The sequence below is a fragment of the Delphinapterus leucas genome, chromosome 7 (genome assembly GCF_059928025.1).
Source record: "Delphinapterus leucas isolate spDelLeu-1000000601 "Yukka" chromosome 7, BTC_Dleu_Yukka2, whole genome shotgun sequence".
NCBI lineage: Eukaryota > Metazoa > Chordata > Mammalia > Artiodactyla > Monodontidae > Delphinapterus > Delphinapterus leucas.
This window is the reverse complement of record NC_143135.1, coordinates 84,522,922-84,593,330: the sequence shown is the minus strand read 5'-3', so window position 1 is coordinate 84,593,330 and position 70,409 is coordinate 84,522,922. Positions and strand designations below refer to the sequence as shown.

General features: G+C 37.9%; 1 protein-coding gene across 1 annotated transcript; it reads right to left on the bottom strand.

The window, feature by feature from the left end:
- Nucleotides 1–14,698: 14,698 nt before the first annotated feature.
- Nucleotides 14,699–60,308, bottom strand: ELMOD1 (ELMO domain containing 1). The gene is made up of 10 exons (XM_089915490.1): nucleotides 59,374–60,308; nucleotides 59,208–59,236; nucleotides 58,262–58,359; nucleotides 55,069–55,198; nucleotides 33,961–34,094; nucleotides 30,005–30,073; nucleotides 29,477–29,500; nucleotides 26,529–26,579; nucleotides 25,294–25,427; nucleotides 14,699–15,058 (listed from the first exon to the last, which is right to left on the bottom strand). Exons 1-10 carry the CDS (start codon nucleotides 59,648–59,650, stop codon nucleotides 14,886–14,888), a joined length of 1,119 nt encoding a protein of 372 aa, XP_089771616.1. The 5' UTR covers nucleotides 59,651–60,308; the 3' UTR covers nucleotides 14,699–14,885.
- Between the last annotated feature and the right edge of the window lie 10,101 nt (nucleotides 60,309–70,409).

Genomic DNA, 70,409 nt, shown 5'->3' with positions numbered 1-70,409 from the left:
CCTCTTCTATTCACTGCCCCACCAATTGATTTTGTGTAATTAATCCTTAATTAATTAAAGATTTAGTTTAAATATGTGAGCATATAAATTAACTTAGATGGCCTCTAAGTTTCTTCCCTATATTGTTTCCATTATTCTAAAATAAGAACTTGTCTATGGATATTCCAAATGGCTTGCAAACAAAATACTGTCTGAAAGCTTTTTTCTTATAAAAAGAAATGTGGGTTGTGGGAATCAAGGAAGATTTTTGAGCAAGAGAAAAATGTGATCATAGATTCCACTGGGAAGTTAAATTTCACAATGAAGAGTAGGATAGATTGATGGGTGAAGGTTATGTTGAAGGGAACCATTTGGAGCCCATAGAAATAGTTCATATGTGAATCATAAGGCCTGAATTAGACAGTGGGTGGGCCCTGGGAGTGGATAGGGAGGAATGTATCTACGCGGTAATTCTAAGATTAGAGAGAACTTGGAGCCTGGCTGGATGTGGGGATGGGACAAGGGAGAGGAAGAATTGAAGGTAATTTCATTGATTCATGTCCACCTTAAATCTGATTCATTATATCACCAAGATCATATTTTATAAAAATTAAATTTTATTGCTTATAAAAGTAATACCTAGTCATCATGGAAAATATATTTGCTCTTTAATTTTTTTATTGAACAAATATTTAAGAAGTACCTCCTATGTGCCAGTCACTGTTCTAAGCACTAGGGATAGAGTAGAAAACAAATGAAAGAGAAATCCCTGACCTCATGGATATTACATAGAGAAAAGGAAGGGGGAAAAGTGAGGAGAATTGCCCAGATCCTTTCTTCTGCCCTAACTTAACATTTTGGAATATCTCCTCTGTATCTCTCTGTCTCTCTCTCTCCTGAGCTTCCCTTCTATCTCTCCCTCTCTTTTTCTCTCTTTCTCCTTCTCTTTCTGTGTATATGTGTCTGCATATGTGTTTGTTTAGCAGCATTTTGGTCTCTTAAATATATGACTTTTCTACCTTAAATTATGGTATAAGATTTCTCTTCCCCATGTTAGTACTTATTCTTCATTACTGTCTCTTAGTTGTGTGCTGTATGTGTCTGTATATGTGTTGTTTGTTTAGCAGCATTTTGGTCTCTTAAATATATGACTTTTCTACCTTAAATTATGGTATAAGATTTCTCTTCCCCATGTTAGTACCTATTCTTCATTACTGTCCCTTAGCTGTGTGAACCTAGGCAATCTCTGTGCCTCAGTTTCCTTATCGCTTAAAATGGTAGTACTTCCCTTTAAACACTGTTGTGAGGGCTGACTTGATACATTTAAAGTGCCTAGAATAGTGTATGTTACGGTGTAAGCACTCAATAAATTTAGCTGTAAATATTATTTTTATTATTAATATTTTAAATCATCATTAGTTACCACTATATTACTTCTTTTTTTTAAATGTGGCCCTCTCTTTTTAATAGCCTTTTTAAAAAATTTATGTATTTTATTTTTTTATTTTTGGCTGTGTTGGGTCTTCATTGCTGCGTGCGGGATTTTCTCTGGTTGCAGTGAGCGGGGGCTACTCTTGGTTGCGGTGTGTGGGATTCTAATTGCAGTGACTGCTCTTGTTGCGGAGCATGGGCTTTAGGCACACGAGCTTCAGTAGTTGTGGCTCGCGGGCTCTAGAGGGCAGACTCAGTAGTTGTGACACATAGGCTTAGTTGCTCTGAAGCATGTGGGATCTTCCTGGACCAGGGCTCGAACTCGTGTCCCCTGCATTGGCAGGCAGATTCGTAACCACTGCGCCACCAGGGAAGCCCTATATTACTGTTTTTAATTATTTAGATTGCTTTCATTTTAAAGTAACTCTAAATGGGCATTTTTAAAATACATCTTTATTGGAGTATAATTACTTCGCAACGTGGTGTTAGTTCCTGTTGTACGACAAAGTGTATCAGCCATATGCATACATATATCCCCATATCCCCTCTCTCTTGAGCCTCCCTCTCACCCTCCTGATCCCACTCCTCTATGTCGTAGCAAAACACTGAGCTTATATCCCTGTGCTATGCTGCTGCTTCCCACTAGCTATCTATTTTACATTTGGTAGTGTATATATGTCGATGCTACTCTCACTTCACCCCGGTTTCCCCCTCCCACATCCTGGGTCCTCAAGTCCATTCTCTATGTCTACGTCTTTATTCCTGCCCTGTCACTATGTTCATCAGTACCCTTTTTTGTTGTTAGATTCCATGTATATGCGTTAACGTATGGTATTTGTTTTTCTCTTTCTGACTTACTTCACTCTGTATGACAGACTCTAGGTCCATCCACCTCACTACAAATAACTCAATTTCATTTCTTTTTATGGCTGAATAATATTCCATTGTATATATGTGCCACATGTTCTTTATCCATTCATCTGTTGATGGACATTTAGGTTGGTTCCATAACCTGGCTATTCTAAATAGTGCCACAGTGAATATTGTGGTACATGTCTCTTTTTGAATTATGGTTTTCTCAGGGTATATGCCCAGTAGTGGGATTGCTGCGTCATATGGTAGTTCTATATTTAGTTTTTTAAGGAACCTCCATACTGTTGTCCACAGTGGTTGTATCAATTTACATTCCCACCAACAGTGCAGGAGGGTTCCCTTTTCACCACACCCTTTCCAGCATTTATTGTTTCTAGAGTTTTTGATAATGTCCATTCTGACTGGTGGGAGGTGATAACTCATTGTAGTTTTGATTTGCATTTCTCTAATAGTTAGTGATGTTGAGCATCTTTTCATGTGCCTCTTGGCCATCTGTATGTCTTCCTTGGTGAAATGTCTGTTTAGGTCTTTTGCCCATTTTTTAACTGGATTATTTGTTTTTTTGATATTGAGTTCCATGAGCTGTTTGTATATTTTGGAGATTAATCCTTTGTCTATTGTTTCATTTGCAAATATTTTCTCCCATTCTGAGGGTTGTCTTTTCATCTTGTTTACAGTTTCCTTGTTGTGCAAAAGCTTTTAAGTGTCATTAGGTCCCATTTGTTTATTTTAATTTTTATCTCTATTACTCTAGGAGGTGGGTCGAAAAAGATCTTGCTGTGATTTATGTCATAGAGTGTTCTGCCTATGTTTTCCTCTAAGGGTTTTATAGTGTCTGACCTTACATTTAAGTCTTTAATCCATTTGGACTTTATTTTTGTGTATGGTGTTAGGGAGTGTTATAATTTCATTCTTTTACATGTAGCAGTCCAGTTTTCCTAGCACCACTTATTGAAGAGACTGTCTTTTCTCTATTGTATGTTGTTGCCCCCTTTGTCATAAATTAGGTGTCCATGTGTACATGGGTTTATCTCTGGGCATTCTATCCTGTACCATTGATCTATATTTCTGTTTTTGTGCCAGTACCATACTGTCTTGATTACTATAGCTTTGTGGTATAGTTTGAAGTCAGGGAGCCTTATTACTCCAACTGCATTTTTCTTTCTCAAGATTGCTTTAGCTATTTGGGGTCTTTTGTGTTTCCATATGAATTGTAAAATTTTTTTTCTAATTCTGTGAAGAATGCCATTGGTAGTTTGATAGGGATTGCATTGAATCTGTTGATTGCTTTGGGTAGTATAATCATTTTCTGAATATTGATTCTTCCAATCCAAGAACATGGCCTATTTCTTTATCTGTTTATGTCATGTTTGATTTCTTTCATCAGTGTTTTATAGTTTTCTGAGCACAAGTCTTTCACTTCCTTGGGCAGGTTTATCCTAGGTATTTTATTCTTTTTGTTGCAATGGTAAGTGGGAGTGTTTCCTTAATTTCTTTTTCTGATTTTTCATTGTTGGTGTATAGGAATGCCAGAGATTTCTGTGCATTAATTTTGTTTCCTGCAACCTTACCAAATTAATTGATTAGTTCTAGTAGTTTTCTGGTGGCATGTTTAGGATTTTCCATGTATACTATTATGTCATCAGCAAACAGTGACAGTTTTACTTCTTTTCAAATTTGTATTCCTTTTATTTCATTTTCTTCTCTGATTGCTGTGGTTAGGACTTCCAAAACTATGTTGAATAAGAGTGGTGAGAGTGGATACCCTTGTCTTGTTCCTGATCTTAGTGGAAATGCTTTCAGTTTTTCACCACTGAGTATCATGCTTGCTCTGGGTTTGTCATATATGATGTTTATTATGTTGAGGTAGGTGCCCTCTATGCCCATTTTTGGAGAGTATTTTTTATCATAAATCGGTGTTGAATTTGTCAAAAGCTTTTTCTGCATCTATTGAGATGATCATATGGTTTTTATTCCTTAATTTGTTAATGTGGTGTATCACATTGATTTATTTGCATATATGGAAGAATCCTTTAAATCCCTGGGATAAATCCCACTTGATCATGGTGTATGATCCTTTTAATGTGCTGTTGGATTCTGTTTGCTAGTATTTTGTTCAGGATTTTGCATCTATGTTCACCAGTGATATTCGTCTATAATTTTCTTTTTTTGTGATATCTTTGTCTGTTTTTTGTATAAGGGTGCTGGTGGCTTCATAGAATGAGCTTGAGTGTGTTTCTCCCTTTGCAATTTTTTGGAAGAGTTTGAGAAGAATCGGTGTTATCTATTCTCTAAATGTTTGATAGAATTTGCCTGTGAAGCCATCTGGTCCTGTCCTTTTGTTTGTTGGAAGATTTTAAATTACAGTTTCAATTTCATTACTTGTGATATGTATGTTTATATTTTCTAATTCTTCCTGGTTCAGTCTTGGAAAATTGTACCTTTCCAAGAATTTGTCCATTTCTTCGTGGTTGTCCATTTCATTAGCATATAGTTGTTTGTAGTAATCTCTTATAATCCTTTGTATTTCTACAGTGTCAGTTGTGATTTCTCCCTTTTCATTTCTAATTTTATTGATTTGCATCCTCTCCCTTTCTTCCTTGATGAGCCTGGCTAAGGGTTTATCAATTTTGCTTATCTTCTCAAAGAAACAGCTTTTAGTTTTATTGATCTTTGCTATTGTTTCTTCATTTCTACTTCATTTATTTCTGTTCTGATCTTTATGATTTCTTTCCTTCTACTGACTTTTAGTTTTCTTTATTCTTCTTTAGTTGTTTTAAGTGTGCAGTTAGATAGTTTATTTGAGAGTTTTCTCTTTCCTTGAGGTGAGATTGAATTGTTATAAACTTCCCTCTTAGAACTGCTTTTGCTGTGTCCCATATGTTTTGGGTCGTTGTGTTTTCATTGTCATTTCTTTCTATGCATTTTTTAATTTCTTCTTTGATTTCTTCAGTGATCTCTTGGTTATTTAGTAGCACACTGTTTAGCCTCCATGTATTTGGTTTTTTTTACAGTTTTTTTCCTGTAATTGATTTCCAATCTCATAGCATTGTGGTCAGAATAGGTGTTTGATATGGTTTCAATTTTCTTAAATTTTCCAAGGCTTGATTTGTGATCCAAGATATGATCTATCCTAGAGAATGTTCCATGAGCACTTACGAAGAAAGTGTATTCTGTTGATTTTGGAAGGAATGTCCTATATATATCAATTAAGTCCATCTTGTGTAATGTATCATTTAAAGCTTGTTTTTCCTTATTTATTTTCTGTTTGGATGATCTGTCCAGTGGTGGAAGTGGGGTGTTAAAATCCCCAAATACTATTGTGTAACTGTCAATTTCTCCTTTCATTGATGTTAGCATTTGCCTTATGTATTGAGGTGCTCCTTTGTTGGGTGTATAAGCATTTATAAATGTTATATCTTCTTCTTGGATTGGTCCTTTGATCATTAGGTAGTGTCCCTCCTTTTCTCTTGTAACAGTCTTTATTTTAAAGTCTATTTTATCTGATACAAGTATTGCTACTCCAGCTTTCTTTTGATTTCCATTTGCATGGAATATCTTTTTCCATCCCTTCACTTTCAATCTGTATGTATCCCTAGGTCTGAATTGGGTCTCTTTTAGACAGCATATATATGGGTCTTGTTTTTGTATCCATTCAGCCAGTCTGTGTCTTTTGGTTGGGGCCTTTAATCCATTTACATTCAAGGTTATTATCGATATGTATGTTCCTATTACAATTTTCTTAATTGTCTGGGGTTTGTTTTTGTGGGTCTTTTTCTTCTCTTGTGTTTCCCACTTAGAGAAGATTCTTTAGCATTTGTTGTAAAGCTGGTTTGGTGGTGCTGAATTCTCCTAGTTTTTGCTAGTCTGAAAAGCTTTTGACTTCTCCATTGAATCTGAATGAGATCATTGCTGGGTAGAGTAATATTGGTTGTAGGTTTTTCTGTTTCATCACTTTAAGTATATCCTGCCACTCCCTTCTGGCCTGAAGAGTTTCAGCTGATAACCTTATGGGATTTTTTGTATGTTATTTTTTGTTTTTCCCTTGCTGCTTTTAATATTTTTTCTTTAATTTTTGTTAGTTTGATTAATATATGTCTTGTTGTGTATCTCCTAGCGTTTATCCTGTATGGGACTCTGTGTTTCCTGGACTTGAGTGACTATTTCCTTTCCCATATTAGGGAAGTTTTCAACTATAATCTCTTCAAATATTTTCTCAGACTCTTTTTCTCTTCTCTTTCTGGGACCCCTATAATTCAAATATTGGTATGTGTAGTGCTGTCCCAGAGGTCTCTGAGATTGTCTTCAATTCTTTTCATTCTCTTTCTTTATTCTGGTCCTGGGCAGTTATTTCCACCATTTTGTCTTCCACCTCACTTATTCATTCTTCTGACTCAATTATTCTGTTATTGATTGCTTCTAGTGTATTTTTCATTTAAGTTATTGTGTTGTTCATCTTTCTGTTTTTTAGTTCTTCTAGATCTTTGTTAAATATTTCTTATATTTTCTCAATCTGTGCCTCATTTCTGTTTCCGAGATTCTAGATCATGTTTACTATCATTACTCTTAATTCTTTTTCATGTAGATTGCCTATTTCCTCTTTATTTACCTGGTCTTGTGGGTTTTTACATTGCTCCTTCATTTGTGATATATTTTTTTGCTGTCTCATTTTTTTTTTTAAGAGTGGGATTGTATTCCTGTCTTACTGGTTGTTTGGTTTGAGGCCTCCAACACTGGAGTTTGTAGGCTATTGGGTAGAGTTGGGTGTTGGTGCTGCGATGATGAACTGTGTGAGACCTTACTCTGATGAATATTCCCTGGGGTCTGAAGTTCTCTGTTAGTCCAGTGGTTCAGATTTGGAGCTCCCAATGCAGAAGCTTCTGCCTGACCCTGGGCTCATGAACCAAGATCCCACAAGCCACCTGAAGTGGCTGTAAATAACAAAGTAAAAAATAAAATTAGACTCGGAAACTAACAGACATGTTAGAAAGAATAGGCCCCACGCCCATATGTAGGGAGGGCCTATGCTTAGGACCCACAGGGCTAGAAAAGGCCCTGGGGACTGTGTGGGTAGGGGTGGGGCTTAGGCTCAAGGAACAGAAGGGACCCAGGTGTCCCCCCACCTCTGGTCTCATAAGGCAGGGGACCTCACCTGGGAGCCCAGCAGGCTGCCTGGGTTTGAGTGGGCAGGGCAATCGCACTCTTCTCCTCTCCTGCTCCTCCCAGATGGCTCGTCCTGCCTACCTCTCCTGATCTCCCCAGCCTCCCTCCTATGGCCCCAGCACCCATGCGGCCTGGATGGGGCTTTGGAGGGGGTGGGGGTACCAGCTTGGGAGCTCAGCAGGCTCCCTGGCTCAAGTGGGCCAGGCAATCGCCCTCTGCTCCTCTCCTGCTCTTCGCAGAGAGTCCCTCCCACCTGCCTCTCCTGATATCCCTGGCCTCAGGGGCACCGATCTTGTCTGGCCTCTAATTTTCTTCCCCCCTCAGTCCCCCTACGTTCTACCAGTTCACTTTGGGGCTCCTCCCATCTCCTTGGGCATCAGAGTCTCCCACCAGTGGCTGATAAGTGCCCTAGTTGTGGGGAGACACTGACTCCACATCTTCCCACACTGCCATCTTGACTCCACCTCCCCTGCATTATTTTGATTGTCATCCTCTTGGTGCTTTCAAGCTCCTGGGCTCGTTCTAGGTTCAGACTTCAAATAACTTCTCTGATAGTTGCCAAGTTGCAGCTAGGTGGTTTCTATTCAGGTAAAAATTTGGTTAGTAAGTGAAGACTTGTTTTCTCCATCATGTAGGAGGTTGGCCACCCTGACTGACACCTTGAGAGAAGGAAACTCTTTGAGAATGGCCATCAGTGGGAGTGTGCTTCTGGGGCAGCACCAGCTTTGGCTACTGTAGGAAGCTTCTCAAGAAGCATTTGGGATGGGAGGGCAGGCCATCCACCTGGGACCTGTGCCCGTATTGATGTCAATTTTGGGGGGCTGCTATAACAAAAATACTATGGAATGAGTGGCTTAAACAACTAACATTTGTTTTTCACATACTGGAGGTTGAAAAGTCCAAGATCAAGGTGCATCTTTGGTATCTGGCAAAGACACTCTTCTAGGTTTGTAGATGGCCATCTTCTCACTGTATCCTCACAGGGCAGAGAATGAGAGAGAAAGGGAGAGGGTATGGAGAGAGAGAGAGAGAGAGAGAGAAAGCTCTATCCTGTCTTTTCTTATAAGGATAAGAAAGGGCTCTTATAAGGGCTTTCTTATAAGGGCTTTAATCCAATTCATGAGGGTTTTACCCCCAAAGGCCCCACCTCCTAACTCCATCACATTGGGGGTTAGAATTTCAACACATGAATTTGGGGGGACACAAACATCCAGTCCATAACAGCCCTCCACCTTCTCCATACTAACTCCTGTTTGTGCCTCTGGATGGATGACAACAAAACATGTAGTCCTTTGTTAGAGGTGGGCACAGGGTCAAGTTATATTGACAAAGTAAGTTGAGGGAAAACAAGGGAAGTGTTTGATTTACTTCTAAACTATTAAAAATTGAGACTAAACCTCAATATCCTCTAGAGCAGTACTTCTCATTCAGTAGGTCTGGGAGGGGCCTTCAATGATTAATTTCTAACAGTGCTCATGCTGGTGGTCTAAAGACCAGACTTCAAGAAGCAAGGCAGTAGATTTTGACTATGAGGTCCATGAGACCAAGGGCACCATATTCTTTTCCATTTTTTCCCCAGACTTGCCATGGCACCTGGCACAAAAATAAATTCTCAATAAATGCTTGCTGAATCAAATTAATGTGGGACATGGGCTACAAGGACAAATTTTATAGCTTAATTTTCTGTTAGAATAAGCTCACAGCCAAAAACCAAATAGATAAAAGCCAACCATAATTAAACATGTGTTTAGTACTTTGGAGTTTCCCAAGCCCTTTAATTAATGATAGCTTATTTGATTTCTACTCTTACAATAATCTTCTGAAAGTGAGCTGTCATTATTATTTTTCCATTGCAGATGGTAAAAGCCAAGTCGGAGAGGGTAATTGGCCTAAGGAGGCTAGCAGTACATACACTGGAATATGGGTCTTCTGCTTGCCAGTTTTTTCCTGCTGTACTCTGCATAAATAGTAAAATCTCTTGTTATCATACTGCTTGAGGCTGTTGATTCCACAGTAATTGCTACATACTTGGCACAGAAGAGCTAATACATCTAGAATTAAGTGTATGGGTGTGATATGAGATTTGGCAAAAAATAACTCACAAGCTCTCTCTGGGCTTCTAGGACAAACCAGATGCTCCTGAAGGCTCTTCTCTCTCTCAGCAAAAGGGGCTACATCCAAGCTCAGCTTCCCTGAGGACCAGAGATTTCCTTCCTCAAGGTAGCATCCCATAGACCCCAAAGTCTACAGGACAGGGCAGCTGGCAACCAAACCCAGGCTGTGTGGCTACAGAGTGTACCGATCAGATCATTCCCTCTGCCAAGGTTGCTTTCAGGTTTGCCCCCAAAGAAATGAGAACAGTAAGGGGCAGGAGCTCTCCACCTGAACCCAGACCAACAGTGTGTCACAGCACACAGGCCCTGGTGGCCTTGGGACAATGAGAAGCATTCACACCCTTTTTTCTCTTACTAATCCTTGCTTTAGAAACTTTCCTAGTAAAATCTATTCCAAACCCATGTCTTGGGATGATGTGGAATTCACTCGAGCCCTTGCATGGTAGGTGGCAATCACAAAGGGACTCCCCACCCCCGCCCTCAACCCCGCCTTAACTCACCTTGCATGACAGAGGGGATTTAACTGTTGTTTTACAAATTTAATCTCACCTTTCTCTTCTCTTTGCCACACTTTCCTAGTTGCCATCAACTTTCTTCTATAGCCTCTTTTGCAAGGCAGATCACAGTGCTAGGTACATAATAGATAAAACAATAGAAAGGTACCAAGTCAACATTTTATTTTTTGCTGCTCTACCCTGGTTTCCGTGAAGCATCCCAGGGATGTTAACAGATGACATCACACGTTAGTGTGCCTATGAGTAGTAGCATTCTGGAGACTAAGTCAAGTCAATGGGGCACAAGAATCTTGGCAGTGAAAGGAATGTTTTATTTACAAAGAGTTCACATGTTTGAAGTTCTATGAGTTTCTATTTGCACAGATACGCCCTGAGTATATCGCAGCCAGGCCCTGCAATGCCCACCTTGCTGAGGTTTCCCACAGCGGGGCCAGAAGGAGTTACGCAGGCTTCCATTGCTCTTGTGCGGAGACAAGGATCAGGAGACAGATATCACAATCTTATCGGAATTGTTCTTTCTGTATCAAGGAAGAAATTCTGACCAAAAATGTGGGAAGTCCTGAGGGACAGTATGGCAAGTATGAATTCATCCTACAGACATCTGAGCAAGAAATGTTATTTGCATATAGTATATTATCACTTGCGGGGTAGGTGTGTACATGTGTTTATAATCTACACTGTACAGTACAAAATAATTCCAATTAAGTAGATAGCATAATGATTAAGTCAAGGCTTCAGGACCTGGGTTTAAGATCTTGCTATGCTATCTTATCTATCTCTATTATCTACCTATATCTATCTATCTATCTATCATCTATCTATCTAACATCTATCTATCTATATTACCTTTTGACCACCTTCACCCATTTGGCCCACCCCACACCTCATGCCTCTGGCAACTACCAATCTGTTCTCTGTATCTAAAAGGTTTTTTTAAGATTTCACATATAAGTGAGATCATACGGTATTTGTCTTTCTCTGACTTATTTCATTGAGCATAATGCCTTCAAGTTCCATCCTTGTTGTTACAAATGGCAGGATTTTCTTCTTTCTCATGGTTGAATAATATTCCACTGTGTATATAAATATATCATGTTTTATCCATTCATCCATCAGTGGACATTTAGGTTACTCCCATGCCTTGGCTATTATAAATAATGCTGCAATGAACATGGAGGTGCATGTATCTTTTTGAGTTAGTGTTTTTCTTTCCTTTGGATAAATATCCAGAAGTGGAATTTCTGGATCTTATGGTGGTTCTTTTATTTTTTTTAGGAACCTCTGTACTGTTTTCCATAGTGGCTGCACCAATTTACATTCCCACTGACAGCGCACAAGGGTTCCCTTTTCTTCACATCCTCGCCAACACTTGTTATTTCTTGTCTTTTTGATAATAGCCATTCTAACAGGTGTGAGGTAATACCTCATTGACGTTTTCTCTCTTGAGACCTTTGGTAATATATTTTAAATCTCTAAGCCTGTTTGTCTAGAAAAGCAAGCATGCAATCTCATTTTGTATGTTGCTGAGGAGATGAAATAATGCAAGGAAATGGCTAGCACAGTCCTGGCACATGGCATCAGAACTCACTAAATGTTAGCTCTTAAAAAGGAATCCATACCAGTATCTCTTTCATCTTCTAGGACTTGATGTTATACTTTGTTCTGCTTTTCTGCCATTTTGTTTCTAGATTAGAGCAGTTACTTCTGTCAAGCTCCCTGAAGAGTCAGAGGCATTGCTTTGTTGGAGTACGTGTCACTACAGCTCAAAGTTTCCTAGATGTTGCTATGGGCCTAGCTGACACTTTCCTTTTTGTCTGTCTCTTTCTTTCTTCTCTCCATCTCCCATCCCCTAGCCCCACACTCCACCAACCCTGGTCCCCTCCTCATTCCTATTCAGTTTGGATGGCCCCCTATGTTTATGGATCAAGATAATTTGTGGCCATGGAGTTTGATGGCCAGGTTTTATTTCCCCATTGCTGCCTTCCTACAAGCCCAGCCTGTTCAGCTGACCTTCCAGCTCAGACCAAGCCCATACCTCTGATGGGTCTTTAAGATTTTGGGTAGTATACATCAAAATGTCTATGTCCCTATGATGTACTTCTCCTGCCAGAGGTTAGAAAGTGAAGAAATTAGGTTGCATTTGTCTAATTGAGTGGTGGGTGGATGATCCCTACTTATGTCTGTCTCTTTGTCTCTCGGTCACCTAACATCTCAGTTTCCTCAAACTGTCCCAGTTCACCCTATTGTCCAAAAGAAATTATTAACAACAACCTCTTTTTCTCTCACAAGTGTCCTGGTTTGGAAGATATATATTCCAGACCTTTCTTTTAGGTCTGGTATATATTTAAGCTTCATTTCAAATAGAAAAGATGGTACGTTACCAAGCAAAAAATATTTTTTTCAGTACAATAACAAGAACTGTGAGAAGGAAAGTCAGATTGAAGTCATAATTTTCAGAAATGGTGCTTCAAAGAGTTTTCTTTCTGTAGTGCAAACTGGAATGTGTTTTTAATCATAGCAAGTAGTGTTTTGAAAAACTTGGTAGAAGCATGCTACATAATTTACATTTTAAGTGGTCAACTCTTGTTCAATGAAGTATAAGCAAACTAAAAATGCTCAAGGGAAAAACACAAACACATCACACTTTTTTTAATGCCTTGAAAGCTTCTCCTCTTTTTTTTCTTGCCTCACTTCATATTACAGGGTAGAATGCATCTTCCACAAAGAGGTGCAAATAAGAAATCTAATAATACTCAGAACTAGAAGAGCTGGCACAGCTTGTTCATCCTAAAATTGTGCAGCCATGTTAAGATACAAAAGACAGAAATCATTCAAGGAGCTGGGAGGGAAAGCTCCTAGCTTTGTTACCATCAACTATCTCTACCTGAACAGAAGAGACATGAGGTGGTATAGGTGCCACATATTATCAAGCCATGTCAGTGACACAGGACCATAGTGGATAGGAAGAGACAATACATACATGCAGCTTCAAAGGCTGTACTGAACATGGAAGAACACCTTCATACATAGCAGCTACAGCAAATTCAGGGCTCCCAAGACAGGCCATTTACTGGGTTCACAATTCTCACTTACTCTGGAGAGGAATATTTATTCTTGTCACTACTCATGGTATATATCATGCTTTAACCAACTCCTTCCCTTCCCCATTCTAAGAAAGGACACAGGGCTATAAAAGATGCAACGCAAAATCCTTCCACCTGGCATACAGCTGAAAGGGAAAGAACAGCAAAATCCCAGAGGAGCTAGAATGGACCAGGAAATAATAGGCACCTTAATGTTTTCTATATCAGCTGTATAGCAATCCGGCTTCAGAGGAGGCTGCAAAGAAAAAGCTTGATCTTATTCTTTCATTAAAGCAACACCAGGCCTCAAGATTAGTTAAATAAAAGCAGTCTCTCAGACATGACATACTGTAATTCACACCTGATTACTCTGAACGATGGCATGATTTATATTCAGCTTCAGGTTGTCGGTCTGACATTCTACCCACTCACATATCTGCATATTCAGAAGCTGTACAAGCACAAAAATATTAAAATGAAATACACTATACATTACAGTAGAATGACATGTAATTTATTCATAACTGAGTTAGGCAGTACTCAAAATTCACTTATATAAGCAAGTGAGTACACAAACATCTAATAATACTAAAACTGATAGTCAGAAGGTATAAAATACCATGGGTATGAAATGCCATGGTAAATACTATTCAACAGACTACAATCATAATTAATTCCAAACTAAATCATGGTTTTTAAAATGATTTTAAGCAGTTTTGAAATGACTTGATTTTGTTCTCCTTCCAAGCAATTTATTTCCTCCACTGATAAAAGACAAGGTCATTAGTTTCAAGAAATATTACAGAATGACATAGCTCAGGTTCTTCTCTTGCAACACATTTTCTTGCAAATTGTTTTTTAATATTACCTCTTGACATAGACAACAAACCAGCCACCACTCAGTGCCCCAAGCAAAGATGCCTGGATCAGAACAGTGCCAGGGTGTAACTCTGAGTTCAGCAAGAGGCAGGCAGTGAAAAAGCTGTTGGAGCTTTTGCAGTGTGCATACTTCTTTTTTGAGGCTCCAAGCATCATAAACATATTTAGGCATCCAAGCCAGTAAAATTATGGGAATAAAATAATTTGATGTCCAGATGACTATGCCACAATTACAAGTGGGGATAAATTACAATATAATTCTGTGGTACTTCAAAAAACCCCAGCACCTACCTAAATTTACTTCTTGTTAGCCTCGTTACATTTTCATGAAGTGCAGCAGTATTTGCAAGAATGATTTGTCTTATCATGTGTCTGTTTGTATTATTTTAAAGTCATACTTTTTTGGAATGAGGTCCAAGCATGAACCTGGCTTGAAGAGCTAGCAGCTATAGTCATGAAACATCAATAAATTAAAAGGCTTTCACAGAACAAAATTCAGCTAAATCTTTTATATATAAAATACAGCTAGAGAAATACAATTCTTCAACACTAAATTATGAGGGAGAGGAAGCCAATTTAAAAAAATAGAAAACTCTCTCCATACCAGGTGTCAAAGCAAGATGTAACACTGCATGATGCCACAATATGAGCAGTCACTGGATGACAGATACTGCAGAAATTGTGGTATTTGGGGATCTGGTAATTATGACGAAGATATGAAGACACTGTACTAACAGGCATGCATACAATCACTGTGTGCATTCAGTGTGTGAGCTGGGACCTAAGCAGAGATCTAACACAATAATGAGGCACTGTCCTGCGGTATCCATTAAAACCAGTGTGGGTGACTATATGTTGATTAAACCTTCCGAGGCAGCAAAGTGTGGGCACAATGCCATGTCTGGATTCTGCAGCTGTTTTATGATCCTCTTGCGGAATTTCTCCCGCACACGATTAAATTCCATTATGTCCATGGGGTCCTCTTCAATCCAAAACTTATGAAACTCGTGCATCAAATAGCCTGTTAGAGATAAGACAGTGACAAGAATGCAAGGGAAAAAAATCCTTAATCATATTCAGAATGACCCTGAATGCTGAAAAAGATGTCAGACCAACTAACAGCAACCATGTCACTCAAAGACAAGATCAAAATACAGCAAACACTACTGTTAAAATTATTCTTTAAAACCAGTGCAGTGGAAGCTACCAACCTGCAAGATTTTTGCAATTGGTCCTAGAATTATTCTCACTCTGCTCAAGCAGGAAGAAAAATCAATTCTGCCATTTCTAGAATATGAGTAACAACTGGAACATATTTTGAAAGGTCGACAGTAACTACTTCATTCTTCACCTCCTGATTAAATTAACATAATTGTGTGATTTTTCAAAAGTACTCCACTCAGCCTTTTTTCTCTTGATATTTGATTTGAGTAAAGTTTTAAATTACCCTGACAAATCAAAAGAATGCATTCTGACAATCTATTATAAGACAATAAAAACTGTAAATCAACTCTGAACAATAGAGTGGTCATTAAACTATATGAAATTGCTAATAAGACATCTTTGCTCTGAAGCATAATTTCATATTCAAATACTTTTTTGTCTCAAAAATGTTATGTGGATTGGGAACATTTTTGGATTAAATGTTAAATATTTGATATGAGAACCTACTTATTGTATTGTTTCCCCACTGTACCCCTCCCTCCTCATTTAGAATTGAAATGTGAATAGCTTTTTAAAAGACAATAATAAGTATTTGCATGTAGTAAAGCAAAAGCAAGGTCAAGTGTCTCTATAATAAGAAAAAAGTATTTAAGGAAATAATACTAGTTAGAAAAATGGAAACCAAACATTACACAAGCTTTAATTTGTCTTAACATTAGAAGGCAGTAGAAGATAGTTCTGGAGTATTCTGGAGCCAGAAACCTGGTTTAAATCCTAGCCCTTCACCTTCATGGGAAGGAGTAAGCAGTAGAGATGACAGAGGGCAGGGGAAGAGAACTTTGGAACAAACATACTCAATTCTAATAGTAAAAACAATTCAATAGCTTTTATTTTTCTGGTAACTAGCTACTTATGGGATAACATTTAACATAGTTCCATAAACAGATTTTTAAAAACCTTTATTCATATCTCACTGTAATACAAAATTAGAAATGACCTTCCTTCCTACCCCCAACACACACTGCCAGATGTGGGTCTATTTCCACAAACTTACCTGGTTACTCATTCATTACATTTTTAAGTATGCTTGTACATCTTAAAGTATATGGTCTTTCTCTTCAACTATAGGAGGAAGGGTAGTAAGGAGAGAGAGAATTTATTTTATTTTTTCTTTGGGTTGACTCATTTCCTCTAGGCTTGGACTGCCTCTGGGCTCTCTACACACATTAACACATTTTGTTAATCTGTGTTAACACAAGTTAACATATTGACTGATTTTAACATCTCAGATGGGAACACATACCAACCCTCACCCAAATGCCTCTGGGCTACACCAACCAGGGCCCACTACCACTGTAGTGGGAACGTGACCATATCAGAGAAGCCCCAGATCAGAGGTATCAGCAATCCCAGGAGCCATCCATCTGTCTCTGATCCATCTGATGCTTGGATTCCCTGTGGCAGCACCCAGTCTTGAACTTTTCTGGTGACAACACTAACATTAGCCTGGGCCATGAATGAAGAATCTGATTCTTTAGAGGTGCTTTCTCACACTGGGCCAAAATTTCTTGCCCCATATTACTTGGAACAAATTCAATCCTTCTCCAACTCAAGTATCTGAAGTGCCCTTTATGCCATGAGGTTAAGCATCCCCATTTCTTCTTACCATTTCTCATATGCCATGACTTGGAGTCTGTTTATCATCCTGGTTGTTTCAGCACACACTAACAGAAATTCTTTCCTCTCATCTCAGTATCTTACTCAACCAAAAGAATTCAATCATCTATCCATCCTAAAGTATCCCAAGAATGGCATGAGGTACTTGTAAAAAATGAAGACCCTCCCAGATTCAACCAGACATCTCAGTTCAGTAAGATGAATCTCATGTCACTGAAGTATGAAATCCATTGATTTAGAAGATGCCCTCTTTTTAAGTTCCCTTGGTTTCTTTCTGAATGCTATAATTTTTATGGTTCTAAATAAAATCTATGATCATTTATAATTTCTTCTTCCTTGCTATATAAAATACACACATAATTTTCCTGACTTTGCTTCTGAGCTCAAATAAACATACCTGACCTGTTTTGTATATAGAGTCAGGTTTCCAATACTGATGAATTAAAAGCATCTCATTGGTACCTCATGATTAATAAGTTATTTACCCCATTGACAATAATAAGTAGGCACTGTGAAAAATACTTTAATGAGAAATTCACTTTTCCACAATGTACATTCTCACTCTAGAAGTGATCTAGGGTAGCATAGAGTTTTAGAAGAATACAGATCTCTTTGGTTTCACCCTTTTTCTACCTTACAGGCAACTACAGGAAAACATTTTGAAAGGTTTAAAAGACAGGCTAGGAGAGGAGTAGAAGGGAGAGGGGTGGTTAATAATCTAACACCATTCTCCTTCCTCTGAAGGCTACAAAAGTCAAGGTGTAAATCTTGCAAACTGATTCCCTAGGACTCTCTCTATCCTGTCAGAAAAATAATTAGACACTGTATAACATGATTTTAATCAAAATGTAGAAATGGTGGCTTGGCTTCCAGGGTACATATCATAATCATAAAACTCCACTTATTTATATAACGTTACAGAGTGTTCATAAATTCATTTGGCAAATTGATCAGTTGGCCCATCTGCCAATTAACAAATATGTAACAGATACAAGAAAAAGGTAGAGTTCTTATGCTCCCCAATTCTCAGTTTCTTGGAGAGGGACCAAGGTAGACAATTTCAGATGATGATTTGCCAGCTAAGGAAGCTAACAAAATGGCATGAAGAGCAGAGGGAGGAAAGAGGGGTCAGGGTATTGCTTATAATCTCTTATTTAATTCTTACAGCAGCTTTATGGAATAGGTAATGCAGATGAGGACATTGGGTTTAGAAGAGATACTTGAATGGTGTACAATCACACAATTATAGCTGGAAGCTGGAAGCCAGTACCTGAAATCTGCTGCCTTTTCCAGTGTACTCTCTTTTTCTGGTTCTTATTCCTACTGAATAGCTCCTTCTTCTGAAGGTCAAAGAAAAGCTAATTCTTTTTTCCCTTCTTGCTATTGTACTTCCTTCTGCTCACTACACCTAACCTTACTTTATTTCAATGCAGCTGCCTGTTCAGTGGAGCTTTAGATTGAATGTGATTTTCATAGCATACTGACTTGGCAGTGCAGTGCTCACTGAATAATACTGTAAAGTCAAAATGATAGACCTATTATATTCTTATATCCTTTCACCTAGATGAAATACCTGTTTGGAATAATAATTTGGCTTTCCAACCCAAGACTGCAGCTTATTTGTTGTTGCTTGAATGTGTCTTGGTTTTGCTTCACTGCATTCGGTTAGTAGACTGCAGAGACACAAGGACACAGGTAATTGCAAGAATATTACAGAGAAGAGGTGCAAAACTGATCATGTCTGATAGATGAGCAACGAATTCAGAGCACAGTTTGCTTCTTCAAGAGAGGGAGAGAGGCCTGAGTCCCTCTGCCTCACCCCAATCCACAATGGGATTGCTGCTGTTTCTAAAACCTGGTGAGGGCCTTAAAAAAAAAAAGTAATCCCACTGCTTGCTTACTCACCCAGGTTGAGATTCTCTTGGAAGCCTATCAATTCAGGACAAGGCCAAATTTTTCCAGAGTAACTAGACTTCCTTTCTCCTGAAAAGGACACCAGCCAATATTTTTCCCTCCCATCCATCCATCCATCCATCCGTCCATCCATCCATCCAACAAATATTTACTGAGCACCTATTCTGTACCAGGTTCTGTGCTGTGGATATAGTCATGAACAAAATAAATATTCCTGTTCTTATATGCCAATTCCTATGATTCTAACTTTGATTCTCTCCTGCAAGAGCTCCCCACTGTATGGCTCTGATTTTCTCCTTAATGCTAATGAATCCCAAATCTGCCCTTGTAATTCTTCAGAGCTCCACAACCTTGTATTAGAATGCCCACTATTCATTAGAATGCCAACTATTGCCCAAAAGGAACCCACCCCTGGTATACCTAAAACTGAACTCATTCTATTTTCCCTCAGAATTGCTTCCCTGGCTTCCCTAAGGAACATGGTAACTATAGAATAGGGTAAGTACGAGGGGTAGAAAAACAAAGCAAGTGGTCCTATTTATCTACGTTTATGGTCTTTCAAATGGCTTACAAAACTCTTTCAAGATATCCCCCTTCCCCATTCCTGCTCTTACTACTGTCATCTCTAGACACCCCTCCCCCCACCTCAAATCCTATGCTCTATTCCTTGAATCCACCACACTGTTTGTCTTGTGGCCTTTGCCTGTGCCACTCCCTCTCGCTGGACCACTAGGCCACCACTGCTATATTTCCTGCTACTTATTTTTCACTTCTCATGGAAAATGGAATTTGCTTTAGGAAGCTTTCCCTGACGTCCAGACTGAGTGAGATTTTACTTCTTCAATAACAAAATTCTTCCCACCGTGTTTTATTTGTTTAGATGTCTGTCTTCCTCAACACAGAATCTGATCTGTAGTAAAACCTCAATATTATTTGCTGGAAATGGTCAGAATTGTTACAGCAGTAAATATAATCATCTAGTTGTCAGAGTAGGAGCTGTAATCACAAATGTAGGGGACTTACATTTTCCATTAACAAGTCATAAAGAGGTATATATTTTAAAATTTGCTTTTTCATTCAACTTATACATAATTTATTTTATTTACTTTTTATTGATGTATAGTTGATTTACAATGTTGTGTTAATTTCAGGTGTACAGCATGATTCAGTTATACATATGTATGTCTATTCTTTTTCATATTCATATTATAGTTCTCTGTGCTATACAGTAGGTCCTTCTTGGTTATCTATTTTATGTATAGTCGCGTGTATATGTTAATCCCAACCTCCTAATTTATCCCTCCCCACCTTTCCCCTTTGGTAACCATAAGTGTGTTTTCCATGTCTGTGGTCAGTCTATCTCTGTTTTGTAAAAAGTTCATTTGTATTTTTTTGTTGTTGTTAGATTCCACATATAAGCAATATCATATGATATTTGTCTTTCTCTGGCTTACTTCATTTAGTATGATAATATCTAGGTCCATCCATGTTGCTGCAAAGGGCATTATTTCCTTCTTTTTTATGACTGAGTAATATTCCAGTGTGTGTGTGTGTGTGTGTGTGTGTGTGTGTGTGTGTACATATATATATAACTTCTTTATCCATTCATCAGTTGATGGACATTTAGGTTGCTTCCATGTCTTGGCTATTGTAAATAGTGCTGCAATGCACATTGGGGTGCATGTATCTTTTCAAATTATAGTTTTCTCTGGATATATGCCCAGGAGTGGGATTGCTGGGTCATATGGCAGCCCTATTTTTAGTTTCTTAAGCAACCTCCATACTGTTCTCCACAGTGGCTGTACCAACTTACATTCCCACCAGCAGTGTAGGAGGGTTCCCTTTTCTTCACATCCTCTCCAACATTTATTATTTGTAGAGTTTTTGATGATGGCCATTCTGACCAGAGTGAGGTGATACCTCATTGTAGTTTGATTTGTATTTCTCTAATAATTAGTTATGTTGAGCATCAAATTATACATATAGAGTCAAATAGTTTAATAAGTCTTGTTACAAGGAGCAAACAAAAACCCAGCAACACTTCCTGTCCTAATTCCTGCTTCCTTAAAGCAGCATTTCAACTGTTCCAGCTGATTCTTTGATTACTGACCTCCATAGCTCTAAATAACATATTTTCCATTGCTTGAGTTTTTGACTTCCCTCATCTCAAAGATTCTCTTCTCTTTCCTCTCCTATCCTTTCCCCTCCCCTCCCCTCTTCTCCTCTCCCCTCCCCTCCCCTCCCTTCCCCTCTTCTCTTCTCTTCTCTTTTATTCTCTCATAGATTTCCTGCTTTCTGTACCTCACTTATTCCTCTTAGGATTACTCTCTTATTTTATGGAAAAATATCCTTCAGGAGCTTCCTTATAAAGGTACAAGAAGGTAAAATGTTTAAGACTTTGCACTCAAAAAATTTTGTTTATTCTACTCCACACTTAATTGGTAAGTTGGACTGGGTATAGAATTCAAAATTGGAAATCATATTCCCTTAGATTTTAAATAATATTTGCTTAAATTTTTGAAGACATTATTCCACCCTCTTCTAGAATACAGTGTTGCTGTTGAGAAATCCAATGTCATCTTGACTCCCAATTCTTTATGTGACAGATTTGGAATTTTTTAAAATCATCTCTTTCCTATGTATTAAAATTTCACAATGATATGGACCTGAGTGTGAATCCATTTTAATCTATTATCCTGGTGCTTACTAGTTTAAATATGAAAAGTCATCCTTCAATTCTGAAAATTTTTCTTGATTTATTTGTTTGATTTCCCCCCCCCTTAGTTTCACTGTTCTTTTTTCTGGCACTCCTTTTATAAGACTTTCAAGAATGGTACTTTAATTTCTCAGCCTTTATTTTATATTTTTCATCTATACTTTCTGTTCTACTTTCTGGAAGTTTTCAGCTTTATCTTCTAATCCTTCTTGGAGATTTCATTCCTGTTATCTGATTTTTAATTTCTAAGAACACTCTTTTATTCTCTGAATGCTCTTTCTATGGCACCTTGTTCTTGTTTCATAGTAGCAATTTCTTATCTTATCTCTTGGGGATATTAATGATACGTATTTTTGAAGTTTTCTTCTCTCTGCATGGTTTCTGTTTCTTTATAGTGGCTTTATTTCTGCCTGTTTTAGACCCTCTTTCATGTTTGAGGCTTTCCTTACTGTTCTTGTTATCTAGGGCTGCTTAAGAAATTATTCCAAAATTCAGTGGCTTAAAAAAAACCATTTTAATATTCTCATGAATTCAGTGGGTTTGGAATTCAGAAAGGGTAGAGGAGGGACAGATCCACAATGCCTGGAATATCAACTAGGAAGATCTGAAGGTTGGGGGTGACTTGACAGCTGGTGGCAGGAATCATTTAGAGGCATCTTCACTCACAAGTCTAGTGGTAGATGCTATCAGCTGGGACCTCATCTGGGGCTGTCAGTCAGATTACCTACATATGATTGCTCTGTATGTCCTGGACTTTTTCACAACACAGAGGAATCAGATACCTTACATGGTGGCTTATACTTCCAAAGGCAGCTCAATCCCTGATCTTCAGATCAAAGGCTTTTCTTTAAAAAAAAATTTTTTTTATTGATGTATAATTGTTTTACAATGTTGTGTTAATTTCTGCTGTACAGCGAAGTGATTCAGTTATACATACATATATATATACACATTCTTATTTTAATATTCTTTTCCATTACGGTTTATCATAGGATATTGAATATAGTTCCCCATGCTATACAGTAGGACCTTGTTGTTTACCATTCTGTATATAATAGCTAACATCTGCTAACCCCAACCTCCCACTCCATTCCTCCCCCAACTCCCTCTTCCTTGGCAAACACAAGTCTGTTCTCTATGTCCATGAGTTTGTTTCTGTTTCATAAGTAGGTTCATTTGTGTCATATTTTAGATTCCACATATAAGTGATATCATATGGTATTTGTCTTTCTCTTTCTGACTTCACTTAGTATGATAATTTCTAGTTGCATCCATGTTGCTGCAAATGGCATTATTTCATTCTTTTTTATGGCTGAGTAGTATTTCATTGTATACATGTACCACATCTTCTTTATCCACAGATGAAATACTTTTCTAATGTAGCCCTAAAAGTCACATAGTGTCAAATCTGCTCATTCTCTTGGTCAACCAACTGGTCAGCCCAGTTGGGCTGGGTAAGAGGAACAAAAAAATCTACCTTTTAATGGGAGGAGTATCAAAGAATTTGAGGACATGTTTTTAACCATCACACTCAAACATCTGGTAATACTTAGCTACCTGTAAATATTTTTTACTAAATAAAAAGCCAACTGGATTAAAAGCTGATTGGAAGCTCTGAGCATGTAGGTAGGGTTTGTTGATGGTGAGCATGACTGTAGAGTGATATGACTGGGCTGCTTCACTGGGGAGACCCAGAGGTCAGCATCTTCAGCTATTTTCTCTTGGGATGTTCAGATTTCAGAGAAGGCCCTTGTCAGTCTCTTGCCAAAGTGATAGGAATTGGGTAGGAGAAGGAGCCTGGGTCTCAGTCTTCATCATCACTTTCAGTATGGTTTGCCATCAGCTGTACCTGATTCTCGTCAGACCAGAGACCCTTTATTTTTCTCTCCCTGTAAAGTACACCAGCCTCTGCTGAGGAGGGGGAAGGACAGAAGCTGTCTCCTGGAGAAGGGGATTTAGGCCTCTAAGAGCTTCTTAACGTATTTTCAAGCAATCTTGCTATTTTTGGTCTTATTACGTTAACCCTCATTTCTTTTTTTTTTTTTTTTTGGCAGTACGTGGGTCTCTCACTGCAAAAAGGCCTCTTTTTTTTGGCCTTTGCTGAAAGGCCAAAAAGTGGCCTCTCCCGTTGCAGAGCCTGTGCTCCGGACGCGCAGGCTCAGCGGCCATGGCTCACGGGCCCAGCCGCTCCGCGGCATGTGGGATCTTCCTGGACTGGGGCACGAACCCGTGTGCCCTGCATCGGCAGGCGGACTCTCAACCACTGCGCCACCAGGGAAGCCCAACCCTCATTTCTGAGATATCTAATGCTGCCAATTCTTGAACCTTTTGGGGAGTCCTGTGGAATAAATCAGGTTGCTTCTTACCTTTCCATGCCACCTGTTAAGGATTTGCTCTCTCAAGACTACTAAATCATTTACCACTTAATCTGTTTTCCAGCTTTCAAAATGAGATTTTCGTGCTTTGTTTCTGATTTTTATCCTTGTGGGTTTATGCTTTCTTAGAAAAATCCCTTTCTATTAACTTTAGTGTAATTTCAGAAGGGAGCATAATGCATACACTAATTATGTCATCTTTAACTGGAAGTCCTGCTTAAGCAGATGTAAAAGAAGACAGAATCCTAGATAACATAATCACTCTTAATTTAGGAATTTAGATAAAGTAAATGGCTGTTAACTTGTGACTTTATCACATTTTAAAATTGAACTGCGGAACAACACTCTCCTGTGGTAGATTTGGGGTGGAATGATTGTATCTTAACCATACTTAGAAAGAGTGGCAGACCTGTTTAGCACATAACAGCAGAAAAAAGCCTGAAAGAAACATGAGAAGAATTTTGAAATTTTCTTGCTAAGAAAGCTCAGGTACGAGGCCCTCAGTGCAGTAAGCATGGTTTAAATGGTTTAAAAGACATTTCTCCTTTAAATTGCTTAGATTGCTTGAAGACTTTGTAGACTATCATTCCATGTTCCTCCAAACCAGTTTATGTCTGGCCAGCAAGGATTATAATGACACACAGCTACATTTTAGGATTCTGCCTCTAAAATTAGAGAATAGCATCTCAGGGCTCTACTAAATGGTCTCGTTCTCGTTCTGAAACCTCAGCACAACTGCCACCCCAAAGGATACCCCTCAGGCAAGGACAACATAAGGCTCTGATTCAGGGTCAAAAATACTTCCCTCTACTAGCACCTACACTTAGAAAGGGCTGCAAACACTACCCTCTGTAGCACTAGTAGTGGTAGCAGTAAAAGTAATACCAATGACAACTCTACCACCATCTATATCACCCATTAAACCACCACCTTCTCTTTCTAATGTTCACTGAGCACTACTATGGGACTAGCTAATAAAAAGCCTTTTTATCCTCGTCTCATTTTACCTCCATAGCAGCTCTATGAGGAAAAGACTCATTTTATAGATGAGATAGCTGAGGCTTAGAGATGGTAGTTAACGTAGATCTGAGAGTCAACTCAGGCTGTCTTCAGAGCCTGCACTCTTAAGTGTCATGCCATGCTGGATCAGAGGAAGAAAGACATCTCTGATGTCTTTAAGTCAGATGGGAAGTTGATACATTGATATTTATTAGGCAAGAGCTGGGAACGAGGAAATATTCATGATGCCTGAAAATATGTGTAGGTTGTGAATGAGGAAACAAAATCAAAACCAAAGGAGAAAGTTCGAAGGCTCCAATGCAGCCAAATCACAAAGATCTCTCAGCTTCAACCCTTGTCTAGAGTGTTCTATAGAAACCTATATCAATAATTAAGCAACAGGACACTTACAGAATGTTTGCTGGAAGTGAGATAATGTTGGAGCTTCTGGAGCGATGTTGTAGAAATGAGTTTTTAGAGCTCCACTCACCAGTAGATTATATGCCAGATCAGTTATATTGATGCCCACAATTGCAAACGAGTACCTGTAAAGTGCAAGCCACACCAACTGTATATCACATATGAGAAGTAAGCATTTCAAAAAATGATAATTTGATATTTAAATTGCTATTATCAGAGTGTCAGATTTCCCTTCTCTCCCCAACTTATCAAAACCCTGAATCTTATAAATTACCAGAAAATTTTAATAATATATGCCAAGAGAATTGAGAGTTCATATGCTTTGACTTGGTAATGTCATTCCCAAATATATGAGAGAAAAAAACAGAAAATGGCAAAGCTTTATATACAATAATAGTCATTACAGCATTATTTATATGGCAAAGACATGTAAACTATTCATATATCCTAAAGAAGATGACTGACGAAATAAATTATGGTAATCTCATATAACATATTACAACTAGTAAAAACCATACTTCTAAAGATTATTTAAGCAGGATATAAAACATTGTGTATAGAACAAACCAAGTTTTATTATACACACAAATGTGTAGAAAAACTAGAGTGAAATGCCACAAAATATTAATATGGGTATATTAGAGTAATATGATTATGGTGATTTTTTTTGTTTACTTTCCTATATTTTTGAAATTTTCTATAATAAATCTTATATTACCTTTAAAATGAGGAAAAATTTAACTAGCATCTTAACACTCAGGGTATACTTTCTAGTCCATTTTCTACATGTCTATCTAAAATTAAGTGAAACTGAGTTCTTAAGTCCTCTCTGGTATTATAAATCCAGCACATAAAAAAAAAGGAGTTCTCTGCTCAGAAATATTTTTGGATGAAATGGGGCATTATAAAAAAAGACCTTCTAAAGTAAACTTTTAACTAATAGCCTGATACTTGATAGAAATCCTTAAAAGAAGACTAGCAAATACAATTCCAAATTATGATTTTTGAAAATCATTTCCATACAGTTATAACTTTCTAAACTTCATCACTTGGTCACAGGCAAAGTAGTATCATATAATCATACAAGTAAATACAAAAACATATAAACAGGTCCTTTCCAAAATTCAACTGGATTATGTATTTCCATCAGGACAAGTGCATTTTCATCCTTGTCATTTTTTGCAGTACTCTTCTGACAACCTTTATATATGAAGTCCCACACTCACCCAATTGCTTTATCCATCCTTTTCTTCTCCCATTCTGCTTTGCTGAATTTGCTGAATAAATGAATGAATGAGTAAATAAATAAATAAGACTTCTCTAATTGATACCTGTTCTCCTTTAATGTTTTTGTTAAAACTGTTGACTAGATGTGGGGATGTCTGTAACTCAGTTATCAAACACTAATCAATTTAAATGTTATTAACTAAATAGCCACAATACAATTTATATGGAGCTCAGAAATGGAGTTATTTAAAGCCATGCTACTTATCCCTTATTCACTATAGTACAGCAGTGAGAGACAGACCTAAAGGCCAAACATGCTCTTTTATATTATCCATTAAATATCAAATAATACTTCCTCCTCTAGCAAGATGCCACCTCAGTCATGATTCCCCACTGCATTTTGTTTGGTTTTCCCTCATGGCAATTATCCTACTCAGCCTTATTTGTGATGTCTGGCACACAGCAGATGCCAAATAAATGTTTACTGATAAATAATTGAGTTAGTGAAAAAAAGAAAGAAGGAAAGAATAAAAGGGAGAGAGGGAGGGAGGGAATAAGGGAAGGAGGAACTTATAGGTTTTAAAAATTCTGTTCCAACAAGTGCTGTGGCATTTCCTCTGGCTAAGCTAAGACAGCTAAATCATAGTAGCTCGATTTTAATCAATTTTTATAATTTGAGTTTCTGAATAAGACTGAAGAAAGGGTTCTATAATAAAAGCATTCTGAAAATACTGACTTGCTTTCTATTACTTTGTGTACTTTCTTATTCCCCCTATTCTCACCCACTTCCATACTGCCAATATCTTGTAGGTAGGAACCATGTTGCACTCTTCTTTGTGGCCAATGTGAACTTTCATTCAGTGTTCTACACTAAAAATTGTGGTTAGCCTTGGAATTAAATAAAATTTTAAAACTAGAGTTATTATGAACATTTAGCTTCCATCTAAGTAGGAGAAAGGAGAGTTCTTTATAAAACAGTGCAAACACTACATTAAAAGACATACATGTAACACACACACAACACAGGCCCACAAAAACATGATGCAAAACTGTTATTTTACTATACTTACTTTCTACTCTGTAAATGACTGGCTCTAATTCAAAGTAATTGTCTTTAATTCATGTTAAAATAAGCCACTTCTTTTTAAAGTGCAAGTGCCAATTAACAAACCAACAAGTCAGCCAAAGAGGCATCAGGAGATTTTTACTTAAAAGACTCATATCCAAACTGAAATTAGTTAGATGCGAAATTTAAGAAATTTTATATAAACAAATTTATAAGCACTTATTTTCTCTTCAACAAACCTTTGTAAATACATAGTATCTCTGTATTTTGTTAAATTAAATCTATCTGCATTGGAAATATAAGAAAAGGCCAAATGACCTCCACTCATTTGATTACTTAGGATATCCTGGCCCAAACAGAAGGAATTCCTCTCTTCAGGAAACACACACACAACAAACAAAAATACAAGCCATCAAAATTCTTCTCTTAAACTTGAACCTACTTTTATCTCTCAAGTTACTTCAGAATTCAATAGATTGATCTTCACAAGAGAAATAACATATAATGCTTGCTGAAGGGTAGACAGGAAAGAACTTTCCTTAGTATTTTATGGCATCTCCCTATTCAACACCTGAAATATTCAGGGCCTGAAAGAAACTATGTTGATATCACTATGGGTTAATATATATTTCTTTCAGACATTTGTGAAGGACAGTAGCATTTTCAAAACATTCTGATTTGTATTCAATATTTACCATCAATTTGAAGTGATTAATACTTGAAATTTATCTAGTCAATTTTATTGTAGCTTGAGGGACAAAGTGTGTGCGTGCCCACACAGACACACATACACACACACACAAATACTAGTCTCTTCTTAAATAAGAGTAATCACACCCTCAAATAATTCCTCTCTAGTGGCCAACACAGGATATAAAATTATAAAGCCTTTCTTTGAGAATGGCTCATAGACAAAATCAATCCCTCTCCAATGGTTAATAAAAAAAAATATTTTAAGCTTATTGTCACTTCGCAAGGACCATGGAGGATTCATGTCTTTTAACTGATGCTTCTCCAAGGAATGTCAGTGCACACAGACTCCCCAGCCAATTTTAATCAGAGAGGTTTCAGAGTCTCTACATTACAGAAACATGTAATTCAGACAATGTAGTTAAAAAATTAAAACAGTTTGATTTTAACCATGTGATATATGAAGAAAGAGTTATGATTTTAGTGCTTTTCTCAAATAAAATAAAATGTAAAGAAAATGAAAATTTAAACTTATAAAAAATTATAATTATAAATTTGGAAAGTATAGGATAATTTAATGAATCTTAGCCAATTGAAGCTAGAGTAAGTATAATAGTAAGATGGGAGGGGAGCCACAAAGTCAACCTGTTTATAGATTTTGAGAGTGGTATGATAAAATCTGGGACTTATTTAGCAAACATGAACACTAACAAGATAACCTGTCATGCTGAGGAGAAAAAAGTGATACAAAACTGTGAGTACAAAATAGAACTCCTATAATAAGAGTAACTAAAGCATGTATACACTCTTTATAGTAATACAATTAGAAAGACATTAATAGAAGAGGAGATTTACTCTGTGCAGCAAAATTCCCAGATGAAATGTCCCTCTCTTGGAGTAGATGGGAGCAGAAATGTGTGGTAATGTGTCAGCCTTTAGGTGAAGTTTCAAAATGTTTCTCCAACAGACATGGCTGTAGAAAGGCTCTTTGACATTTTCTATCAGGTCAGTCTAATCTGGTTTTTCCTTCATCAAAACACAGCCCAATGTAATGAACTATATTACATAAAAAGTTGGGAAATGTTTCCTTTTTGAAAATTTTTCATGAATTTATATTACTTTAAAAATTCTTACCCATACTTATTGTAAAATAACATAAAAGCAAGAAAAAACAAAAGCAAAGAAAAATACCTTATTTCCTCTTTAGTGATATCCCTAATGCAATCAGTTAAAGACAAAAATTTAGAAAGGTAAATGAAAATGCAAACAATTTAGAATCTAGAATTTTATTAAGAAAAAAAAAAAAAGAGCCTCAGCAATTTTAGACTTTCTCACTTGGTCCCTGACTTCAAGACTTCCATTCTTCCCTCTATTCCCCCACTGTGGTCCCTTGTCTCTGAACTGTTTCTTCCATACTCTGCTTTCTCCTTCTTTTATGCCCACCTCCTCAATCTTCCTAGACACCAGAGATGTTATCAGCCCCTCAAGTACACATCTCACTTGAACAGTGCCACTTTACATCCTAAATCCTGTAACAAGTACCTGACATTATAACCTTCCTATTCAGCATTTGTCAAAAGGGCTTGTTTGGAAGAGCTTTAAGCCTCACTTCTGGTGGGTTGACCCTCTTGAGAATCTTATCAATAGAGCTATATAGGAGATGAAATTAATTCTACCTAATCCACAAAGCCTAATCCACCTTTCATTTTCAACAATTACCTGCATTTTGGATGAAGAGAATCAGATAGGACCTGCTGTGCTGCTGCAGCATCCCTTTCTGCAAAATACCTGCAGTTGGAGGGAAAGAAAACCATAACTCCATACCTTTTGAATACATTCATTTCAATCCAATTTGAGGCCATTTTGGATTCAGAGATGGACACCAGCATAAGCGTATGTCAGCTCCTGTGTCAGCTCCTCCAGATAATGAACAGCTTTTCATAATAGAATTTTCCAAATATAATGACAGTATAATAGGGTAGTTGTAAAACACACAAATATTTAGGAATGATTCGAGTAGGTTTGAAAATTTAATTATGAACTTTACCATTCCCTAACAAGCCAAAGATATTCTTATTAATGAGGGTTATAGATTCTTGTTAGGAAGGCAGGAGGAGGCCCCTCAGAAGGCAGAAAAAATCTGGATGAAGGGACATGGTAAGAGGCTATGACAGCCAAAGGGCAGAGAAAGGATGAGACTAGAGGAGGTGATAAAAGTTCAAATGTACTTTCTTGGAGAATATTCACGGGGTGTTAGAATTCTGGATGAAAATATCTTATGGAGCTTAGAGATGTTAAAAAAATTCTGTTCTGGGAAGAAAGGGGCAATGAAGTTTCCCTTCCCACATACAAAAAGCTTACATACCCTCAAAAATATATCATAAAAAATACTTCATAAAGACAATTATAAAATACAACTACAGGGGCTTCCCTGGTGGTGCAGTGGTTAAGAGTCTGCCTGCCGATGCAGGGGACGCGGGTTCATGTCCCGGTCCGGAAGATCCCACATGCCGTGGAGCGGCTGGGCCCATAAGCCATGGCCGCTGAGCCTGCACGTCCGGAGCCTGTGCTCCGCAACGGGAGAGGCCACAACAGTGAGAGGCCCGCGTACTGCAAAAAAATAAAAATAAATAAATAAATACAACTACATATAGCATGTATTATTTAATTTGATGTGTATTTCCTGCATATATCTAAAGGATAAAACAACCTCTTAAATTTCCTCTCAGAAAAGTTCAAAGCTAGTCAGCAAATTTAGTAAACATGTCCATGATTATTAATGAAATTGAGTCTCTTCATACTTTTGTTGGTCATTTATGTTTATAGAATAGGTCTGAATTAGAATTAGGTTTCTGTTCACATTTCTTGGTCCAGTATATCTAAAAATGTCCTCAAATAAATAAGCCTACAGATAACAATATACTGGATATAGATCCTTTATCAATTATGTGTCAGTCTTGGCTTTCTTTTCATTTTATTTATGGTGGCTTATAGAAGATTTTGATTTTAATGTGTGAGATTTATTGATTTTTCTTTTACAGTTTGTGCTTTTTTGGTTTTTATCTTTAAGAGATCCCTCTTTACTCACATATCTTAAAGATTTTCTCCTAAAAGTTGTAAATATTTGTTTTTGACATTCAATTTATAAACTGAGGCAAGGTAGAGATTTAATTTAATTTAATTTTCAAATGGAAGGCTAATTGCCTCAGCTCCACTTATTTAAAAGCTCATCCTTTACCCACTTATTTGTAACACCACCTTTGTCATCAAAATTTACCTTTTTATTCACTCACATTACAGAATAGTGTAACATTTAAAACATTTACCAGTGGGGAGGGAGAGAAGGGAAAAAATAGGAGTGGGGGAGTGGGAGGTACAAACTATAGGTATAAGACAGGCTACAAGGATGTATTGTACAACACGGGGAATATAGCTAATACTTTGTAATAACTGTAAATGGAGTGTAATCTTTAAAAATTGTATTAAAAAATTACCATCTTAAAAATAAAAGCATGGGTGATTATTAAACTTCCTAAATTTAAAATAAAAGATCTTAGGGGGAAATGGGTGTCATTAAAAATGCCATTTTTTCTTTTAAAAATATATCACTATCCTCATTAGTAGGGTAGTGTCAAAGGACACAAGAGCCAACCTAAAAGGACTCCTTTTTTCTTGAAAAGTAATGGCTACAAACGACCCAATTTAAGCATGAAAAAAATGAGCACCATTATTAAATCACATAAACATACAAAAACCATACATACAAAAAACATACAAAAAAAAAAAAGTTTGATCACTAACAAGGGGACTAGGGCACCAATTCCTCACTCTGAAAATTGGCAACTTATTTACTTGAGCAGCTGTCCTGCCTATATTTTAATTTATTTATTTTACTTATTTAAAAAAAATTTTGTTTTTGGCTGTGTTGTGCCTTCGTTGCTGCGTGCGGGTTTTCTCTAGTTGGCGGTGAGCGGGGGGCTACTCTTCGTTGCGGTGCGCGGGCTTCTCATCGCGGTGGCTTCTCTTGTTCCAGAGCATGGGCTCTAGGCATGCGGACTTCAGTAGTTGTGGCACGCGGGCTCAGTAGCTGTGGCTCGCAGGCCCTAGAGCGCAGGCTCAGTAGCTGTGGCGCACGGGCTTAGTTGCTCTGCAGCATGTGGGATCTCCCTGGACCAGGGCTCGAACCCGTGTCCCCTGCATTGGCAGGCAGATTCTTAACCACTGTGCCGCCAAGGAAGTCCCCTGCCTATATTTTAGAGAAACCAAATAACCGTATTTAATAAAGGAAACTGTCTTTACAGAATTTTAGGCAACAACTGTGGGAAGAATAACAGAATTAGAAAAGCACTCTTTGCCCAATTAATTGGTTCAGTGAAGATAACTGGAGGAAATGGTTAGATAAAGGGCTGATGGGGACTTTATAATGGAGCCATCAGGCTGTGATTCCTCTGATCCATCTCAGCATAAGACTGAGAGTGGGGATGATGCAGGCCTCCCACCAAGATGTCAACATGAACCTATTCAACTCTTTCTGAGTACCTCTGATTTTCAGGGCATACCGGGGATGGATACAAATGCAAACAGACAAATACAGATTGTGGGATATTTTATAGGACAGTTGACCTAGAATCTTGCATGAATTAATGACATGATGGAGGGGCAAAAGGAGAGGAGGGAGGGGGAGAGACTGATTTAATTAAAAAGGACCAGAGAGCAAAGTAGAAATAGAGACTCAGAGGTAGAAGACAAATGTATGTCTACCAAGAGGGCAAGGTGGGAGGTGAATTGGGAGATTGGGATTGACATATATACACTATTGATACTATGTATAAAATAGATAACTAACAAGAACCTACTGTATAGCTCAGGGAACTCTATGCTCTGTGGTAATCTAAATGGGAAGGAAATCCAAAAATGAGGGGATATATGTATACGTATAGCTGATTCACTTTGCTGTACAAAAGAAACTAACAGAACATTGTAAAGCAACTATACTCCAATAAAAATTAATTAAAGAAAAATAAGATGACCAAAAAAAAAAAAAACGAGAGAGATATAATCACTAAATGCAATGCATAGATCTTACATGGAACTGGATCAGATCAAACCAGCTGTAACAAGACATATTTGAGATAATTGGGTAATTTGAATATAGTCAGGATATAGATGATACCAAGGAATCATTGTTAATTTTGTTAGGTGTAATAATGTCATTGTGGTTAATGTAAGGTAATATTGATGTCTTTTAGAGCTATATATTGAAATATTAGGGTGAAACAACAAACAGCATAGGATTTTCATTAACACACTTCTACCAAAAAAACAAGTGTTGCAATTATTCCAAAATCTCAATAGTTACTGAATTTGGGTGATCAGTGTAAAGGGGGTTCTTTATAATCGTTCCACTGTTTTTGAATATAATTGAAATTTTTCATAACAAAAAGTTAAAAATAAATTTGAGATTTGTTTAAAAGAATCCATGAAGTTTGCCAGATAAAAGGAAGATGGTAGGAGCTTTTTAAATTTTATGAACGTGAGTTCAAATCAGAGGATTTGAATGTTTTCCTGGAGTCTCCTGGGAAGTGGCTTTTGGGACTAATAAATCAACTTTGACATTTCAGTATGAGGAGATCAGAACATCACTTTAAAACTCAACCATTCTTCATTTTACTTACTGCAAATTGTACAGTCCCAAAAGTCCCATTCCTCGAAAATCTGTTTTAGGATCATCACCTTGGAAACCAATTTCACACCACTGCTTAGAAATCCGGGATTCCAGCGGAGTATTGGGCTTCAAGAATTTCCATAACTGAAGAAAAGAAAAAAATTAGCCTGTTGATATACACACATATAATACCTTTCTTATTGACTGAAATTTAGTAAACTACATTATTAGGACGAACTTTGGAAATCTGAATATATGCAAATACATTACAATTGAAGATTTGATTATCTTTCAATTATCTATGACAGCAGCTCTCAAAGTATGTTCAAAAGACTCCTAGGAGGGACCCTAAGACCTTTTCAGAGAGCCTAGGAGGTAAAAACTATCTCATAATAAAACTAAGAGGTTACTTGTCTTTCACTCTCATCTTCTCATAAGAATACAGTGGAATTTTCCAGAGGCTGAATGACATGTGATGATCTCATTGCTCTGAAGGCAATGGAATGTACACTTGTATATTTTGGTGTTTTTAATCTTTCTGTTTTAGCTCCTAAACAGAAATGTGTGTGTGGTGTGTGTGTGTATGTGTATATGTGTGCGTGTGTGTGTTTGTATATATATATATACACACATACATATGTATGTATGTATGTATAAATATATACACATACACACAATCTTCTACAAAAGTTCTTTGGAGTCTTCAAAAATATTTAAGAGAATAAAGGGAAGGGGAGAAGAGGAAAAAATTTGAGGGTATGCATTATTCAAATCCTCAGATGATTATCTCACTTTACAAACAAAACTTTTAGCAGCATTGTTAATAAAAAGAAAAGTGAACTGACGAGTTTCATTTCTCATCTATAACAAGGGTGAAAGTAAACAAGCATCATATAGCTGAATAAAGAAAGATCAGTAGGGAGACCTTCAAGGGGGCAGAAGAGTAAGACGTGGAGATCACCTTCCGCCCCCCCCCCAATACATCAGAAATACATCTGCATGTGGAACATCTCCTACAGAACACCTACTGAACGCTGGCAGAAGACCTCAGACCTCCCAAAATGCAAAAAACTGCCCACGTACCTGGGTAGGGAAAAAGAAAAAACAGAGACAAAAGAATAGGGACGGGACCTGCACCAGTGGGAGGGAGCTGGGAAAATGGAAAAGTTTCCACACACTAGGAAGCCCCTTCACTGGCACAGACGGTGGGAGGCAGGGGTGGGTGGGGGGAGCTTCGGAGCCATGGAAGAGAGCACAGCAACAGGGATGCAGAGAGCAAAGCGGACAGATTCCCGCACAGAGGATCAGTGCCAACCAGCACTCACCAGCCTGAGAGGCTTGTCTGCTCACCCGCCAGGGCGGGTGGGGGCTGGGAGCTGAGGCTCCAGCTTCTGAGGTCAGATCCCAGGGAGAGGACTGGGGTTGACTGTGTGAACATAGCCTGAAGGGAGCTACTGTGCTACAGGTAACCAGGAGTGTGTCCGGGAAAAAGTCTGGAACTGCAGAAGAGGCAAGAGACTTTTTCTTGCCTCTTTGTTTCCTGGTGCGCGAGGAGAGGGGATTAGAAGCGCCACCTAAACGAGCTCCAGAGACTGGTGCGAGCCATGGCTATCAGCGCGGACCTCAGAGACGGGCGTAAGATTCTAAGGCTGCTGCTGCAGCCACCAAGAAGCCTGTGTGCAAGAATAGGTCACTATCCACACCTCCCCTCCCGGGAGCCTGTGCAGCCCGCCACTGCCAGGGTCCCGTGATACAGGGACAACTTCCCCGGGAGAACACACGGCGCACCACAGGCTGTTGCAACGTTATGCCAGCCTCTGCCACGGCAGGCTCGCCCCACATTCCATACCCCTCCCTTCCCCCGCCGCGCCCCCCCACCTGAATGAGCCAGAACCCTCTAATCAGCTGCTACTTTAACCCCGTCCTGCCTGAGCGAAGAACAGACGCCCTCAGGTGTCCTACACGCAAAGGTGGAGCCAAATCCAAAGCTGAACCCCAGGAGCTGTGCAAACAAAGAAGAGAAAGGGAAATCTTTCCCAGCAGCCTCAGGATCAGCAGATTAAATCTCTACGATCAACTTGATGTACACTGCATCTGTGGGATGCCTGACTAGACAACAAATCATCCCAAATTGAGGCGGTGGACTTTGGGAGCAATGACATATATATTTTTTCCTTTTTCTATTTTTGTGAGTGTATATGTGTATAGTTTTACGTGTGATTTTGTCTGTATAGCTTTGCTTTTACCATTTGTCCTAGGGTTATGACTGTCCTTTTTTCTTTTAGTATAGTTTTTAGCACTTGATATCATTGGTGGATTTCTTTTTCGGTTTGGATGCTCACTTCTTTCCGTCTTTCTTTCTCTTCTTTATTACTTTTTAATTTTTTTATTTTTAATAATTATTTTTTATTTTAATAACTTTATTTTATTTTATTTTGCCTTTGTTTCTTTCTTTTTTTCACCCTTTTATTCTGAGCCGTGAGGCTGACAGGGTTTTGGTGCTCCGGGTGGGTGTCAGCCCTGTGCCTCTGACGTGGGAGAGCCGAGTTCAGGACATTGGTACACCAGAGACCCCCCAGTTCCACGTAATATCAAAAATCTCCCAGAGATCTCCATCTTAACGCCAAGACCCAGCTCCACTCAACGACCAGCAAGCTGCAATGCTGGACACCTTATGCCAAACAACTAGCAAGACAGGAACACAACCCTACCCACTAGCACAAAGGCTGCCTAAAAACATAATAAGGTCACAGACACCCCTAAACACACCACCAGATTCAGTCTTGCCCAACAAAAGACAAGATCCAGCCTCATCCACCAGAACACAGGCACTAGTCCCCTCCACCAGGAAGCTGACACAACCCACTGAACCAACTTTAGCCATTGGGGGCAGACACCAAAAATAATGGGAACTACAAACCTGCAGCCTGTGAAAAGGAGACCCCAAACACAGTAAGTTAAGCAAAATGAGAAGACAGAGAAACACACAGCAGATGAAGGAAAAAGGTAAAAACCCACCAGACCAAAAGAATGAAGAAGAAATAGGCAGTCTACCTGAAAAAGATTTCAGCGTAATGATAGTAAAGATGATCCAAAATCTTGGAAATAGGATGGAGAAAATACAAGAAATGTTTAACAAAGACCTAGAAGAACTAAAGAGCAAACAAACAATGATGAACAACACAATAAATGGAACTAAAAATTCTCTAGAAGGAATCAATAGCAGAATAACTGAGGAGGAAGAACAGGTAAGTGACCTGGAAGATAAAATAGTGGAAATAACTATTGCAGAGCAGAATGAAGAAAAAAGAATGAAAAGAATTGAGGACAGTCTCAGAGACCTCTGGGACAACATTAAATGCACCAACATTTGAAGTATAGGGGTCCCAGAAGAAGAAGAGAAAAAGAAAGGGATTGAGAAGATATTTGAAGAGATTATAGTTGAAAACTTCCCTAATATGGGGAAGGAAATAGTCAATCAAGTCAAGGAAGTGCACAGAGTCTCATACAGGATAAATCCAAGGAGAAACACGCAAAGATACATATTAATCAAACTATCAAAAATTCAATACCACGAAAAAATATTAAAAGCAGCAAGGGAAAACAACAAATGACATACAAGGGAATACCCATAAGGTTAACAGCTAATCTTTCAGCAGAAACTCTGCAAGCCAGAAGGAGTGGCAGGACGCATTTAAAGTGATGAAAGGGAAAAACCTACCACCAAGATTACTGTAGCCAGCAAGGATCTCATTCAGATTCAACAGAGAAATTAAAACCTCTACAGACAAGCAAAAGCTAAGAGAATTCAGCACCACCAAACCAGCTTTACAACAAATGCTAAGGGAACTTCTCTAGGCAGGAAACATGACAGAAGGAAAAGACCTACAATAACAAACCTAAAACAATTAGGAAAATGGTCATAGGAACATACATATAAATAATTACCTTAAATGTAAATGGATTAAATGTTCGAACCAAAAGACACAGACTGGTTGAATGGATACAAAAATAAGATCCGTATATATGCTATCTACAAGAGACCCATTTCAGACCTAGGGACACATACAGACTGAAAGTGAAGGGATGGAAAAAGATATTCCATGCAAATGGAAACCAAAAGAAAGCTGGAGTAGCAATTTTCATATCAGACAAAATAGACTTTAAAACAAAGACTATTACAAGAGACAAAGAAGGACACTACATAATGATCAAGGGATCAAGCCAAGAAGAAGATATAACAATTGTAAATATTTATGCACCCAACATAGGAGCACCTCAATACATAAGGCAAATGCTAACAGCCGTAAAAAGGGAAACCGACAGTAACACAATCATACTAGGAGGCTTTAACACCCCATTTCCACCAATGGACAGATCATCAAAAATGAAAATAAATAAGGAAACACAAGTTTTAAATGACACATTAAACAAGATGGACTTAATTGATATTTATAGGACCTTCCATTCAAAAATAACAGAATACACATTCTTCTCAAGTGCTCATGGAGCATTCTCCAGGATAGACCATATCTTGGGTCACAAATCAAGCCTTGGTATATTTAAGAAAATTGAAATCATATCAAGTATCTTTTCTGACAAAAACGCTATGAGACTAGATATCAATTACAGGAAAAATCTGTAAAAAATACAAACACATGGAGGCTAAACAATACACAACTTAATAACCAAGAGATCACTGAAGAAATCAAAGGGGAAATCAAAAAATACCTAGAAACAAATGACAATGAAAACACGACGACCCAAAACCTATGGGAAGCAGCAAAAGCAGTTCTAAGGGGGAAGTTTAGAGCAATACAATCCTACTTTTAGAAACAAGAAACATCTTAAATAAACAACCTAACCTTACACCTAAAGCAATTAGAGAAAGAAGAACAACAAAACTCCAAAATTAGCTGAAGGAAAGAAATCATAAAGATCAGATCAGACATTAATGAAAAAGAAATGAAGGAAACAATAGCAAAGGTCAAGAAAACTAAAAGCTGGTTCTTTGAGAAGATAAACAAAATTGATAAATCATTAGCCAGTCTCATCAAGAAAAAAAGGGAGAAGACTTAAATCAACAGAATTAGAAATGAAAAAGGAGAACTAACAAGTGACACTGCAGAGATACAAAGGATCATGAGAGATTACTACAAGCAACTATATGCCAATAAAATGGACAACATGGAAGAAATGGACAAATTCTTTAAAAAGCACAACATTCTGAGACCGAACCAGGAAGAAACAGAAAATATAAACAGACCAATCACAATCACTGAAATTGAAACTGTGATTAAAAATCTTCCAACAAACAAAAGCCCTGGACCAGATGGCTTCACAGGTGAATTGTATCAAACATTTAGAGCAGAGCTAACACCTATCCTTCTCAAACTCTTCCAAAATATAGCAGAGGAAGAGCACTCCCAAACTCATTCTATGAGGCCACCATCACCCTGATACCAAAACCAGACAAAGATGTCATAAAGAAAGAAAGCTACAGGCCAATATCACTGATGAACATAGATGCAAAAATTCTCAACAAAATACTAGCAAACAGAATCTAACAGCACATTAAAAGGATCATACACCATATTCAAGTGGGGTTGATCCCAGGAATGCAAGGATTCTTCAATATATGCAAATCAATCAATGTGACACACCCTATTAACAAATTGAAGAATAAAAACTATATCATCCTCTCAATAGATGCTGAAAAAGCTTTTGACAAAATTCAACACCTACTTATGATAAAAACCCTCCAGAAAGTAGCCATAGAAGGAACTTACCTCAACATAATAAAGGCCATATATGACAAACCCACAGCCAACATTGTCCTCAATAGTAAAAAACTGAAAGCATTTCCACTAAGATCAGGAACAAGAAAAGGTTGCCCACTCTTACCACTATTATTCAACATTGTTTTGGAAGTTTTAGCTACAGCAATCAGAGAAGAAAAAGAAATAAAAGGAATCCAAACCGGAAAAGAAGAAGTAAAGCTGTCACTGTTTGCAGATGACATGATACTATACATAGAGAATATTAAAGATGCTACCACAAAACTACTAGAACTCATCAATGAATTTGGTAAAGTAGTAGGATACAAAGTTAATGCACAGAAATCTCTTGCATTCCTATACAGTAATGATGAAAAATATGAAAGAGAAATAAGGAAACACTCCTATTTACCATTGCAACAAAAAGAATAAAATCCCTAGAATAAACCTACCTAAGGAGACCAAAGGCCTGCATGCAGAAAACTATAAGACACTGATGAAAAAAATCAAAGATGATACAAACAGATGGAGAGATATACCATGTTCTTGGATGGGAAGAATCAACATTGTGAAAATGACTATATTACACAAAGCAATCTACAGATTCAGTGCAATCCCTACCAAACTACCAATGGCACTTTTCACAGAACTAGAACAAAAAATTTCACAATTTGTATGGAAACACAAAAGACTACAAATAGCCAAAGCAATATTGAGAAAGGAAAATGGAGCTGGAGGAATCAGGCTCCCTGACTTCAGACTATACTACAAAGCTACAGTAATCAAGAAAATATGGTACTGGAACAACAACAGAAATATCCTATTCAATGGAACAGGATAGAAAGCCCAGAGATAAACCCATGCACATATGGTCACCTTATTTTTGATAGCCTCTTCAATAAACGGTGCTGGGAAAACTGGACAGCTACATGTAAAAGAATGAAATTAGAACACTCCATGACACCATACACAAAAATAAACTCAAAATGGATTAAAGACCTAAATGTAAGGTGTATAAAGCTATAAAACTCTTAGAGGAAAACATAGGCAGAACACTCTATGACATAACTCACAGCAAGATCGTTTTTGACCCACCTCCTAGAGAAATGGAAATAAAAACAAAAATAAACAAATGGGACCTAATGAAACTTCAAAGCTTTTGCACAGCAAAGGAAAACATAAACAAGAAGAAAAGACAACCCTCAGAATGGGAGAAAATATTTGCAAATGAAGCAACTGACAAAGAACTAATCTCCAAAAATTACAAGCAGCTCAATATCAAAAAAACAAACAACCCAATCCAAAACGGGGCAGAAGACCTAAAGAGACATTTCTCCAAAGAAGATATACAGATTGCCAACAAACACATGAAAGAATGCTCAACATCATTAATCATTAGAGAAATACAAATCAAAACTACAATGAGGTACCACCTCACACGAGTCAGAATGGCCATCATCAAAAAATCTACAAACAATAAATGCTAGAGAAGGTGTGGAGAAAAGGGAACCCTCTTGCACTGTTGGTGGGAATATAAATTGATACAGCCACTATGGAGAATAGTATGGAGGTTCCTTAAAAAACTACAAATAGAACTACCATATGACCCAGCAATCCCACTACTGGGCATATACCCTGAGAAAACCATAATTCAAAAAGAATCATGTACCACAATGTTCATTGCAGCACTATTTATAGTAGCCAGGGCATGAAGCACCTAAGTGTCCATCAACAGATGAATGGATAAAGAAGATGTGGCACATATATACAATGGAATATTACTCAGCCATAAAAGGAAACGAAATTGAGTTATTTGTAGTGAGGCAGAGTCTAGTGACCTAGAGTCTGTCATACAGAATGAAGTAAGTCAGAAAGAGAAAAACAAATACTGTATGCTAACACATACATATGGAATCTAAAAAAAAAAGGTCATGAAGAACCTAGGGGCAGGATGGGAATAAAGATGCAGACCTACTAGAGAATGGACTTGAGGATATGGGGAGGGGGAAGCTGGGACAAAGTGAGAGAGTGGCATGGACATATATACACTACCAAATGTAAAATAGTTAGTGGGAAGCAGCTGCATAGCACAGGGAGATCAATTCGGTGCTTTGTGACCACCTAGATGGGTGGGATAGGGAGGATGGGAGGGAGGGAGACACAAGAGGGAGGAGATATAGGGATATATGTATATGTATAGCTGATTCACTTATAAAGCAGAAACTAACACACCATTGTAAAAGAATTATACTCCAATAAATTTGTTAAAAAATAAATAAATAAGTAAAGCAAAGTAAAAAAAAAGAAAACTCAGTCATGTTCATGAATAAACCTCAAAAGTTATTATCATCTTTGTTACCTGAAATAATTTTAATTATTATCAATTATATTTTAATGGACAAATATAAATTCTAAACACTATGCTCTTCACTGCTTAAGAAACTTGTTGTACTTTTTAAACTTTGTATAAAAAGTTAGACTCAGTACATATCATTACTTGAGAGAGGGAGAAAGACTGAGACCCACAATTGTATAAACATGCAATTTCAAAACATAAGTACTTTCTAGTAAATAAAGATGGGCATGTAAACAAATTTACTTTTTAGACTATTAATAATATTTTATATTATATTTTCATTATAGACAGGGACATATATAAAATTTCCTATTACTACTTAAGACATAATTCTTTTTCTTGAATTTTATTCTTTTATTTTTTTTATACAGCAGGTTCTTATTAGTTATCTATTTATACATATTAGTGTATATATGTCAATCCCAATCTCCCAATTCATCCTACCACCACCACCCTCTCCCCACACCGCTTTTCCCCCTTTGTGTCCATACGTTTGTTGTCTCCATCTGTGTCTCTATTTCTGTCTTGCAAAACGGTTCATCTGTACCATTTTTCTAGATTCCACGTATATGCGTTAATATACGATATTTGTTTTTCTCTTTCTTACTTACTTCACTCTGTATGACAGTCTGTAGAGCCGTCCATGTCTCTACAATGACCCAGTTTTGTTAATAATATTACATTGTATACATGCACCACATCTTCTTTATCCATTTGTCTGTTGATGGGCATTTAGCTTGTTTCCATGTCCTGGCTATTGTAAATAGTGCTGCAATGAACACTGGGGTGCATGTCTCTTTTTGAATTATGGTTTTCTCAGGGTACATGCCCAGTAGTGGGATTGCTGGGTCATATGGTAGTTCTATTTTTAGTTTTTTAAGGAACCTCCATACTGTTCTCCATAGTGGCTGTATCAATTTACATTCCCACCAACAGTGCAATAGGGTTCCTTTTTCTACACACCCTCTCCAGCATTTGTTGTTTGTAGGTTTTCTGATGATGCCCATTCTAACTGGTGTGTGGTGATACCTCTTTGTAGTTTTGATTTGCATTTCTCTAATAATTAGTGATGTTGAGCATCTTTTCATGTGCCTCTTGGCCCTCTGTATGTCTTCTTTGGAGAAATGTCTATTTAGGTCTTCTGCCCATTTTTTGATTGGGTTGTTTGTTTTTTTAATATTGAGCTTCATGACATAATTCATCTTTTAAATTGCTAATTCTACGTTATATGGATTTTAAAGCTTAAACAGGACAGTAATACACAAACATCTTGCGTTATAGTGAACTGTCACATTTGACATAGTATAAAGCAATGTCCAAGACAGGAAATACTAACCAAAAAAAAGTTGTAATTCATCAAAGTTATTTTACGCAGTAATCCAAAATTACTTATTATTCAAATGATACAATATTTTATGTTTTAGCACAATAGGTAAATTCAATCTAAAGGGTGAGAGAAAAGTTTCAGAGGAAAGGAAGTAAATCTATCATGCTTGAAAGCAAAACATTGGTATAAGAAATCTCTTTTTATATTATATATATATAAGAATTTGCCAGTGCTCTGTATTCTTCAAAACAGAAAATGTTTCAATTCATCAGAAGAGTACTAAAAACTGAGAAAAAATCCTTTAAAAAATCCTTTGGGAGGGCTTCCCTGGTGGCATAGTGGTTGAGAGTCTGCCTGCCGATGCAGGGGACACGGGTTCGTGCCCCGGTCCAGGAAGATCCCACATGCCGCGGAGTGGCTGGGCCCGTGAGCCATGGCCGCTGAGCCTGTGCTTCTGGAGCCTGTGCTCCGCAATGGGAGAGGCCACAACAGTGAGAGGCCTGCGTACCGAAAAAAAAAAATCCTTTGGGCACTGATTTGGTTACTGCCACAATGAAACCAAAACAAAACAAAAGGAAACAGATTGCAAAGCTCATCAAATTCACCTGAACGATTGGAAGTAATCTCAGGGCCCTACACAGTTTAAAAATATCTTGTCTCGGGCTTCTCTGGTGGCGCAGTGGTTGAGAGTCCATCTGCCGATGCAGGGGACACGGGTTCGTGCCCCGGTCCGGGAAGATCCCACATGCTGCGGAGCGGCTGGGCCTGTGAGCCATGGCCGCTGAGCCTGCGCGTCCGGAGCCTGTGCTCCGCAACGGGAGAGACCACAACAGTGACAGGCCTGCGTCCCAAAAAGAAAAAATATATATATATCTGGTCTCATCAAGTGAGTGGAGTAAAATGGCAACAGCAAGCATTTCATTTCCATAACTAATTTATAAACCTCTTTCATTCAGGGAATACTTTGGGAGAGTAAAAGCTTTGAATAATAAAATATTTCAAAAATAAATTACAAAAAAGAAATTCTATTTTAATAATTTCATGTACCACAACAAACTAGATTAATGGCTAAAAAGTGTTCTTAATAAGTTCTTAATACTGTCTGCTTTAATACGGGTCACTTTCATGGAAAATGAAAGTCGCTTATGCTAAACCACTTATATGAAATACTACCAAGTATTACATTTCCTGTAAGAATTCTTGAGTTACCTGATTCTCTTCTGATAGATAAGTTCTTCCTTGAAAAATAAAGGGAGGAGGGAGGGTAGCTCTGAAAGGTAAGGTCATTTCTTGTACTTAAGAAGCTGACTGGAAATCTGAACTAAGGTGGTGGGCCTCTGGTGGGGGGATCTGAGGAGTCCGGCCATCTAAAGCTGTACTACTGGGAATAGAGTTATTACAAAGCCACCTGCCAAGTGCAGGAGATGAGAGCTAGGAAGGGTGATTCCCAAGGCAGGTGACAAGCTACAGATGTGGAGGCTGCACACTGAGTCAGTCCATCACTCATCATGGCCTGTGCTCTGTTTAATTCTCTTCTCTTTGCATTCAGTCTTTATCTCAAGCTTATTTGAACACTTCTGCCCTGTCTCAGGTCTGCTACAGAACAGAAAGAGCAAGGGCATTTGTCCACCCATTCATTATAGGAGAAGCAGCTCTACCCATCAGGAGATCTTTTAATTCTGGATTATATTTTTTTCTATTAAGTACATGAATCCACCTAAATTTTTACCTTTACTATTAATTTGGTTAGAAAATATTTAATAGAAATGTCCATTTGAATAACTCATATGGACAGTGCTACATGAATGTAAAGTGATGTAATCAATTTTATCCCAGCCTATGTTTAAATGACCATAAAATCCAGGTTTCTTTTTCACAGTTTGTAAGTAAAAACACTGATAATGGTCTCCTATGTTTATATAAATGAAAGCAATTAAACAATATGGCAATATATCACCCAAGCCTCTAAACCAGCAAACTTTGCCTATAAAGGGCTAGATAGTAAATATTTTAGGTTTTGTAGGCCATAAGGTCACTGACACAACTACTTAATTTTGCCAATGGAGTACAAAAGCAGCCAAAGGCAACATATAAATGAATGAGCGTGGATGTGTTCCTATAAAACCTTACTTAGAAAAATGGATGGCAGGTCAGATTTGACCTACAGGCATTAATTTGCTTACCCTAGCTCTAAACAATTTTATGAAGTAGATAACAAGGGTATAATTACCCACTTTAAAGATGAAGAAGCCTAAGCTCAAGAAGTTAAATACAAACCATGGGCCAGCCTCTGGAAATCCAAATGTGAACAAGACATAGTTTTTCCCTCAAGAGATAGTATAGTGCAGGAATTAAGAGCCCTTTCTAACTATGTGAAAAATAAGGATAATACCAATATCTCACTACAAGGTTATTGTGACAATTAAGTGAAATAATGCTATAAAACACTTACTTTAACAATTGGCACATACTAAACACTCAATGAATGTGTTATTATTATTGATTTTATTATCAGATGTGGAATTTGAATTAACCAAAGAAGAGAATAAAGATCCCACTCCTGAATTTGCTAGAGAAGATTTCAAAACTCAATGAGTAACAATTTTAAAAAAAGAGCCAGATTCTACTCTGAGAATAATGGGTAACAGGGAACCACATGAGCAAATATCTGGGCATATAGGATGGCATGGGTCATGGTGAATGACAGAGCATGGAGGAAACAGGCTATACATAATGGGATAGAGGAGAAATAGCTTAAAGAAATAAACTGGAAAGGGTCCAAAATACATGCTAAGATGCATGGGTTTTCTATGATCAGACATAGAGAACCTGAAGTTTGTAACCTAGAGAATAACATGACTAGATAATCCCTCCGGTGGTACTTTAGAAGACGGAAGGGAGGAGGCTAATGGTTAGTGGCAGAATTAAAAGGCTATTTTAATACTTCAGGTTGGAGATGATGGCTAGAATAAGGCAGTGGGAACAGAAAACATTTGAGAGGTATTTTGGAGAAGCTCTATGGATAAGATTTAGTGATTTTTGTAGATGCAGAGTACCTCCCCAATTAGACTGCAAGCCACTTGAGGGTAGAAAAGATGCCTTTCCTCAAAGTGCCTATTGTAGGGGTGAACAGTCCTGGCTTTATAATACACTAGCTGTGTGACTCAGAGCCTGGACTACAATGCTTGTAATTTGCTTATCTCTGAAGTAAACATAACCAAGGTTGGCCAAGATGGCGGAGTAGAAAGACTTTCATCTCACCTCCTCTTACAGGCACACCAAAATCACAACTATCTGCAGAACAACCATCGATGAAAAGGATCAAAACCTACCAGAAAAGATCTTCTACAACTAAAGATAAACAGAAGGAACAACAAAAAGATGGTAAGAGTGTGTGGAGTTGCAATATAGTCAAGTCCCATACCCGAGGTGGGTGATCCACAAATGAGAGAATAATTACAAATGCAGAGGTTCTCTCAATGGAGTGAGAGGTCCAAGCCCCACATCAGACTCCCTAGCCTGGGGGTCCTGCACTGGGAAGATGAGCCCCCAGAGCATTGACTTTGAAGGCCAGTGGATCTTTCTTTCTGAAGTCCCAAGGGGCTAGGGGAAATAGAGACTTCACTCTTAAAAGGCACACACAAAATCTCACATTCTGCAGGATCCAGGGAAGAAGCAGTAATTTGATAGGCACCTGCTGATCTTGGAGAGTCTCCCAGAGAGGCAGGAGGCAACTGCAGCTCACCCTGAGAACATAGACACTTATGTTGATCTTGGAGAGTCTCCCAGAGAGGCAGGAGGCAACTGCAGCTCACCCTGAGAACATAAACATTTATGGCTGCTATTTTGGGGAGTTCATTCTACCACATGGACAATGGTGCTGGCAAGCACCATTGTAGAATCCTCCCTCTAGCTAATTAAACCCAGGAACAAGCCTTTCCCTGGCCCAACAGTCTGTAGGCACCAGCACTGGGGTACCTCAGGCCAAGGAACTGACTGGATGGAGACAGAGCCCCACCCACCAGCAGATAGGCTGCCTTAAGACATCCTAAACCAGCAGCTGCTTCTGGATATGGTCATGCCCACCAGAGAGTCAAGGATCCAGCTCCACCAACCACTGGGCAGGCACCAGTCCAAGAATCACCTGGGCCCCGGCCCTGCTCTCCAGGGTATCTGCTCTAGCTTCCAGAGAAGTCTCACCCACCAGGGGGCAGACAACAGCCACAAGAAAACCACAGTTCCTCAGCCTGCGTACCTGGCCTGCCTACCAGTAGGCCAGGCCCCACAATGGGGTCAGCTATGAGAAAGCCAATACAAGCTTCAGGATGCCCCAGACCCTGCACCCAACTGTATTGGGAACTGGCCCCATCCACCAGCAATCTGACACTAGCTCTGGGACCCCTGCGCCCTGCAACCAGACTCTTGGAACTTGACTCCACTCAGCAGTGTGCCAGGACTAGCCTCAGGGCCACCCAGGATTTTGCAGCCAGCTGCCTTCTGACCTAGTCCCACCAACCAGCAGCCAACAGCCCCCACACAAGGCAGAGTCTGGTAACCAACCAGATCATTGGCCAACCAAGCCTAACAGATTGCCCACATAGTCAGCCCACCACAACAGAAAGACCCATGCAGTCCTCATAGGGGGAACCCCTAGAGCATATATAGCTCAGGTAAAGAGAGGGAAGTTTGCTGCTGGGATACATAGGACATCTCCTACAAAAAGCCATGACTCCAAGGTTGGGAAATGTAACTAACCTACCAGATTCATAAAAATAAAAACACCAACGAAGTCACAATGAGGTGACAAAGGGACATGTTCCAAATGAAGGAACAAGATATAGCTCCAGAAGAAGAAATAAGTGAAGTGGAAATAGCCAATCTACTTGAGAAGGTATGCAGGGTAGTGATTATAAAGATGATCAAAGAACTTGGGAGAAGAATGGCTGCACACAGCAAGAAGTTAGTTTTTAACAGAGAGTTAGGAAATATAAAGAAAAACTAGAGGTGAAGAATATAGTAGTTGAAATGAAAAATACACTATAAGGAATAAACAGCAGACTAAATGATACAGAGGAATGGATCAGCGAGCTGGAATACAGAGTGTGTAAATCACTGATGTTGAAAAGACAAAAAAAAAAGCATGAAAAGAAATGGGGACAGTTTAATGAGAACCTCTGGGACCACATCAAGCACAAGTGCATATATATAATACATAAAATATAAAAACCTCATGGTAACCACTAATATTTGCATTATAGGGGTCCCAGAAGGAGAACAGAGAGAGAAAGGGGCTGGCTGAGGACATAGTTGAAGACATAATAGATGAAAACTTCCCTAACCTGGGAAAGGAAACAGTCACCCAAGTTCAGGAAGCACAGAGAGTTCCATACAGGATTAAATATTAAAAGCAGCAGGGGAAAAGCAACACATTACATACAAGGGAACTCCCATAAGTCTGTCAGCTGATGTTTCAGCAGTAACTCTGCAGGCCAGAAGGGACTGCCATGATATATTTAAAGTGATGAAAGGGAAGAACCTGTAACCAAGAATACTGTATCTGGCAAGGCTCTCATTCAGATTTGATAGAGAAATCAAAAGGTTTATAGACAAGGAAAAGCTAAAAGAGTTCAGCAGCATCAAACCAGCTTTGCAAGAAATGTTAAAAGGACTTCTGTAAGTGAAAAAGAAAGGGCTACAACTAGAAACATGAAAATTACAAGAGGAAAAAGCTCATTGGTAAAGGCAAATGTACAGTAAAGATAGGAAATCATCTACACACAAAGATAGTGGGAAGGTTAAAAGGCAAAAGTAGTAAAATCATCTACATCCACAATAAGCAGTTAAGGGATACAAAAACAATTAGATGTAAAATATGATTTCAAAAACAGTAATCATGAGGGGAGGAGAGTACAAATGCAGGGTTGTTAAAATGCATTTGAAATTAAGAGATCAGAAACTTAAAACAATCAAGTGCATATATATAATACATAAAATATAAAAACCTCATGGTAACCACAAACCAAAACTCTATAATAGATACACACAAAAAAGAAAAAGGAATTGAAACATAACACTAAAAATAGTCATCAAATCACAAAAGAAGAGATCAAGAAGAAAGGACCAAAAAAGAACTACAAAACAACCCCCAAACAATTAACAAAATGGCAAAAAGAACACACCTATCAACAATTACTTTAAATGTAAATGGAATAAGTGCTCTAATCAAAATATATAGAATGGCTGAATAGGTACAAAAACAAGACCTGTATATATATTGTCTACAAGAGACTCACTTCAGATCTAAAGACACACACAGACTGAAAGTGAGTGGTGGAAAAAGGTATTCCATGCAAATGGAAGTCAAAAGAAAGCTGGGGTAGCAATACTTATATCAGACAAAATAGGCTTTAAAATACTGGTATAGGATACAAGGAAGGACATTACATAATGATCAAGAGATCAATCCAAGAATGAGATATAACAACTGTAAATATATTTGCACTCAACATAAGAGCACCTAGATACATAAAGTAAATATTAACAATGTAAAGGGAGAAATTGACAGTAACACAATAATAATAAGGGACTTTAACACCCCATTTACATCAATGGACAGATCCCAGACAGAAAATCAATAAGGATAGGACTTAAAAGACACGTTAGACACATGGACTTTATATGTATGCATATATATATATATATATATATATATATATATATATCCATATATGTGTGTGTATGTGTATACACACACAACACACACACACACACACACACAATGCATTCCATCCAAAAGCAGCAGAATACACATTCTTTTTGAGTGCACGTGGAACATTCTCTAGGATAGATCACATGCTGGGCACAAAACAAGCCCCAGTAATTTCAGGAAATTGAAATCATATCAAGCATCTTTTCCAACCACAATGCTATGAGACTAGAAATCAACTACAAGAAAAAAACTGCAAAAAACACAAACACATGGAGGTTAAACAATATGCTACTGAACAACCAATGGATCACTGAAGAAATAAAGGAGGAAATTAAAAAGTACCTGGAGACAAATGAAAATGAAAACCCAATGAACCAAAATCTACAGCAAAAGCAGTTCTAAGAGGAAAGTTTATAGCAATACAAGTTTACCTCAGGAAACAAGAAAAATCTTAAATAAACAACCTTACACCAAAAGAACTAGAGAAAGAACAAATAAAACCCAAAGTTAGTAGAAGGGAAGAAAAATTATGATGATCAGAGCAGAAATAAATGAAATAGAGTCTAAAGAAACAATAGAAAAGATCAATTAAACTAAGAGCTGGATTTTTGAAAAGATAAACAAATAGATAAACCTTTAGCCAGATTCACCAAGAAAAAAAGAGAAGGGGCCCAAATCAATAAAATCAGAAGTGAAATAGGAGTAATTAAAACTGACATCACAGAAATATACAGAATCATAAGAGACTACTATGAATAACTGTATGGCAATAAAATGAACAACCTAGAAGAAATGGACAAATTCCTAGAAATGTACGATCTCCCAGGACTGAATGAGGAAGAAATAGAAAATGTGAACAGATCAATTGCCAGTAATGAAATTGAATCAGTAATAAAAAAAACTCTCAACAAACATAAGTCCAGCACCAGCAGTCTCCCCAGGCAATAGAAGTAAAAACAAAAATAAATAAATGGGGATAATCAAACTTATAGACTTTGCCCAAAAGAGGAAAACATAAACAAAATGAAAAGACAACCTATGTACTGGGAGAAAATATTTTCAAACAATGTGACTGACAAGGGCTCAATTTCCAAAATATACAAACAGCTCATACAACTCAATGACAAAACAACAAACAACCCAACCAAAAAATGGGCAGAAGATCTAAACAGACATTTCTCCAAGGAAGACATACAGATGGGCAATAGGCACATGAAAAGATGCTCAACATCGTTAATTACTAGAGAAATGCAAATCAAAACTTCAATGAGGTATCACCTTACACCAGTCAGAATGGCCATCATTAAAACCTTTACAAATAACAAATGCTGGAGAGGGTGTGGAGGAAAGGGAACCCTCTTACACCGTTGCTGGGAACGGAAACTGGTGCAGCCACCTTGGAAAACAGTGCAGAGGTTCCTCAAAAAACTAAAAATAGAGTTGTTATATGATCCAGTAATCCCACTCCTGGGCATATATCTGGACAAAACTATAATTCAAAAAGATACATGAACCCTGATGTTCATAGCAGCAATATTTACAACAGCCAAGATACAGAAGCAACCTAAGTGTCCATTGACAGATGAGTGGATAAAGACGGAATACAGCTCAGCCATAAAAAAGAATGAAATAATGCCATTTGCAGCAACATGGACGCACCTAGACATTATCATACTAAGTGAAGTAAGTCAGACAGAGAAAGACAAATACCATATGATATCACTTATATGTGGAATCTAAAATATGACACAAATGAACTTATTTATAAAACAGAAACAGACTCACAGACATAGAGAACAGATTGTGGTAGGGGAGGGATTGATTGGGAGTTTGGGATTAGCAGATGCAAACTATCATATATGGAATGGATAAACAAGTTCCTACTGCTATATTAAATACGCTGTAATAAACCACAATGGAAAAGAATATATATATACGTGAGTGTGTGTGTATACATATATATATGAAACTGAATCACTTTGCTGTACACCAGAAACTAACACAACATTGTAAATCAACTATACTTCAATAAAAATAAAACTTAAAAAAAAACCCGATTAAAAAATAGGCAGAAGACCTGAATAGATATTTTTCCTAAGAGGACATAAATTTGGCCAACAGGCACTGAAAAGATGCTCAACATCATTAATCATCAGAGAAATGCAAGTCAAAACCACAATGAGATATCACCTCATGCCTGTCAAAATGGCTATCATCAGAAAGACCACAAATAATAAATGTTGATGAGGATGTGGAGAAAAGGGAGCCCTTGTACACTGTTGGTAGTAATATAAATTGGTGCAGTCACTGTGGAGAATAGTATGGCAGCTTCAGAAAACTAAAAATAAAGCTACTATATGACCCAGCAATTCCACTCCTGGGTATATATTTGAAAAAATTGAAAACACTACTTTGAAAGGATACATGCACCCCAATGTTCATAGCAGCATTATTTACAGTTGCCAGGATATGGAAGCAACCTAAGTGTCCATCAGCAGATAAATGGATAAAGAATATGTGGTTATAGGGACTTCCCTGGTGGTGCAGTGGTTAAGAATCTGCCTGCCAATGCAGGGGACAAGGGTTCAAGCCCTGGTCAGGGAAGATCCCACATGCTGCAGAGCACCTAAGCTCGTGTGCCACAGCTACTGAGCCTGTGCTCTAGAGCCCACGAGCCACAACTACTGAGCCTGTGTGCCACAACTACTGAAACCCACGCGCCTAGAGCCCATGCCCCACAACAAGAGAAGCCACCCGCAATGAGACACCCACACACTACAATGAAGAGTAGCCCCTGCTCGCCGCAACTAGAGAAAGCCCGCATGCAGCAACGAAGGCCCAATGCAGCCAAAAATAAATAAATAAATAAATTTATTTTTTAAAAAAAGAATATGTGGTGTATATATATAATGGTGGTATATATATTCAGCCCTACAAAGAATAAAATTTTGCCATTTGCAGCAACATGGATGGACTTGGAGGTACTATGCTAAGTGAAATAAGTCAGACAGATAAAGACAAATACTGCATGATATCACTTATATATGGAACCTAAAAAAATAAAACAAACTAGTAAATAAAACAAAAAAGAAATAGACCCACAGATATAGAGAACAAACTAGTGGTTACCAATTGGGAGAGGGAAGCATGGAGGGTCAGGACAGGGGTAGGGGATTAAGAGGTACAAACAACTATGTATAAAATAAGCTACAAGGATATTTTGTACAGCACAGAAAATATATCCAATATTTTATAAGTATAAATGGAGTATAACCTTTAAAAATTATGAATCACTATGCTGTATAACTTGAAATATACAATATTGTACACCATCTGTACCTCAATAAAAATGTTTTTTAAATAAAGTTAATGATGAAAAAAATAAAGATAACTGTCACCTTGCCTACCTCTTATAGCTGTGACTATAAAAAATAATACCTACATACTCAAATTGTGACCACAGGTAAAAGTCATATCTTAAAAGTGCTTGACCTGTATCTAATGACTTCAATAAGTCATGCATTCAATCATATTTGTTGAAAACCTGTGCCAGCACACATACAACAGATCAACTAAGATGACATATAGCAGGTACCCAAATGTCATTGATTCAGAGGGCATTTCAGCCATTTTAATGAATTGTTCCGGAGCTGTGGCCAGTCTGTTAATTATAACACCTCTTTTCTCTTTATATCACCTCTTATTTCCCACCTTGAGTTTGTTTTATTAAACTTGACTATCTCTATCAGAACATAAAGAAAAAAGCAATCAAAGAGATGAAGCTCAGCCAGTAGGTTGGCTAAAATTAAGCAGAGGAGAAAGGGAAGAAGAAACCATTGGTAGGACGCGCAGGCTCAGCGGCCATGGCTCATGGCTCACGGGCCCAGCCGCTCCGCGGCACGTGGGATCTTCCCAGACCGGGGCACGAACCCGGTCCCTTGCATTGGCAGGCAGACTCTCAACCACTGCGCCACCTGGGAAGCCCAGGCCTCTTTAATTTTAATGATTGACATCAGGTCTAGCACTAATTAGTAGAGACAAATGAATCATCTGCTTAAGTACCTACATACACAAAAATACACACTCCACACAAAAACGCAACAGGATACATTTTTTAAATGGCAGCTTCTATTTACATCTTTCAATAAAATAAAGTTAAGGCAACTAAACAAATGTATTCCTCCAATTTCATTACTGCCTTTTTGAATTCTAGGAAAGGACAAAGAAGCACTCCATCCTAAAAAGCATCTATTTTCAGAAATGAATTTATAAAACATTTCAGATTAGTAATTCTAAAGGTTTGTCTTAATTTTTTTGTCTTAATTTTTTTAAGTTTTATTGATGTGTCATAATACACTATCAGATCAAATAAGATTTTTAAGGTTTTGTTTGACAGCCAAGAAGGAGTATTTATAACTGCATATTATTCTTCAAGCAACTTTAATACACCATATGTAAACCTTTATTTACTCTTCTAATACTCAAGTTACATGAATAAATAATCAGCATTAAGATCTTGGGTAATTTCCCCAGGGAGCCATTGTGGAAGCAGAAACCAACTTCATCTTCTTTGATGTCTATTAAAAGTCGTAAATGGAAATCCTAGGTCACTCTTTGACAAATTCTATTTCTCCTATTGGCTTTCAACACAGTTAAACAACCTAAACTTGAGCCAAATGTGAGAGGCCATAGAAATCACCTCTGATGCTTTCTCAGATTCCAAATGAAAATTGGCTTTATATTTAACTTCTCACATGAATTTTCTATTGAAAAATTTACCTCCAACATCTGAACCAGCAAGAAAATGTAGGCTTTACCAATTAGTTCAGTGTCCATGTTGTATTCACCTTTGTGCCCCGCCATGTCCAGAGCAGTGCCTAGCACACAGCAGGAGCTTGGCAAACATTAGCTGACCTAAGTGAAGAACTGAAATGTGTTCAAGGACTAACCTTCAAAAGCATTTCTTCATGTTGGGGATTATCAGAGTCATAGGGTTCTCTGCGCAGTTTTTCCACATCCGCAATAAGGTTTCTGTACCCAACAATTTGCAGAAGGCAAGCTTGAAGAGAGATTCCCAGCCTAACATGTTAAAAAATAGAAGAAACACACATGAGGGAAAAAAAAACACATTCTCTGGCATTTGTTCACTTGATGTATGTACAATAGGACTTTTCATATTTATATAATATTTGGAAATTGTTCAAATAGGATTTTTCTAATAGAAGCACAATTTTTAACTGAAGCTCCACATGGACAGCTGTGGAACTTGGCTAAAATGTACCTCTCATTCCAGCCTTTTCTTAAGCCAAATTGCAATAATATGGCTTAAAAACAAGGGAGCTCTTTATGCAAGTGACTTGAAAGATGTAGAAAATATAGGTGATCATGGTTTCTTAGGGATCATTTAGCTCCCCTAGGTAGATATATCAGAAACACTTCAGAAGGGTGTGTGTGGGGAGGTGTCAGTGAGAGAGAGATAAATAGCCCTCAGGGGCTTAGGGGTAAGAAAAATTTTGAAACAAATAAAAACCACAACAATAAAAATACCTCTGCTTGCACCCCTGACAGATAAGGCAAGGCCAAGAGAAAGAACTCAGTACTTTACAAAATTTCCCATTCCATTCTGACTGCTCTACTTGTCTGAATGCCTATTCTTATGCTGAAACAAAATCTGCTTTCTTTATTACCAAGAGGTTCAAACACTGTTCTCAGAGCAAATTCATTTCCACTTTTCCCTACCATGCCTATTCATTTTAAGACAGGAAGAATTCTTTCTTCTAGTCTCATCTCCAGGGTTAAAAACAAACAAACAACAAACAAAAAAACTCCCCTCTTCCTTCAATTCCTTCTCATGGGGCATGGTTTTCAGATGTTTTACTATCTTGCTCAGTCTTCTTGAATGCACAGTTTGTATGATTAACAGTCCCCTTAAAACGTATCACTGGAACAAAAAAGAATCTGGCAAGCGTGACATAGAGAGGATCATTACTTCCTGTGATCTGAATGCTGTTTTTCTCTCCTACAACACAGAAAGTAAAATAGGGTCTCTTTAAGCAGTCACATAACATTACAAGTTTATTAAACAGGTGGCTAAATAATCACCAAGATCCTTTTTTCCTATAAACTACTGTTACATAAATTATCTTCCTGTACTCATTTGATGGCATTTTTTAATCTAAAGGTAGTATTTCATGTTTATTTTTTCCTGCTAATTTTATAGTTATTCACTTTTGTGATTCAACAATAGCAATTGCATATGATTCAGCCTAAGAGTTACTGTTCGATATACTCCAACTTCTAATTCACTCACTAAATTTAAGCATTTTTTGTTGGAGTTGGGGGGTCACTGTAATCACAATGACAGTGTCATAATCATCTTTTTTGCGGGGGATGAGATGTATAGAGGTTAAGTCTAAAGTTGGGGGCAATAGAAAAATTTAAGTTTTAGGATTGTATGCTTACTCCCAACATAGAAGGCAGTGTCAGATAACCCAGAATACTAAACTTAAATAAAATTGAATGTTCAATTAAAAAAAAATAAATCAGATATTTAGGAAAAGGGCACAGTGGTCACCCATAAAATCAACACAGGACTGAGAAGAGAGTTAATTTTGAGGGAAAGAAGGGAGTGGTAGAAATAAAAAAGAAGAAAACAAGGGACCCAATTCAATTTTACTGTAGTAATTCTTATCACCACTGTAAGTGGCACCTGAAAAAAATGTGTAAAACAAAGTAAGGTTAATAGTAGTAACGGCTCGATAAATTATTTCCCCTAGCCCTCTCTATTTCTTGATTTTTTTCCAGAAAATTATTCAATTAAAAAAAATCACATTATGTCAATGTCAACCTGGAAAAAACCCCACTAAAATCCATATTGAGCTTTAAAAAACACAATCTACTACCTATAAGGGTTTTTTCTCCCTAAAGGAAATCAAAAGAATAGATGGTAAGGAAACACCTTTGAATGAAATATATAACTTTCATAAAAGAGACAGAAAAGATTTGCTATTAAATCTAACCCAATCTCTAAATATGATTATAGGTCTAATATATCTCTCATGCCTAATTGTAATCATAAATTTTTGGTTCAACTTAATTTAAAATGAATTTCATTCTTACCAGCTTCCCAGAGAAATAAAATATGTCAGAAGGTTTCAAAAAGACATTTACTGTATAATTAAATCACATTTAATGGCTGAATAAGGAAAAGGCAGCTAATTAGCTGAAGCTTCTATAGAAGAATACTATGGAGACTACGTGGAAATGGAGTTTTGTGATGAGCCTCAATCAGCTAGTACTAGAATCCCTTCAAGATACAGACCTATGCAAAGTGCACTCTGAAATTCCCTTTGACTACAGCTCCTCATCTTTGGCAAGTAAAAGCTTTCTTTAGTGATAACATCTGAAGTTCTTAAGTATGCACATCTAAAAGACAGTTTGTTACTTACCTAAACTTTATCTGAATATATCTGCATACAGAATTTATTCTACCCAATATCCTAAGCCTAAAAATTTACAGAAAAATTCCTGTACACAATGGAAAATATAAAGCTAATTTTAAATGTCATGTACATTGCCAAATGCATTTTAATACTTCCAAGATGAGATGACTAAATTACAAAGTTCTAAAGTCTTCATATAAAAACTGTCTATCTCTCTCTCCCACACATGCCTGTCTTCTTCACAAGCAGGTAGAAACTGTCTCCAAGATTATCAGCCTGTCATGAACTGAAGAAATATTCTTTATGGAGCAGAATCAGCTCAGGCACATTTACAATCTGAACATTTACTGTTAATGTAAAACACAGGCATCATATGGAGCGACTGTTGATGAATGGGCTCCCTTTATTTCACCTTCTGATATCAGGGGCATGCACCAGATTTCTTACATTCATTGCGCTTCAGAAGCATAAGCATAAATCACAACAGAAGTACAAAGCTGCTGCTATTTACAAATAATAAAAAGGCATCTTTTTTCTTTATTTTTCATCTGAAAGTCACAACATGCAGATGATTATTTGGGGCAGGAAAGAGAGAGAGGGAGAAAGAGCGTGTGAGAACATAGTTAGAGTATTTAGAACTACTAAATATGTGGCATGTGACTTCTGTTTTATATTTACAACATAATAAACATATTCTTACTGTGGATTTATGTCAGGGTTAATTTTTTTCAGTTCCATAATGTCTTCTATAGTTTTTTCAATAGCATCAGGATGAACACTCACTGAAGTCTGCAGTAGCTGGAAAACATGTTTCAATCAGTTGCTTTGTCATGAACACTGGTGTCTTAAGTGGGGTCTATTTAAATAGGGGCCTCAAATGTTTGTTTAAAGCTTCTATATGAAGATAAGAAACTAAACTAAAGGCAAAAAATTCATGTAGTATTTGAATTCTAGTAAATTTGATATTTTCACAGTGGGGGTAGTACAATTTTCCTGATTGAGGTAATTAACATAACAAAACAAAAATACATAAGTTTTTTTTACCATCTTCATCTGTTTTAAGCTACTTACATAGAAATATTATATTTTCCTTTTCTCACTCAACACACATGGCTTCCATTGTTAATGGGCATTATGTCTATGACTGTGTGAAGTACATGGGGGATATAGTCCTAAGGATGCCAAAATTAAATTAAATATTCAAGAATCTTGAGAAGCAGATTTTTCTTTCTTATGTGGATGCTTAACTATGTGCTATAAATGCTAGCATAGTGGCTTCTTTGATTTTCTTGGAAAATCTTGAGTATAAAGTTAAATGATTTGGATATTGATGAAATACCAGAGAGTTACCACTGCTCTTATTTTCAAGGAATATTTATTTTATGATTTGGAAAGAGGTATAAAAAAGGATTAATTCAACAATGAAGTAATATGTGTGTCATAAATCTGCCTAGAAATTCTTGAGTGGCTGCTCTCATGTAAAAAGTACAGTGGTTTGTGATGGGAAAACAATTCATTCTTCTCAGTTTGCATTAGTATTCATAGCCAAAAGTATCTTTTTGTTTCTTAAAATTTTTACTTTTTGATGATGGAGGTAAGTCTTCAATTGAAAAGTTGCTGAAAAATATAGGAACAATTTTACTTACCTTACTTTTTGAATCCCTCAGTGATGTTTCTGGAAAAGAGATGATTTAAAAAGCCATTCAAAAATTATCTTTTACAAGTGGTTTACAGTTACTATACTGAAAAATAACAGTGTATCCTCAATCCCAGAAAGCCTACATTTTGCTTACTGCTTTGTTTCATGCTTACCGATTTTCATAGTTCTAGAAGCTCCAGGCTTGGTATTGTAACAGATCCGTTGCAGTTCACATCTTCCAGTCAGCTTTCTCATTACAAATTTCAGGCAACGCCACAAAAATTTACAGTAAAAATACAGGCACACCTGGATCAGCATTCTGTCAAAAACAAAAGATAGCACTCTTCCAATAGAACTCTGTAAGAGAATAGAAAGCAGCCACCACCAGCAAGCAAACAAGCCCAGAAGAAAATCAATCATTAGACTTCTGGGTTTACAAGCATATTTCATTATTCTAACCCCATGTTATTTTATTTGAGGTAGCTACAAAACCCATCATTGGGAGGGAAGCCCAAGGTCTGTAAGTACACACTTACTATGACTGCAAGCTCCAGAATTCCCTATTCTAGTAAATTTGACACACCAACAAACTAAGAGTGAAGCACAGGGATCCATTCTTTTCCTACCTTTGCCTAAAAATATTTTCAAAGCAAATCAGTACCTCGAAAACAGAACACTTGTGTTTTAGAAGCTGTCCCCCATAGACACAGGGAAAGGGTATGCTGTGGCATCTCTCATCTTCTGCCCCCACGAATAGCCTCTCAGCCAGCCCCAATTCACTTCCAGCTTCTCCTTAGTGTCTTATTTTTGGCTTCTGTGTTATTTCTTCCCCTGCTCCCATTTTTTTCCCCCTTCCCTCTGCTTTCCTTTTGGTAGTGTTGTCCTCTTTGAGGACTTTGTTGTGTGGCCACCATCTTCTCTGCTGACCAATCCCAGTACTTCTTGGATATGCCAGAATGCCTCCACAACAGTTCACTGAACAAGCATGTTGACCTTCGGTTCTTCAACATTCTCTGATATAAACCTTCCAAAAACTCCGCCTCTTGACAAGTTTGTTCTTGACTCCTGCTAAACAAAGTTTTCTTCATTGCACACCCTATCTCACTCCAATAATACCTTAACAAACTATAAAGTATATGGCCACCAATCATGCACTTATTCACAATGCCTCTGGCACATGTGAATTTGTGTTTTATGCCAACTTTTAGTTTTTAATATGTGAGTGTCTACTACTTCATGGGACTGCTCAGCATCTCAAAATGACTCAAGCTGTAGAAGTAAAGAGGACTTATCATCCAGGAACTTATATTCAACCCTTCTTCTCTGAATACTAGAGTTTTCCTAGAAGGCAGAATTATTTTCCTAGAAGGCAGAATTATTTATATTACTTCCTATTGGTGTGATTTCTAAAAGATATTTCTTTTTCTCATATGTTCACTAATTCCCCCCAGCTCTAACATAAGGTGATCCAGGGTCATTAAGATGAATTTGTGTAGTTAATTAATATCCTCAATGATGTGATTAATCCCTGAATTTGAACCAAAACCTTGATTGTGTTCCTTTGTAAAATTGCTCTGGCTCCAATATCTTGAACAGCCTGAGTTAAAAACAACAATTCCAACTGACTTATACAAAATCATGGTCTATATCATATAAATGCACTGGGACAGAGACCTTCAAGATGGCACAGGAGTAAGACATGGAGATCACCTTCTTCCCCACAAATACATCAGGAAAACATCTACATGTGGAACAACTCCTACAGAACACCTACTGAATGCTGGCAGAAGACCTCAAACTTCCCAAAAGGTAAGAAACTCCCAACTTACCTGGGTAGGGCAAAAGAAAAAAGGAAAAACAGAGACAAAGAATAGGGACAGGACCTGCACCTCTGGGAGGGAGCTGTGAAGGAGGAAAAGATTCCACACATTAGGAAGACCCTTCACTGGCAGAGGTGTGGAGGGGGGGAAGCCTCGGAGCCATGGAGGAGAGTGCAGCATCAGGGGTGCAGAGGGCAAAGCGGAGAGATTCCCGCACAGAGGATCAGTGCTGATCAGCACTCACCAGCCTGAGAGGCTTGTCTGCTCAACTGCCAGGGCGGGTGGGGGCTGGGAGCTGAGGCTCCAGCTTCGGAGGTCAGATCCCAGGGAGAGGACTGGGATTGGCTGCGTGAACACAGCCTAAAGAGGGCTAGTGCAACACAGCTAGCTGGGAGGGAGTCTAGGAAAAAGTCTGGAACTGCCTAAGAGGCAAGAGACCATTGTTTCGGGTTGCATGAGGACAGGAGATTCAGAGCACTGCCTAAACAAGCTCCAGAAATGGGCGTGAGCCATGGCTATCAGTGAGGACACAAGAGATGGGCATGAAACACTAAGGCTGATGCTGCAGTCACCAAGAAGCCTGTGTGCAAGCACAGGTCACTATCCACACCTCCCCTCCTGAGAGCCGGTGCAGCTCGCCACTGCCAGAGCCCTGTGATCCAGGAACAACTTCCCTGGGAGAACAGACGGCACACCTCAGGCTGGTGCAACGTCACGCCGGCCACTGCCGCCACAGGCTCACCCCACATTGTGTACCCTTCCCTCCCCCCGGCCTGAGGGAGCCAGAGCCCCCGAATCAGCAGCTCCTTTAACTCCTTCCTGTGTGAGCGAAAAACAGAAGCCCTCCGGCGACCTACACACAGAGGCGGGGCCAAATCCAAAGCTGAACCCCAGGAGCTGTGTGAACAAAGAAGAGAAAAGGAAATCTCTCCCAGCAGCCTCAGGAGCAGCAGATTAAATCTCCACAATCAACTTGATGTACCCTGCATCTCTGGAATACCTGAGTAGACAATGAATCATCCCAAAATTGAGGTGGTGGACTTTGGAAGCCACTGTAGACTTGGAGTTTGCTTTCTGCATCTAATTTGTTTCTGGTTTTATGTTTATCTTAGTTTAGTATTTAGAGTTTATTAACATTGGTAGATCTGTTTATTGATTTGGTTGCTCTCTTCCCTTTTTCTTTTTAATATATATATATACTTTTTTTCCTTTTTCTCTTTTTGTGTGTATGTGTATGCTTCTTTGTGTGATCTTGTCTGCATAGCTTTGCTTTTACCATTTGTTCTAGGGTTCTGTCTGGGTTTTTTTTGTTTGTTTAAATTTTTTTTTTTAGTATACTTTTTAGTGCTTGTTATCATTGGTGGATTTGTTTATTGGTTTGGTTGCTCTCTTCTTTCTTTCTTTCTTTTATTACTTTTTAATTTTTAGTATTTTTTATTTTAATAACTTTATTTTATTTTTTTCTTTCTTTCTTTTTTTTCTCCCTTTTCTTTTGAGCCACATGGCTGACAGGTTCTAGGTGCTCCAGCCAGGTGTCAGGCCTGTGCCTCTGAGGTGGGAATCCCAAGTTCAGGACACTGGTCCACCAGAGACCTCCCAGCTCCATGTAATATCAAATGGTGAAAGCTCTCCCAGAGATCTCCATCTCAATGCTAAGACCCAGCTCCACTCAACTACCAGCAAGCTACAGTACTGGACACCTATGCCAAACAACGAGCAGGACAGGAACACACCCCCACCCATTAGCAGAGAGGCTGCCTAAAAACATAATAAGGTCACAGACACCCCTAAACACACCACCAGATTCAGTCTTGCCCAACAGAAAGACAAGATCCAGCCTCATCCACCAGAACACAAGCACCAGTCCCCTCCACCAGGAAGCCTACACAAGCCACTGAACCAACCTTAGCCACTGGGGGCAGACACCAGAATCAATGGGAACTACGAACCTGCAGCCTGTGAAAAGGAGACCCCAAACACAGTAAGTTAAGCAAAATGAGAAGACAGAGAAACACACAGCAGATGAAGGAAAAAGGTAAAAACCCACCAGACCAAAAGAATGAAGAAGAAATAGGCAGTCTACCTGAAAAAGATTTCAGCGTAATGATAGTAAAGATGATCCAAAATCTTGGAAATAGGATGGAGAAAATACAAGAAATGTTTAACAAAGACCTAGAAGAACTAAAGAGCAAACAAACAATGATGAACAACACAATAAATGGAACTAAAAATTCTCTAGAAGGAATCAATAGCAGAATAACTGAGGAGGAAGAACAGGTAAGTGACCTGGAAGATAAAATAGTGGAAATAACTATTGCAGAGCAGAATGAAGAAAAAAGAATGAAAAGAATTGAGGACAGTCTCAGAGACCTCTGGGACAACATTAAACGAACCAACATTAGAATTATAGGGGTCCCAGAAGAAGAAGAGAAAAAGAAGGGGACTGAGAAAATATTTGAAGAGATTATGGTTGAAAACTTTCCTAATATGGGGAAGGAAATAGTCAGTCAAGTCCAGGAAGAACGGAGAGTCCCATACAGGATAAATCCAAGGAGAAACATGCTAAGACAGATAATAATCAAACTATCAAAAGTTAAATACAAAGAAAAAAATATTAAAAGCAGCAAGGGAAAAACAACAAATAAATGGATTAAAGACCTAAATGTAAGACCAGACACTGTAAAACTCTTAGAGGAAAACATAGGCAGAACACTCTATGACATAAATCACAGCAAGATCCTTTTTGACCTACCTCCTACAGAAAAGGAAATAAAAACAAATGGGACCTAATGAAACTTAAAAGCTTCTGCACAACAAAGGAAAACATAAACAATAAGACAAGACAACCCTCAGAATGGGAGAAAATATCTGCAAATGAAGCAACTGACAAAGGATTGAAACTCCAAAATTTACAAGCAGCTCATGCAGCTCAATATCAAAGAAACAAACAACCCAATCCAAAAAGGGGCAGAAGACCTAAAGACACATTTCTCCAAAGAAGATATACAGATTACCAACAAACACATGAAAGGATGCTCAACATCACTGATCATTAGAGAAATGCAAATCAAAACTACAATGAGGTATCACCTCACACCAGTCAGAATGGCCATCATCAAAAAATCTACAAACAATAAATGCTAGAGAGGGTGTGGAGAAAATTTACATTGTACTGTTTGTGGGAATATAAATTGATACAGCCACTATGGAGAACACTATGAAGGTTCCTTAAAAAACTAAAAAGAAATACCATATGACCCAGCAATCCCACTACTGGGCATATACCCTGAGAAAACCATAATTCAAAGAGTCATGTACCACAGTGTTCACTGCAGCTCTATTTACAATAGCCAGGACATGGAAGCAACCTAAGTGTCCATGTGGCACATATATACAATGGAATATTACTCATCCATAAAAAGAAACAAAACTGAGTTACGTGTAGGGAGGTGGATGGATGTAGAGTCTGTCATGCAGAGTGAAGTAAGTCAGAAAGAGAAAAACAAACATTGTATGCTAACACATATATATGGAATCTAAAAAAAGTGGTTCTGAAGAACCTAGGGGCAGGACAGGAATAAAGATGCAGATGTAGAGAATGGACCTGGGGACATGGGAGGGGGGAGGGTAACCTGGGATGAAGTGAGAGAGTGGCATGGACTTATATACACTACCAAATGTAAAACAGATAGCTAGTGGGAAGCAGCCACATAGCACAGGGAGATCAGCTTGGTGTTTTGTGTCCACCTAGAGGGGTGGGATAGGGAGGGTGGGAGGGAGATACAAGAGGGAGGAGATATGGGGATATATGTATATGTATAGCTGATTCAGTTTGTTGTAAAGCAGCAACTAACACACTACTGTAAAGCAATTATACTCCAGTAAACATGTTAAAAAAATTTTTTTAAATGCACAGGGAATGGAGGAAACATATAAGTAACTAAATTTCTACACTAAAATGTGGTAGAATCCTTTGTAGGCATTAGAATTGTATTCTGGAGTAACTAATAACATAAAATGTCCATAATATGCTTATCAAATAGAAAAATGTTTGGAAAGAACATGTGTGGAATAATATATTTTTTCTTTAGCAAATAAAACAAAATATTTAATGATGATATATAAACAAGGAGAAAGAGACTGGCAGGATATACAACAAAAATATTAACAGTGGTTTTTCTGGGTAATGAAATTATGAGTAATTTTTATTTTCTTTTCTGATTAAGTATATTTTCTTTTTTAATATGTATATATTATTTTATTTAAGAAGAAAGTTATAACTACAATTAAAATGATCACCAAAAATCATTACAAAAGTACATATGAAGTTTCTATGGGAAGTCATATTCTGCTGAAAGACAAAAAATGGATTTACTATGTTGTGAAGTCTGAAATTCAACTGTTTTAGTCAAATACGTTCTAAGATCTGTTAGGATTTAGATTATCAGCTTCCAAAAAAAAGTAACCCTGAAAATAATTAATGGAACATTTTAATTAGATGAGTGAGAAATTTTACAAAACCACAACATGGTCTCTTCGAAAAAGTTTTCCATTCTTCCAACTATTGGATAGCTATGACAGAAGAAAAGATTGAGCAATATCCTTGTTAACTTGTTATCAGCCAAATGGTAATGATATTAATAACTGGTTGGCATTAATCCTATTACAAGTCAGGGATAAATCTTTCCATGATATCTGCCCTTATGATACCCATGTGCAAATTCCAGTAAAGTTTGCCCAGTATGTGGGCCAGCTTCTCAAATGAAGCCTATTTTAAGTCTATGCATTAGGACTCCATAATAATCAGGTTCTTGTAGTACTAAATCGTCCTAGAGAAAAAGGTTCTAATTACAGTTTAAGGAGTATTTTTGTATTCAACCTACTTAGGATACAAGCCAATTAAATTAAACTACAGAAAGTTTCCCCTATGCAACTTCTTCATCAGATCTATACAAAGATGTGGCTTGACACCTAGAGGTGTCATCCTAGGTGGCAGGAAGCATCCAGATGAGAGTGACTTATAGCCCATCTAAAATTTCTCCCACTGGCCTCCTTGCATATAAGAAGAAAATGCCTGGGGAATTGTTTTGCATCAAGACAGTGTTATATAAAAGGAGAGAAAAGACATCATGTTCTATGCTTTTCTTTTTTCTTTTTTTCAATTCCCCTGAGGGTATTCACACTGCCAAAGACAGGGAAACCCAGTGGAAATCCACAGTGAGGGGTTAGAGATGGTGCATCATTTCTTAGGGCTCAATGCTCTGTGAGGTGTATCACAACCCTCTCACATAATCACAGAAACAATAACACAAATCATGAAAGAGAAATGCTCATTTCATTTGTGAAATGACATTTATACACTGCTTCCTTACCCTTTCATAATTTCTGGGCGAGTGTCCTGATAATGTTATTTATTATCCAGGATATATTTTGATTTTTTCCTTGTTTTTGTAATGGGCCAACATGCCCACAAATATTTCATTAAAAACCAGCTTGTTATGCTAGGCACTGTACTTTCTTTCTATGCTATGTATTATATTTTTTCAAGCCAGATCATCAGATCAAACAATGCCTTGACAGACACAGTTTATTTTGCACTTAGATCGATCGTAAATGTAAGGCATGGTCAGAGATGGAAATACCAGCGCTACCCCTTACTTTGGAAGCCCGATTTTATTTTATTTTTTTTGCGATACGCGGGCCTCTCACTGCTGTGGCCTCTCCCGCCGCGGAGCACAGGCTCCGGACGCGCAGGCTCAGCGGCCATGGCTCACGGGCCTAGCCGCTCCGCGGCATGTGGGATCTTCCCGGACTGGGGCAAGAACCCGTGTCCCCTGCATTGGCAGGCGGACTCTCAACCACCGCACCACCAGGGAAGCCCGGAAGCCCGATTTTGATGAGAGAACAAGTACCCAAGTTGCTTTCTCGTGAAAGGACCAGATCAGCAAAACCTCCATATGAGCATCTCAGGATGGCTGTTCTTCACCATCAAGTGCTACCAAGAGATCACTTCTTAAATGTCTGGTCCTATTTAAGTGCCTCAATTTGTGGGAAAACTGCTTAAGGTCCAGAGAACAATCAAAATGATTAAATATTTGGGGAGAATGTTAAATTGGTTTGGCATGTTTACCCTTAAAGGAAGAAATGAATCTTTAAAGCTTTAAAGCTAATCAGTAGTTGGTTTAGGAAAAAAGAAAGAAAGGAAGGAAGAAAGGGAGGGAGGGAGAAAGGTAGGAAAAGTGCATCCCTTTCCAATCTGAGTTTAGGAATAGGAACTTTTGGATTTATAGTACTTTTCCTCCTTTTAATTTCCTTTATCTCCTTTATGTTTCTGACCATGTGCCTGGAGTGAAGGCATCTCAGACGTACCTGTGTAGCAGATCCCATTTGCTTTCTTTAATCCTATCCTTCTGTTCCTATTATTAGAAGAAGAATTACTGCCACACTCTCTCCACCATCTGAACCCTATGTTCAGAGCGTTTATAGCTGTGCTTGTTTTGTTTTTATCTCCTAGCCTGAATCATCAAACCAATAATCTTAGTTTTATTTAGAAGAATATTTTGCTTTTATTCTTCATAACACTAGACTTAGTTTTCTTATTTCTGATGGAAGATTCTCAAATCACTATTGAAAAGATTTGCTACATTTTGTAGGAACAACAATCAAATTCTCAAGACTACAAGGAGAAAATACTGATCACCATCTCTTATATTTTTTTACATGTGTGTTTTTTGTTCATTTGGTTGGTTTTGGTTTTTTTGGTTTTTTTTTTGCTGTGCTGCATGGCTTGCTGGATCTTAGTTCCTCAACTCAGGGATTGAACCAGGGCCCTCCAACAGTGAAAGTGTGGAGTCCTAACCACTGGACCACCAAGGAATCCCCACCATCTCTGATTTTTAATAACTATATGCATAGACAGCAGTTTTTTTGTGTTTGTTTCTGTGTTTTCAATCATAGCTTTTTGATTGTGTTCCAAAAGGAGCCACTGTAGTTTCCAAAGATGAATGCCTTGCTTAAGCACTGGAAGAATCTGATTTAATAAAAAGAGCTACTTACACATGTTCTATTTCCAACATTTTCTGTTACTGCCATTTACTGATATGCTGCAGAGTGAAGTTTATGCTGAGTTCATAGCAGTATCCTTCCATAAGGCAATTATGATCACTTTTATCATTTAACATTCATCCTCTAGCTGGCACAAGAATAGCCACCCAATATAAATAAATTATTCAAAATAAATCATATTTCTGCTACCAAATAAAAGTGAGCTCCTGTCTTGTGCTTCTTTGTTAGAGGAATCCATTCAGCAGGGATGAAGCCTCTGAAACAGGAGATGCACCTAGGACCATGTACTCTCCTGCCTCTGGGGTGAGGGGGTGTGGGTACCTGTAGTACAACACTACTCCATCATCTTAAATTTGTGACTCTGACATCTTCTTTTGGAATAGTAAGAGAAAAGCAGCTTATTTTGAACAATTTCAATGAATTTGCTAATAAAAGTTAATTCTTGCTTGAAGAAATCCTGTAATAAACAAGAAGTACACTATTGGTGAGGAAGGATACATACAAAATAATCACAATTCTTGTATCAAATCACTTTCCTAAACAGAACACTTTTCATCTAAACGGCCATAAAGAACAGCAGACTGCTCAATGTTTCCAGCATTTCATGTACTTTCTAAAATGACATTTTAAAAAATTTTAGCTGCTCTGTTGAAGCTCCTAATTAGGGGCACTGGCAGTCAGTTGGAAATTAACTTGTCAACAGGTATTTGGCCTAGTAAATGGGCCCCTCTAAATAATGAGCATCCTACTAGGAAAAGAGGCTGCAGAGGACTTGATACATGAACTAGAAATGTGAAATCATACAAAGAAATCATTTGTGGGCCTCTAGAAAAACAAGATTATTAGATAGAGAGATATACCATGTTCTTGGACTGGAAAAATCAACATTGTGAAAATGACTCTACTACCCAAAGCAATCTATAGATTCAATGCAATCCCTGTCAAACTACCACTGGCATTTTTCACAGAACTAGAACAAAAAATTTCACAATTTGTATGGAAACACAAAAGACCCCGAATAGCCAAAGCAATCTTGAGAACGAAAAACGGAGCTGGAGGAATCAGGCTCCTGGACTTCAGACTATACTACAAAGCTACAGTAATCAAGACAGTATGGTACTGGCACAAAAACAGAAAGATAGATCAATGGAACAGGATAGAAAGCCCAGAGATAAAACCACGCACATATGGTCACCTTATCTTTGATAAAGGAGGCAGGAATGTACAGTGGAGAAAGGACAGTCTCTTCAATAAGTGGTGCTGGGAAAACTGGACAGGTACATGTAAAAGTATGAGATTAGATCACTCCCTAACACCATACACAAAAATAAGCTCAAAATGGATTAAAGACCTAAATGTAAGGCCAGAAACTATCAAACTCTTAGAGGAAAACATAGGCAGAACACTCTATGACATAAATCACAGCAAAATCCTTTTTGACCCACCTCCTAGAGAAATGGAAATAAAAACAAAGATAAACAAATGAGACCTAATGAAACTTCAAAGCTTTTGCACAGCAAAGGAAACCTTAAACAAGACCAAAAGACAACCCTCAGAATGGGAGAAAATATTTGCAAATGAAGCAACTGACAAAGGATTAATTTCCAAAATTTACAAGCAGCTCATGCAGCTCAATAACAAAAAACCAAACAACCCAATCCAAAAATGGGCAGAAGACCTAAATAGACATTTCTCGAAAGAAGATATACAGACTGCCAACAAACATATGAAAGAATGTTCAACATCATTAATCATTAGAGAAATGCAAATCAAAACTACAATGAGATATCATCTCACACCAGTCAGAATGGCCATCATCAAAAAATCTAGAAACAATAAATGCTGGAGAGGGTGTGGAGAAAAGGGAACACTGTTGCACTGCTGGTGGGAATGTGAATTAGTTCAGCCACTATGGAGAACAGTATGGAGGTTCCTTAAAAAACTACAAATAGAACTACCATATGACCCAGCAATCCCACTACTGGGCATATACCCTGAGAAAACCAAAATTCAAAAAGAGTCATGTACCAAAATGTTCACTGCAGCTCTATTTACAATAGCCCGGAGATGGAAACAACCTGAGTGCCCATCATCGGATGAATGGATAAAGAAGATGTGGCACATATATACAATGGAATATTACTCCGCCATAAAAAGAAACGAAATTGAGCTATTTGTAATGAGGCGGATAGACCTAGAGTCTGTCATACTGAGTGAAATAAGTCAGAAAGAGAAAGACAAATACCGTATGCTAACACATATATATGGAATTTAAGAAAAAAAAAGTCATGAAGAACCTAGGGGTAAGACAGGAATAAAGACAC

Excerpts from the sequence above, each read along its gene's own strand:
- ELMOD1 (XM_089915490.1), bottom strand. The coding sequence starts at position 59,650 with ATGAAATATGCTTGTAAACCCAGAAGTCTAATGATTGATTTTCTTCTG. Across the intron at positions 58,360-59,207 it reads TGAGGGATTCAAAAAGTAAG|CTACTGCAGACTTCAGTGAG; the intron begins GTAAGTAAAATT and ends CATGTTTTCCAG. Across the intron at positions 55,199-58,261 it reads AACCCTGACATAAATCCACA|GCTGGGAATCTCTCTTCAAG; the intron begins GTAAGAATATGT and ends TTAACATGTTAG.